This window comes from Phocoena sinus, chromosome 4 (genome assembly GCF_008692025.1).
Source record: "Phocoena sinus isolate mPhoSin1 chromosome 4, mPhoSin1.pri, whole genome shotgun sequence".
In the NCBI taxonomy this organism is placed as follows: Eukaryota; Metazoa; Chordata; class Mammalia; order Artiodactyla; family Phocoenidae; genus Phocoena; species Phocoena sinus.
This window is the reverse complement of record NC_045766.1, coordinates 134,216,639-134,288,727: the sequence shown is the minus strand read 5'-3', so window position 1 is coordinate 134,288,727 and position 72,089 is coordinate 134,216,639. Positions and strand designations below refer to the sequence as shown.

Here is a 72,089-nt window from a genome sequence, read left to right as displayed (position 1 = left end):
TTCCAGAAAACTCCAGGTCCCAGCCTCCCTCACAGCCCTGTTACTTAGCCTGAGTCAAGCCTCCATCACTAGACACCTTCTCTGAGCCAAAAATCATGAAAAATTTCACCTCCAAGAACCACCAGGAGTTCCCTCTCAGACTCCGGTTCTTCAGTAATTTCTCATGAGGGAAATTAGCCCCATATAATCAAAAGAATTTTATGTTACATATATTAAAAGTTAAAAACACCTATAACTGAGTCACCAAAAGGTTTTGCTCTTTACTTGATTCTTACTTATTTTAGAATTCATTATTTCACACTCATAAATGCTTATTGTCCTTGTAATACATCTTTTGGGGAAAAAAACTAAAAAAAAAAGAAAAAAGGAAAAGAAGACTTTTAAAACACAAATTGCTAAAAGGACTCTCTTGCCCAAATTTTAATAATCACAGCCTCCTTAATATTGCTTGCCAAAGGCAAATACAGATTTTGAAAGACTTCCACAAATAATAAAAGACTTCAGAGTGAGTAAACAATTTATTCCAACTGATATTTATAAACCAGTGAGTTTTGTAGTTTGCCTGGTTTATGACTAAAGTTTTAGAATGAAAACTAAAAAAAAAAAACAAAACCAACACATATTATTCTAACTCTTTTTCTTTGCAAGCATTTATAGAATATCCTTTCAGATATATTCTTTTCCTTGTTTACTGAGATTTCCCTTGTTTTAAAACATATACTTGAATTTTTTTTCAAACATGTATTCTAATTTGATTACTGTTACTCTTTGTGTTTGGAAAATGTGTACTGGAACCTCTTGTCAGATGTATACTGTATGTTTGTTTGTCTGGGAGAAACAAGGATCATCCTTCCCTGTGTGTGTTTTTGGAGGGGTGTTATGGACTGAATGTCCTCCCCAAATTCATATGTCAAAGCCCTAGCCCACGCCCCCTCCCCCCCCCCCCCCGCCCCCTGTGATGGAATTTGGAGGTGGGGCCTTTGGAAACTAATTAGGGTTAGATGAGGTCATGAGGACGTGGCCCCCCTGATGGGATTAGTGACTTTTCTGCAAGCCAGTGTCAACCTAAATAAACCTAGGGATCAATAATCCAGCAAAAAGTGTTTATTTGGGATCAAAGACTGACAATTCAAAGCATACAGTTTCCCGGAGTAACCCAGGGTCCTGCTAGAGACTGAAAGTCAAGGGCTTTTAAAGGCAAAGAAGGAAGATTGCATTACAAAGAGGTTTAATTAGAAGTGGAGGCAGAAGCTAGTCTTGGCTAAACAAGTAAGAGTTCTCCACTGTGACAAGTTTCAGGTGTTCTTGCAGAGTCGTTAGCATATTTATATTGTTTGCCCAATTCAAAAGTTTATGGTTCCACCTGGTGAGGACGTGTGTAAAGGCCAACCTCCTTAATGGTCTCCTGCCTCCATTAAAAAACCCCTTGACATAAATAACTCCATGTTATTTCACATTTCACACCTGGAAGAGAGCTCTAACCAGAACCTGACCATGCTGGCACCCTGGTCACAGACTTCCAGCCCCATAACTGTGAGAAAATAATTTCAGTTGTTTAAACCACCCAGTCTATGGTATTTTGTTATGGCATCCCGAGCTAAGACAAGGGGTCTTGATCTCTGGCTATGACAATGTGTATAAGAGAGCTCATAAAACAGGTGTTAGGAACTGAACTGAATAAGTCGCCTGGCCTCAGTCTGATGGATGATCCTCTCACTTTATGGAGATATTGTTTACGTAACAGCAAGAGTCACATTTTGAAAAGTCTGTGCTTGTACTGTCAGAACATAATCTCCCCGCATGAACTAAGTCCCGGATAATGCAGTTCCTGTTTTACGGTCACTCAGAAGTTGCTAGTCAGCATTGCCGGTGGCAGAACCGTATTGCCACACGGCAGGGGTACAATTCCAGCCACAAGTAAAGAAATTTGATGTTTTAAACCACCTGAAAAGCCTTACTGGGAGCAAATTAATGACTTCTCTGGGGCTTTGTGAATTGTTGAGACAAATCTGGGGGCCTTCATTCCTTCCATTAAAGATTCCCAGTGATGCTCAGACCCAGGCTGGGAACCCTTAGCTCTCAGATGGTTGAACCAAGGGACCCTCCTGTCCGTGTGCCCTGTGGAGACCTGCCTGGGACCCCCTCTTCTTGGGGGCTTCATGAGTTTCCCATTGCTGCTGTAACAAATTATCACAAACTTTATGGCTTAAAATAATAATATATTATTTTGGGCTTCCCTGGTGGTGCGGTGGTTAAGAATCTCCAGCCAATGAAGGGGACATGGGTTCGAGCCCTGGTCCGGGAAGATCCCACATGCCATGGAGCAACTAAGCCTGTGCGCCACAACTACTGAGCCTGCGCTCTAGAGCCCGTGAGCCACAGCTACTGAAGCCCACACGCCTAGAGTCCATGCTCTGCAACAAGAGGAGCCACTGCAATGAGAAGCCCGTGCACCACAAGGAGGAGTAGCCCCCGCTTGCTGCAACTAAAGAAAACCCGGAGATAGCCTCATCCACCTGAGGGCAGAGAGCAGAAGCAACAAGAACTATAATCCTGCAGCCTGTGGAACAAAAACCACATTCACAGAAAGGTTGACAAGATGAAAAGGGAGAGGGCTATGTACCAGATGAAGGAACAAGATAAAACCCCAGAAAAACAACTAAATGAAGTGGAGATAGGCAACCTTCCAGAAAAAGAATTCAGAATAATGATAGTGAAGATGATCCAGGACCTAGAAAAAGGATGGAGGCAAAGGTCGAGAAGATGCAAGAAATGTTTAACAAAGATCTAGAAGAATTAAAGAACTAACAAACAGAGATGAACAATACAAAAACTGAAATGAAAAATACACTAGAAGGAATCAATAGCAGAATAACTGAGGCAGAAGAACGGATAAGTGACCTGGAAGAAAGAATGGTGGAATTCACTGCTGTGGAAAAGAATAAAGAAAAAAGAATGAAAAGAAATGAAGTCAGCCTAAGAGACCTCTGGGACAACATTAAACACAGCAACATTCGCATTATAGGGGTCCCAGAAGGAGAACAGAGAGAGAAAGGACCCGAGAAAATATTTGAAGAGATTATAGTCGAAAACTTCCCTAACATGGGAAAGGAAATAGCCACCCAAGTCCAGGAAGTGCAGAGAATCCCATACAGGATTAACCCAAGGAGAAACAGGGCGAGACACATAGTAATCAAATTGGCAAAAATTAAAGAAAAACTCTTGAGAGCAGCAAGGGAAAAATGACAAATAACATACAAGGGAACTCCCATAAGGTTAAGAGCTGATTTCTCAGCAGAAACTCTACAAGCTAGAAGGGAGTGGCATGATATACTTAAAGTGATGAAAGGGAAGAATCTACAACCAAGATGACTCTACCTGGCAAGGATCTCATTCGGATTTGATGGAGAAATCAAAAGCTTTACAGACAAACAAAAGCTAAGAGAATTCAGCACCACCAAACCAGCTCTACAACAACTGCTAAAGGAAATTCTGTAAGTGGGAAACACAAGAGAAGAAGAGGACCTACAAAAACAAACCCAAAACAATTAAGAAAATGGTAATAGAAACATACATATTGATAATTACCTTAAACATGAATGGATTAAATGCTCCAACCAAAAGACACAGGCTCGCTGAATGGATACAAAACAAGACCCATGCTATCTACAAGAGACCCACTTCAGACCTAGGGACACATACAGACTGAAAGTGAGGGGATGGAAAAAGATATTCCATGCAAATGGAATTCAAAAGAAAGCTGGAGTAGCAATACTCATATCAGATAAAATAGACTTTAAAATAAAGAATGTTACAAGAGACAAGGAAGGACACTACATAATGATCAAGGGATCAGTCCAAGAAGAAGAAATAACAATTATAAATATATATGCACCCAACATAGAAGCACCTCAATACATAAGACAACTGTTAACAGCTATAAAAGAGGAAATCGACAGTAACACAATAATAGTGGGGGACTTTAACACCTCACTTACACCAATGGACAGATCTTCCAAACAGAAAATTAATAAGGAAACACAAGCTTTAAATGACACAATAGACCAGATAGATTTAATTGATATTTATAGGACATTCCATCCAAAAACAGCAGATTACACTTTCTTCTCAAGTGCGCATGGAACATTCTTCAGGATAGATCACATCTTGGGTCACAAATCAAGCCTCAGTAATTTTAAGAAAATTGAAATCATATCAAGTATCTTTTCTGACCACAATGCTATGAGACTAGAAATCAATTACAAAGAAGAAAACGTAAAAAACACAAACACATAGAGGCTAAACAATACGTACTAAATAACCAAGAGAGCACTGAAGAAATCAAAGAGGAAATAAAAAAAATACCTAGAGACAAATGACAATGAAAACACGATGACCCAAAACCTATGGGATGCAGCAACAACAGTTCTAAGAGGGAAGTCTATAGCAATACAAGCCTACCTCAAGAAACAAGAAAAATCTCAAATAAATAATCTAAACTTACACCTAAAGGAGCTAGAGAAAGAAGAACAAACAAAACCCAAAGTTAGCAGAAGGAAAGAATTCATAAAAATCAGAGCAGAAATAAATGAAATAGAAACAAAGAAAATAATATCAAAGATCAATAAAACTGAAAGCTGATTCTTTGAGAGGATAAACAAAATTAATAAAACATTAGGGCTTCCCTGGTGGCGCAGTGGTTGAGAATCTGCCTGCCAATGCAGTGGACACGGGTTCGAGCCCTGGTCTGGGAAGATCCCACATGCCACGGAGCAACTAGGCCCGTGAGCCACAACTACTGAGCCTGCACGTCTGGAGCCTGTGCTCCCAACAAGAGAGGCCGCGATAGTGAGAGGCCCACGCACCGCGATGAAGAGTGGCTCCCGCTTGCTGCAACTAGAGAAAGCCCTTGCACAGAAACGAAGACCTAACACAGCCAAAAATAAATAAATAAATAAATTAAAAAAAAATAAAACATTAGCCAGACTCACCAAGAAAAAGAGGTAGAGGACTCAGGTCAATAAAGTTAGAAATGAAAAAGGAGAAATTACAATAGACACTGCAGAAATACAAAGCATCCTAAGAGACTACTACAAGCAACTCTATGCCAATAAAATGGACAACCTGGAAGGAAGGGACAAATTCTTAGAAAAGTATAGCCCTCCAAGACTGAACCAGGAAGAAATAGAAAATATGAACAGACCAATCACACGTAATGAAATTGAAACTGTGATTAAAAATCTTCCAACAAACAGAAGTCCAGGACCAGATGGCTTCACAGGTGAATTCTATCAAATATTTAGAGAAGAGCTAACACCCATCCTTCTCAAACTCTTCCAAAAAATTGTAGAGGAAGGAAGACTCCCAAACTCATTCTATGAGGCCACCATCACCCTGATACCAAAAACAGACAAAGATACTACACACACAAAAAAAATTACAGACCAATATCACTGATGAATATAGATGCAAAAATCCTCAACAAAATACTAGCAAACAGAATCCAACAACACATTAAAAGAATCATACACCATGATCAAGTGGGATTTATCCCCGGGATGCAAGGATTCTTCAATAAATGCAAATCAATCAATGTGATGCACCATATTAACAAATTGAAGAATGAAAACCATATGATCATCTCAATAGATGCAGAAAAAGCTTTTGAGAAAATTCAACACCCATTTATGATAAAAACTCTCCAGAAAGTGGGCATAGAGGGAACCTACCTCAACATCATAAAGGCCATATATGACAAACCCACAGCAAACATCATTCTCAATGGTGAAAAACTGAAAGCATTTCCTCTGAGAGCAGGAACAAGACAAGGCTGCCCACTCTCACCACTTTTATTCAACATAGCTTTGGAAGTCCTAGCCACACCAATCAGAGACGAAAAAGAAATAAAAGGAATCCAAATTGGAAAAGAAGAAGTAATACTGTCACTGTTTGCAGATGACATGATACTATAAATAGAGAATCCTAAAGATGCTACCAGAAAACTACTAGAGCTAATCAATGAATTTGGTGAAGTTGCAGGATACAAAATTAATGCACAGAAATCTCTTGCATTCCTATACACTAATGATGAAAAATCTGAAAGAGAAATTAAGGAAACACTCCCATTTACCATTGCAACAAGAAGAATAAAATACCTAGGAATAAACCTACCTAGGGAGACAAAAGACCTTATGCATAAAACTGTAAGACACTGAGGAAAGAAATTAAAGATGGTACCAACAGATGGAGAGATATACCATGTTCTTGGATTGAAAGAATCAATATTGTGAAAATGACTATACTACCCAAAGAAATCTACAGATTCAATGCAATCCCTATCAAATTACCAATGGCATTTTGTACAGAACTAGAACAAAAAATCTTAAAATTTGTATGGAGACACAAAAGACCCCTAATAGCCAAAGCAGTCTTGAGGGAAAAAAATGGAGCTGGAGGAATCAGACTCCCTGACTTCAGACTATACTACGAAGCTACAGTCATCAAGACAATATGGTACTGGCACAAAAACAGAAATATAGATCAATGGAAAAGGAGAGAAAGCCCAGAGATAAACCCACACACCTATGGTCAACTAATCTATGACAAAGGAGGCAAGGATATACAATGGAGAAAAGACAGTGTCTTCAATTAGTGGTGCTGGGAAAACTGGACAGCTACATGTAAAAGAATGAAATTAGAACACTCCCTAACACCATACACAAATATAAACTCCAAATGGGTTAGAGACCTAAATGTAAGACCGGACACTATAAAACTCTTAGAGGAAAACATAGGAAGAACACTCTTTGACATAAATCACAGCAAGATCTTTTTTGATCCACCTCCTAGAGTAATGGAAATAAAAACAAAAATAAACAAATGGGACCTAAGGAAACTTCAAAGCTTTCGCACTGCAAAGGAAACCATAAACAAGACCAAAAGACAACCTTCAGAATGGGAGAAAATATTTGCAAACGAATCAACGGACAAAGGATTAATCTCCAAAATATATAAACAGCTCATGCAGATCAATATTAAAAAAACAAACAACCCAATCCAAAAATGGGCAGAAGATCTAAATAGGCATTTCTCCAAAGAAGACATACAGATGGCCAAGAAGCACATGAAAAGCTGCTCAACATCACTAATCATTAGAGAAATGCAAATCAAAAGTACAACGAGGTATCACCTCACACCAGTCAGAATGGCCGTCATCAGAAAATCTACAAACAACAAATGCTGGAGAGGGTGTGAAGAAAAGAGAACCCTCTTACACTGTTGGTGGGAATGTAAATTGATACAGCCACTATGGAGAACAGTATGGAGGTTCCTCAGAAAAACTAAAAATAGAATTATCATATGACCCAGCACTCCCACTACTGGGCATATACCCAGAGAAAACCATAATTCAAAAAAACACATGGGGCTACCCTGGTGGCACAGTGGTTGAGAGTCCACCTGCCAATGCAGGGGACACAGCTTTGTGCCCTGGTCTGGGAGGATCCCACATGCCGCAGAGTGGCTGGGTCCATGAGCCATGGCCACTGAGCCTGCACGTCCAGAGCCTGTGCTCCATAATGGGAGAGGCCACAACAGTGAGAGGCCTGTGTACCACAAAAAAAAAAAAGACACATGCACCCCAACATTCATTGCAGCACTATTTACAATAGCCAGGTCATGGAAGCAACCTAAATGCCCATCGACAGATGAATGGATATAGAAGATGTGGTACATATATACAATGGACTATTACTCAGCCATAAAAAGGAACGTAATTGGGTCATTTGTAGAGACGTGGATGGATCTAGAGACTGTAGTACAGAGTGAAGTAAGTCAGTCAGAAAGAGAAAAACAAATATCGTATATTAATGCATATATGTGGAACCTAGAAAAATGGTACAGATGAACTGGTTTGCAGGGCAGAAATTGAGACACAGATGTAGAGAACAGAAGTATGGACACCAAGGGGGGAAAGCAGTGGGGGTGGGGCGGTGGGTGGAGGTGTGATGAATTGGGAGATTGGGATTGACATGTATACACTAATATGTATAAAATGGATAACTAATAAGAACCTGCTGTATAAAAAAAAATAAAATAAAATTCAAAAAACAAAAAAACCCGCATGCAGCAATGAAGAAAAAAATTATATATATATATATATATATATATATATATATATATATATATATATATATATTTATTTATTTTCTTACAGTCTAGAGGCCAGAATTCCAAAATAGGTTGACAGGGCTGCCTTACTTCTGGAGGCTCTAGGGGAGAATCTGTGTCCTTGCCTTTTCCTGCTTGTAGAGTCTGCCTGAATTCCTTGACTTGTGGACCCTTCCTCTTCTTTAAAGCCAACAATGTAGTGCCTTCAACCTTTCTTTCTCCAATCTCTGCTCTGTCATCACATCTCTTTTTCTTTTTTTAAAATTTGCGGGAGTTCCCTGGTGGTCTAGTGTTTAGGATTCCGGGCTTTCACTGCTGGGGCCTGATTCAATCCCTGGTCAGGGAACTGAGAGATCCCACAAGCCTTGCCGTGTGGCCAAAAATTAAAAAATTATTTTTCATAAAAAAATAAATTTGAGATATAATTGATATAGAACATTATATTAGTTTCAGGTGTACCACATAATATTCAATATTTGTATATATTGCAAAATGATCTCTACAGTAAGTCTAGTTAACATCCATCACCACACAGAGTTACAGAATTTTTTCCTTGTGATGAGAAGTTTTAAGATCTGCTCTCTTAGCAACTTTCAAGTCTGCAATACAGTATTATTAACTATAGTCACCATGGTGTACGTTATATAATCATGACTTAATTATTTTATAACTAGATGTTTGTACCTTCTGACCACCTTCACAAATTTCACCCCACCCCCTGCTTCTGAAAACCACCAATCTGTTCTCTGTATTTATGAGTTCAGTTTTTTCTTTCTTTCTTCCTTTTTTCCTTTTTTTTCTTTTTAGATTCCATATATATGTGAGATCATATGGTCATTGTCTTTCTCTGTTTGACTTATTTCATTTAACATCGTACCCTCAAGGCCCATCCATGTTGTCACACATGGCAGGATTTCCTTCTTTTTTCATGGCTGAATAATATTCCGTTGTATATATACTGCAGTTTTCCTTATCCATTCATCCATCAATGGACACATCATCTTTTCTGACACTCCTGCCCCCTCTATCCCTTATAAGGACCCTTATGATTACGTTGGGCCCACATATATAATCGAGGAAAATCTCCCCATCTCAAGATCTTTAATCTAATCACTCCTGCAAAGTCCATCTTGTCAAGTAAGGTAACATATTCACAGGTTGTGGGGATTAGAATGTGGACACTTTCGGGGGCCATTACTGAACACACCAGAGGAGCTGCACGGAATGACACCAGACAGGTGGGTAGCTGCTCTTAGCACCTCTGCTTTGGGCTCTTGCACCAATTCAGCCTTGCACGCCCCCTCACCTAGCACACCCACACCTCTAAATCCTGGCATCCCCAGGCTGGCCACTACACCAACACTCCCTCTCTCTCAAAATCTGAAAGCTGTGGACCTTGCAGGACTCTGCCTCCTAAGACTGGCATTCACCCTCTTCTTGTTAAACTCAGTGCACCGTTAACTTGGTGGGTGTAAAAGCCTACCTTGAAAAAAGAAGGGATAGAAGAATTAACTTAGTTTTCTAGAGCTTGGGTTTACAGCAGGTGAGAGTGGAAAGGATTGGCTGCATTTCTCCAGTAATCTGTATACACTCATTTGTGAAATAGGCTATGACTTTCTGTTTACAAAAGGGCATTCATCGGGCCATGATGTGGGTAGTGCTGGCCAGTCGTTAGGTCTACAGTAAGTCCCCTACCTACGGACCTTCAAGTTGCAAACTTTCAAAGAAGCGAACGTGCGTTCGCATGTCCAATCACGTAAGTTCATGTGTCTGGTGTACATTGTCACGTGCGTGCATCCTCTACGAGTGGTTGTGCTTTTGTGTACTTTACAGTACTGTATAGTGTACAGTAGTACAGTATCTTTATTTCAAGCCCAGGATGTCTGGAAGCAAGCGTAAATGCAGTGGGTATACAGCCAACTGTGTTAGTTGGGTACCTAGGCTAACTTTGTTGGACTTATGAACAAATTGGACTTACAAATGTGCTCTCGGAATGGAACTCGTTCGTATGTAGGGGACTTACTGTACTGGTAGGGAAGAGAAAGCGTTACTGGGAACAACAGGCTTCTTCATTTATCTCCTTCCTCAACACTAACAATTCTTTCTGGGTACACATTCCCCTTAAAAAGGCTTGTGCCAGAGTTGAGACTTCCAGGAAAAGCTGGTGTTTGATGTAATAATGCCAGTCACCTGGATCAGCATATTGGCTTAGCTTGGGCAGGACCTATGAAACATCAGCTGATTTCTAGAACTCAATAAGAAAACAAAAATTCCATACCTCGTTCTGTAGAATTTTAAGGCAGCCTAGAATAATAAATACACTATATGGCGGTGTCTACTATTTTATATATGGTAGTGTGCATCTGTTAATCCCATGCTCCCAAAGTATCTCTCCTCCATATGCAAGTATTTTTTTTTCTTTATAAATTTATTTATTTTTGGCTGCGTTGGGTCTTCGTTTGCTGCGCGCGGGCTTTCTCTAGTTGCAGCGAGTGGGGCCTGCTCTTCATTGTGGTGCGCGGGCTTCTCATTGCGGTGGTTTCTCTTGTTACAGAGCATGGGCTTTAGGCGTGTGGGCTTCAGTAGTTGTGGCATGAAGGCTCAGTAGTTGTGGCGCACAGGCTTAGTTGTTCCGCGGCATGTGAGATCTTCCCGGACCAGGGCTCGAACCTGTGTCCCCTGCATTGGCAGGCAGATTCTTAACCACTGTGCCACCAGGAAAGTCCAAGAGGTACAATGAAATCTTTCATGTTTAAAACGTGGTTTTTGAGTAACTATCACTGGATTCATTTTATATACAGTGTATATTTTGGATAATTTTAGATTTACAGAAAAGATGCAAAGATAGTACAGAGTATTCTGTATGCCACTTATCCTGTTTTCAGTTTCTCCTAAGGTTAATATCTTACATTTGTCAAAACCCAGAAACCAAACTGACACCTTAATATTAACTAAACCCCAGACTTTATTTGGATTTCACCAGTTTCCACATTAATGTTCTTTTTCTGTTCCTGGAGTCAAGTCCAGGGTACCACCTTACATTACACTGGATTCATTTTGAACTGGCAGATATAGGATTACAAAAAGGGTAGAGTTAATTATATGGTTTCTTGTTGGTACCATTGAAATCTGGGCACTTTTCGTTTTGAGTTTTGTTTGCTTTTTGAAAATAAACCAGATCATAAAGACAAACACCTGGATTTGTCCCTTACAAGCAAGCGTTTGCTAAGGGGGAAAACTTTAAATTTCTTGATAATCTCAACGTGCCTTACTTAAAAACTGTGCACAATGAAGAAACTTTGGAGGTGATGGATATTCGTTATTTTGATTGTGGTGATGGTTTCACATATGTAAAAACTCATCCAAAGGTATACTTCAAATGTGTACAGCAAAAAGCATACCAATTATACCTCAATCAAGCAGCAAAAAAAGAAACAAAAAAATTGCATGTCATGTTTAAGATCTTAAAATAGGGTTGCAAAATGCTTTTAGTCAATGATTATCGAGGCATCAGATCAATCTATATATTCCAAGAGTCAAATTCTACCTTTTAGAAAACCTCAGTGAGAGAGAATTTTAACTGTAAAGATATTCCATCCTTAATGTGAATTAGGAATTTCTCCCTTGGAAATTAGACCAGGACCCACATAGAAAATGATCCCAATTCAATGCTAGTGGCTCTGATCTCCTAAGGTGGTTCCACACTGGGGAAACTCCAGTGTCACTTTGGACTTGGCAATACCAACAACCCAGTGATGTCACATGCAAAATTGGCCTTACCCCACCTGCCTGGCCAAGGGTCACTGGGGCTGATAAGAAGTGAAAATATGCCAAGAAGCCAGAGTTGTCTCCACTGAGAATTGGATATGTCATATTTCAGGCTGGTGTTGAAGGATTTTAAAAAACCAAGTGTCACAGAACAAAATAATTAGGCCATGGGAAAATACAGTAGATACAATACAGGTGCACAGTTCCAATCCACAACTCCAAAATCCAAAGAGCTCTGAAAATCACAGGCTTTTGTAACTTATGACCTGAGTTAACATGAAGCTATATATACCCTTTAATTATGCCATAAAATGCGAATGTTACACTTTTCCCTTGAGGATGACCAATGGTATGATTACAGGGTGCTGGCCCATACACTGCCACAGGGGCTACACAATATCACCTGCAGCATGTCACCTTTCTAAAACCCCAAACTGCAAAATATGACTGGCCCAAGGTTTCCAGGTAAAAGGTTGTGCTTCTGTGCTGATAACCACTCCCAGTGACCACACATCAGTACCTGGTATCTTGGGGAATCTTGTCAACCAACTTGTAAAGAGGAAATTGGTATCCCCTTCTTACCTTCTTACTCTACATTGGAAGTCAGGGTCTAAACTGGAAACAACAGAACCCACCCTAGCTAATTCAAGTAGAAAACAAGTGTCTGAAAGGGTATCAGGAAGCAGAATCTTTGAAGAGCCAGAAACTAGGCCTGGGGGCCCCATGGACAGGAAGGGTTTTCACATCGCCTGTGGGCAGTTCTACTGGACACATTCTTTTCCTACAGCCTCACCAGCACCAAGGTTTTAAACTGGCTGATTTTTGCCCATGTGGTAGGAAAAAAAAAACTTGTGAGATTTGTATCTTTTGACCATGAATAGGTTGACCACCTTTTGTTTAAGAACATTTGAATGTCCTTTTCTATGGACTGTGTGATCGCATCTTTAGCCTCTCTTTGGGTGGGTTATTGTCCCTTTTAAAGTTGATTTGTATTAGTGATATTAGCCCTCTTTAGTCATGTGTGTTGCAAATATGTCCCCCAGATCGTAGTTTGTCTTTTGAATTGGTTTGTGGTCATTTTTCCCATATAGAAATTAATACTTTTTATGCAGAACAATGAAATATTATACAAGTGGAAATGAATGAGTCAGAACCAAATTGACAGATAGAGGTTGATCTCTTGTTTGGAGCAAGTGAAAAATCTTAGGGGCATGAGAGTGTGTATAGTACACTCCCGTTCTTACTTAAAAAATATGGTACTCTATTGGTACCATATGGTACCATATGGTATCTAATATGGTACTGCATGTACTCTATATTCCGTAAAGATACACAAGAAAACACTAATGATGGTTCAACACATGAACATGCATTGCTTTTTTGTGTATATATACCCTCTAAAAAAGACAAATGTTCTTTTTGAATTTTGTGAACTGTGGATGTGTTATCTTCCAAAAAAATGATTAATCAATTATTTAATGTAATTAAAGTGATAATTACTTCCCTTTCTGCTTCTGAATTTTTTTTTCCTTGGAAAGAAAGAGATTCTGTAGTTTAACATTGTTAACAGATCCATTCATGTTTTCTTCTAGGACTTCGTTTCATATTTATTTAATTGTAATTCATATTTTTGTAAAGAATAAAGTTAGGATCTCAGTCTTTTTTTTCCTGTTGACTTTTTTTTTTTTTTTTTTTTTTTTAGTTATTTATTTGCGGTACGCGGGCCTCTCACTGCTGTGGCCTCTCCCGTTGCAGCGCACAGGCTCGGGATGCGCAGGCTCAGCGGCCATGGCTCGCGGGCCCAGCCACTCCGCAGCACGTGGGATCTTCCCGGACCGGGGCACGAACCCGCGTTCCCTGCATCGGCAGGCGGACTCTCAACCACTGCGCCACCAGGGAAGCCCCCTGTTGACATTTTAATTGGGATAGTCCTGAATTTAGAAAATCATGCGGTGAGAATTGACATATTTTACAACCAAGTGGATCTTTCTATTTATTCACCTTCTTCTATATTCCTCAAAATAATCCCTTCTAGTTCTTGCTAAGTTTATGCCTCAGCATTTCATCTTGTTCTTTGTTTAAAAGAGTTTCTTTTTATTTTATTTTATTTTATTTTTTAAAATTTATTTATTTATTTTTGGCTGCGTTGGGTCTTCATTGTTGTGCACGGGCTTTTCCTAGTTGCGTCGAGCAGGGGCTACTCTTCATTGCGGTGCGCAGGCTTCTCATTGCTGTGGCTTCTCTTGTTGCAGAGCACGGGCTCTAGGTGCGTGGGCTTCAGTAGCTGTGGCACGCGGGCTCAGTAGTTGTGGCACACGGGCTTAGTTGCTCCGCAGCATGTGGGATCTTCCCGGACCAGGGCTCGAAACCATGTCCCCTGCATTGGCAGGTGGATTCTTAACCACTCAGCCACCAGGGAATTCCTACTTCTCATCTTTTGATGTGTTATTGCCGTGATTGTAGAAGAGACCTTTTCTTTCATTATATTGTTTTATTTTTCTGATAGGCAGTGTTTTTGAATGTGTTTGTTCTTCTGAAAGAAGGCATAGGTACTGAAAGTAATTTTTTAAAAACTGAGACATAATTGGCATATAACATTGTGTTACTCTTAGGTGTATAACATAATGATTTGTCATATGTATACATTGTGTTACTCTTAGGTGTATAACATAATGATTTGTCACATGTATATATTGCAGGACGGTCACCACGATAGGTTTAGTTAGCACTCATCACCACACATGGTTACAAATTTTTGTTTGTGTATGTGATGAGAAATTGTAAGAGTTACTCTCTCAGTAACATTCAAATGTACAATACAGTATTGTTAACTATAGTTACCATGCTGTACATTATATCCTCAGGACTTATTCTTCTTATACCTGGAAGTGTGTACCTTTTGACCCCCTTTAACCCATTTTGCCCCCAACCACACCCCCTGCCTCTGGAAACCACCAATCTCCTCTCGGTATCTATGAGGTCTTTTTTCTTCTTTGTATTGTTTTTTGTTTTTAGATTCTACTGGTGAGTGAGATCACACAGTATTTAGCTTTCTCTCTCTGACTTATCTCACTTAGCATGATGTCCTCAAAGTTCACCTATGTTGCCATCAGTGGCAGGCTCTCCTACTTTTTAATGGACGAATAGTATTCCATTGTAGCCATGATGTCTGTAGGACTGGTTTTTGTTTCTCTGCAGGAAATTTGCTTTTTATAGCTTACTTTCATAAGGTGTTCCATGACTAAATCCCCTGATTGTTTCTAGTACCTTTCCCATTGATTGTCTTCGGTTCCTCACCTTCGCTCACATCACCTTCAACGGGAATGGTTTTGCCTCCTCTTTCACCTGCCATCACACACCATTTGGATGAAGCCCATGTTCTGAGGTGTTGTTTCCAGAGACCTAAAAATGCACAGACCCTGATGATGCTTTGGTGTTTATAGACAGCGGCACGGCCTCGGTTGGCGGGTGGACCCGGGCTAAGGCTTTAGCGTGGTCAGCGTTTGCGATCTTGCCTTCTTACCCAGCCTGCCCCTGAGCAGATAGCTGCTCCTCTATCTTCCGGGCCCTGGACAGGATTTAGACTGGGTAGCTTGGTTGCCAGTTAATGGTACTGTTTACGTAGAGCATCTCCCCTTAGAGCTGGCAGGGCCACCCCACAGGGATGTTGTATGTGAGCAGTAGGATTCCGAAGAGTCCTAACCGTTGCCTGGAAGGGGGTGGGGGCCCTGAAAAGATGCCAAGGTTCTGGGCTGGCGTGGGGGACCCCTGGGACAGATTTCTCAGTGTAACTCTGGGGTCAGTTTCACCAACAACAATGGCAGAGCAAAGCCTGGAAATTATTGAGGATTTCAACAATTCTCCCAGGAGGGGAGAGGAGTCGAATGAGAGAGATGACTCTTAAAGTAGGAGATTCGAGTTTCTCAGATGGTGGTTCACTCAGAGGAGTCATCCCCGTTGGGGGCCAGAAGGAGAGGAGAGCGAGTTTTCCAGAGGTGGTGTTGTAGGGTGGTGAAGTGGCCTGGGCTGAGGTCCCCGGGGGAAGGTAGACTCTCAGGGCAGCCGTGGCCTGGAGGTGCGCCCGAACCTTTGATACTGGTGGCCAGTTCCCTGCCCCACACGCCCACTGGGCAGGACCTGCCCTCCTAGGAGCATGTTCCACTAAAGCTGGGGAAAGGACAGATGGCAAAGGAAGAGAGCATGATTGCAGCTGGGAAGGCCCTGAACATGCTTAGGTAAACAGATTGGACTTTCCTAATGGCATCATCAGACAGATCCTGGAATCAGCCCCGGGGCTGCTTAAGAATAACAGAAAAGAGACGATAGAGGAGAGTCAGCTTCCCAGAGCAATGTTTTTTTGGCTAGCCTACACTCAGCGGAGCCCAGGCAATTCTGCAATTGCCTTGTAATTTGTACTCAACTCGCTTAGTAAAAATAGCCACCTGGTTCACATCATACAGTGTGCTGCTTATGTGGTTGATGTGAGAAGACACTTTTACCAGTGGTTAAAGCCCTTCGGATTTTTCACCGTTGATTGAGAAGACAAAGTGACATGTGGTTATTATGTTATAACCACACAGTATCAAAGGTTACTTAGCTAAGTGTGAAAGTAATAGTAAGCGTGGCAAACATCAAGAAACTTAGGAGACTATTCCTCGAAGCCTTTTGAATACATCCAGTACTGCATAAAAATCAAATACGTTCTTCTCAGATCAAGGTCATATGCTCTTGCATGTGCTGAAACCCCCTCTCAGTGTGCCGAGGAATCAGATCCTGGTGAATAAGTCTGCTTGGTACATTCTTTTTTTTAAAAATTTTTAAAATTGAAATATAGTTGACTTACAATGTTGTTTTAATTTCTGCTGTACAACAAAGTGACTCATTTATACACATAAATAAATTCTCTTTTATATTCTTTTCCATTATGGTTTATCCCAGGATATTGAATATAGTTCCCTGTGCTATACAGTAGGACCTTGTTGTTTATCCATTCTATATGTAATAGCTTGCATCTGCTAATCCCAAACTCCCAATTCATACCCCCCCCACCTCCCCTCCCCCTTGGCAACCACAAGTATGATCTCTATGTCTGTGAGTCTGTTTCTGTTTTGTAGAGAAGTTCATTTGTGCCATATCTTAGATTCCACATATGTCTGACTTACTTCACTTAGTCTGATAATCTCTAGGTGCAACCATGTCGCTGCAAATGGCATTATTTCGTTCATTTTTATGGCTGAGTACCCTTCCATTGTATATACATACTTGGTACATTGTAATGTCCCATAGAAGAGTGATAGAGAGGTTTTTAATCATGTCGCTGAGACGCAGGGTAGTTTAGAGAAGGATGGGTGGACTCTGTCTCCTTCTGGAAACAGATGTAAACAGCTCAAACGACTTCACATCAACAAATACTGATGAACTGACTAGGCATGTGACGTTCCAAAGGACGTAAAATGATAACATAGACTCTGCCTCCAGGATCTTGCAATCAAATAGCAGAATAAGATGGGAACTCAAATAAGGCAGAGGAGGAGGAAAGCAAAGAGAGTTCTTAGTAGGAGGGGGCTGGTCAACAGGGTCCACCGCTGCAGAGCAAAAAGATGGGAGAGATTGGACCAAATCTTGGGGTGTGGCTGCCGGGAACAGCAGTGGCTTTCAGAGAGCAGCAGGCAGGGAAGCCAAACTGAGAGGGATTCACCAATGAGTGGGTGTGAGGAAGCCGAGAAAAGTGTGGTCCTGAGGCACGGTGGCGAGCCCAGGAAGTGGTAGGGCTGCAGGAAATTTGTGTCACTTTTCTTACGTAGAGGAAGACCTGGGGATGTTTATAGATGTGGAGAAGGAACCAGTGGAGGAGGGATTAAAGATGCCGAACACGTGAGAGTGATCACCAAGCTCTCTCCGTGCCCAGTATGCAGACCTAGCCGTACTTCATAACTGCTGGAAGGCATTCAGAGCACGGGTGTTTCATCTCTTAATGAGTATTGTTTTGAGTTTTGTTTGCTTTACAATGAGAACCTATTAATATCCTACTTGTGAGGTTAAAAACAACAGCCAGAACAGGTGTTTGTTGAGGTCGACCTTGTTCCCTGGAGGGGCTCAGGGCAAGTTTGAGCTCAGCTCAGACCTTCAATAACAACATAACAACTATGGATAAATAAACGTGGTCTATGCATATAATGGAATAGTGTTCAGCTGTGAAATGGAACAAAGTACTGACACGTGCTACAACATGGATGAACCTTGAAAACATTATGCTAAGTGAAAAAAGCCGGGCACAAAGGGTCACATACTGTGTGATTCCATTTATATGCAATGTCCGGAACAGGCAAATCCACAGACACAGAATGTAGATTGGTGGTTGCCGGAGACCTCGGGGAGGAGGGGTGTGGTGTGACTGCTTAAGGGGTACAGGGTTTCCTTTCGGGGTGATGAAAATATTTTGGAATTAGGTATAGGTGGTGGTTGTACAACATTGTGAATATACAAAATGCCACTGAAATTATAATATACTTTAAAATGGTTAATTTTATGTTATATGAGTTTTATCTCAATTAAAAAAAAACAAACAAAAAAAACCCCAGGGAATTCCCTGGCAGTCCAGTGGTTAGGACTCCGTGCTTTCACTGCTGAGCACCTGGGTTCAATCCCTGGTTGGGGAACTAAGATCCCATAAGCTGTGCAGTGTGGCCAAAGCAAACAAACAAACAAACAAAAAACAGCTCAAAATGATGCTGGGCGCTGCCCATTGCTGGACTCTGCATTCTTCCCTTCAAGGATTTGTTACTCACTAGCCTTGCAAGTCAGCCCAGTCCACAGTTTGCTGGTCTCTGAAATAGGGATCCTAACATTCATCAGGGCAATTAACCTCCTGGCACCACGTGACCCCAGCTGATCTCCTGCTGTCCTCCTCACGGAGTGGATTGCGTGCCCCTTCCCAAAGCTTCATTGCATCTCAGTCTTTAGCCGACGTTGTGGCTGAAATGTACCAGGCTCTGCAGGGACACCCACCGTCCTGGTTAGTCAGGGATGGGGCATTTCCTCAGAAGAGGGAAGTTCAAGTGCTGAAACTGGGAAAGTCCCGGGTAAACAGGGATGAGTGATTGCCTTATCTCGTGCTCTGGTCAAACGATTTGCAGAAGTGAAGACTAAGATCTCTCCAGTTTTGGGGGACAGTCCCAGGTTCTCTCATCCTGAGATGGTCTTCTCTTGAAGTCATAGGGTCACATTACAGATGTGTGACAGGGCTCCCGTGGGCCAGGGCAGGAGGCTGGATCTTAAGATTAGTGAAGCCAAACCAGCACTAGATTAGGGGCTGGATCAGTTTCTCCTTTTGTAGTGGAAATTGGAATTTCTTTTGAGGTCCACTTTGAGGTCAGGTTGCAAGGTACAGAGATGTAAGGCAAACTCCCGAGGATTATGCTAATGGTAGTGAGAGGACCTTGGCAGGGCCGTTTGGGCTGGACAAGGACCTGGGGCTTAGATGCAGTCAGTGGGGGAAATTAGGAGATGCCTCAACCTGGGAGATGTAGATTTACTGAGATGCCAAGGAGGCTCCGAGAGAGAGTGACTGGGACTCTACTGTTTTGCTTTGAAGTTCAGTGTTACTGGAGCCCATCTGATGGATGGAGGGTGGGGAAGCTTGACTGAGGCTGATGGAAGAAAGATCAGTGGGGGTCCTGATTCACCTTAAGGGCTGGGTGTGTGAAGGGGTTAGGACCGAGGGGATCTGAACAGTGGTCTTGGAGCCTAAGTCATTGGGGAGGAGTGTTAGTCTGGGTCAACCTGTGAGGGACACGGCCACCAGCACATTGTGGGGTGCCTTCTGGGAAGTGGTTGTGTGTGAATCAAAAGTGGGCTCTGGGACTTCCCTGGTGGCGCAGCGGATGGGACTCTGCGCTCCCAATGTAGGGGGCCCGGGTTCAGGGAACTAGATCCCACATGCATGCCACACTAAGGAGCCCACCTGCTGCTACTAAGGAGCCCACATGCTGCAACTAAGACGCAGTGCAACCAAATACATACATAAATAAATATTTTAAAAAAGGAGGCACTATGGGGCACTCTTCGTAACAGCCCCAAAATGGGAACAACCCAAATACCCATCAGTTTATGGATGGATAAAGAAACTGGTCTAACTGTATAACGGAAATTATTCAGCAATAAAAAAACCCCGAGTACTTCCCTGGTGGTCCAGTGGGTAACATTCTGCGCTCCCAATGCAGGGGGCCCGGGTTCGATCCCTGGTTGGGGCGCTAGATCCCACATGCATGACACAGCTAAGAGTTCTCATGATGCAATTAAGAGTTCTCATGCCGCAACTAAGTCCACATGCTGCAACTAAAAGATCCCACATGCCGCAACGAAGATCCTGCATGCCACAACTAAGACCTGGTGCAGCCAAAATAAATAAATAAATAAAATTTAAAAAAAGAAAAGAAAAATGGAGAAAGTCAATGAAACCAAAAGTTGGTTCTTTGAGAGATCAATTAGAAAACAAAGAAACAGCTAAAAAAAAAACCCAAAGTGTGCACGTTACAACGTGGATTAGCCATGAAAACCTTGTGCCAAAGGAGAGAAACCAGTCAGAGGTCACATGTATGATTCTTTTTATATGAAATGTACAAGATAAGGAAATCCGGACAGAATATAGATTAACGGATGCCAGGGGATGGGAGGAGGGGGATGGGGAGGGCCAGTTGCGGGGTACAGAAGGTCAACTTGGGGGGTCACACATTCTACCAGTGTGCCTCCCAGAGTCATGCTGTGTAACCTCTGTGGGCCCATTATCCATGGGCTGTGTTTATGCTTCAAGACCAGCTCTTTGTGACGGAGTCTCTGACGCATGGAGGTGATGGGAAGGGAGGACAACACAGCCCAGATGCTCTCAACGCTCTTAGTCTCTTTTGCTCATATGTGGGTTTTCTGTGTCACAGAGCTGAGTTTTGCCCTGAAGTTGTGGTTTCCTGTCTCTTGCCAAGCTTCTGTTTGCCATCCTTTCGTGTGAGTTAGAACAAGTCATAACTGGGGGTGTGGGAGGCCAAGAGACGGCCCAGCTCAGTGCTCTCAGTTCTGGCTGCACTTCAGAAATACCTGGGTCTGTTTAAACACTAGCAATGCCCGGGATTGTACCCAAAGTCTCTTGAGTCAGTTGCGGTGGGTGGTGAACACCCACACCTTGACTGTACAGCCAGGATGAGAACCCCTCTTCTGCAGAAAATATTACAGAATAGATCAAAGCGCATGCAGGCAAAACAGAGGGGGAAAGTATTCCAGAGATGTCTCAGGCGGTGAATTAATACAAATACTGTGGTATTTTCCTAGGTTTTGTGATGTCCAAGATATTTGATTCCTTTTTGAGATTTGTAAATTGTAATTTTATTTTCTCATTCTACACAGCTGTTCACTTTTGCACCAAATTTTGTATTCTTTTTCTCAAAAAGGGACTCCCAAGATTCTATGAGTTTTATGCCCCAAAACATTTGGGGTCTGCTTCTCGTCTAAAGGCTCACTTAGGTTCAAGTTTAACATTTTGGCAAGAATATTTCACACATATATCACATTAGTGCTCCCATAATGTCTGTGTGTCTCAATTTTAATGACCACTCAGTTAAGTCATGACAAGCCAGATCTGTCCACTGTAAAGATCCATTTGTGCCATTGCAATTAGCAAGCAGTCAGTGGAGTAGTATGTTGTCACCGTGCAAATATTCCACTCCCCAACTTTTCACTGAATGGCTTTAACAAGCATTGGTGTTCCTTTCTTGAGTCAGTTACACCACTGGGTGTTGCAAAATGCTAACTGTATGATTCTTTCAGTCATTTTGCCTTTATTGTCTGGAATTCTTCTATGAAGAAAGCTTTCCCTTGTTGTTTCACAGATGATTTTTTTTTTTTTTTGCGGTACGCAGGCCTCTCACTGTTGTGGCCTCTGCTGCCGCGGGGCACAGGCTCCGGACGCGCAGGCTCAGCGTCCATGCCTCACGGGCCCAGCCACTCCGCGGCACGTGGGATCTTCCCGGACCGGGGCACGAACCCGCGTCCCCTGCATCGGCAGGCGGACTCTCAACCACTGCGTCACCAGGGAAGCCCTCACAGATGATTTTAATGTCAGCCAACCGTCGTTTAGAAGCAACGATTCAGTCCAATAGCCAAATTTACAGAGGAGAAATACCGAGGTTCAGGTAGGTATAAAGATTTGCTCAAAATCACACAGTAACTGGCAATCAAAGGCTCCTTTTTTTTTTTAATACCAAAAGAAAAACCTTTCCCTTGAAACAATTCCAAAACACCAGAGCAGTGCATACCAAACTGTTGTTCTTTTAGAACTCCTGTCAACATTTCCCAGAACAGGACCTGGCTTGGAAAATACTACCAGGTTTTGGGGAACATTGGGAGGCTTTTCATTTCATCCAGGAATGGAATTAGCTCCCCACTCTCTCATGGCCATTATTTATCATGGTTCTGGAGGTTCTGGTTAACAAAGTAAGATAAAAACGAAAAAAGACATATAATTGCTAGAAATAAGAATACAAAATCACCACTATTTGCATGTAGTATAATACTTTTTCTAGAACAGCAGTTCTCCTTTTGGCCTCAGAACCCCTTTACCTTCTTAACATTTACCCTCTTAAAATTTACAAAATGACTTTTTAAAAATGTGGGATATATATATATTTACCATATTAGAAATTAAGACTGAGAAAAAACCTTTAAAATTTTTACTTATCCATTCAGAAGTTAAAAAAACCAATTACGTGTTAATGCAACGAATTCTTAAGAAGAATGATTCTATTTTCCCAAACAAAAAGCATCTGGTAAGAAGAGTGCTACTCTTTTGTAGATTCACGGATCTCTTTAACCTCAGGCCTGCTGGAAGGCAGCTGGGTCCTTATGTCTGCTCTGCACTCAGCAGGTGCCCTGTCATGCGTAATGCAGTCAGTGGGAAATTCCACTTCACACCCATGAGAGAATGAGTGAAAAAAGCAAATAACCTCTTGGTTTTCATTATGAAAATAGTTTTGACCCTGCGGACCTCCTGAAAGGGTTTCTGGGACTATACTTTGAGAATAGCTGTTCTGGAACGCTCAAGAGACTCAGTTAAAAGCTTTACTAGTATCTATTAGCTTGCTAAAGTGGCTGGATAAATGATAAATACATGAAGACAAATCACTTTCCCATATACCAGCATCTCTGGAATGTCCCAGGCCCAACACAGAGTGTGTTGTGTGTGTGTGTGTGTGTGTGTCCATTGTGTCACCTTTATAGCAAATCTGGAATCTTAGCAATCCATGGCTCATGTTGCTGGGAGTCTAGGCTTTTCAAGTGTTCCTTTTCCCTAGCCATTCCTTCTAGAGCTCCTGGATGGGGCAAAAAGGGCAGACAAGATGGGGAGGCAGAGAATGAGGGCTCACATATATCATCAGAGCTGTTCCTGCTGTGAGGAGCCCTACTGTGTGCTGTTGGCCCTCCCTCCAAGTCCTCCCCCACACTGTACTGCTGACATCCGCCGGCCAGGCCTTGCAGAGAGGATCCCATGCTTCTCTTGGTGCTGCCTTGATCTTCCCATGGCTCCCGGGCACTGAGGGGAGCAGGTGATTGGGAGGTTGGCCCAAGGGGTGGTCAGGAAGGCACCTCACAATCTCTGGGATCTGCCACCCTCTCTGGCACTCTGGCCCACCAGCCAGACCTCTGCATTCATGGAGCATGTCTCAAAGGGGCAGTGCTTTCTCTTCCTCCAGTTCGTCTCCCTTCCAGGAGCTGCCATCTGGGTGTGGAGTTTGTACAGGTGGGTCCCTGAGCCTCATGTGAATCAGTAGGTGTGACTGGGTATCTGTGTCTGTGTCCTCACATAGTCCAGGGCCCTTCAGAAGGTCAGTTGAGCAGGCAGTGGCCTTGGTCAATTGAGTCTCATTTGACACATGTCAAAAGGCTGGGAAGACACAGTCGTGCCGTGAGGGTGGGAAATTTCAGTAGGATGGAAAAAAAAAAAAGAAAGAAAACAAGGGGCCAGGTGAGCAATAGTGTCCGAGTCTTCTGGAAGGTTTTGCCAGAGGAGACAGGAAGGAAGCTCCTTCCTCCAGACACTGCTGGGAGCCCAGTGTGAATGTCCTTCTAGCATGAAGGGAGACCCAACCTCTTCCAGGAGACCCATGACTTCTTTGTGGTTAAATCCAAAAGATGCTTTTTAGTCCCCTTATCCCAAAGCAGTGGACATTTTCAGTGTCGTACAAATTTATAACAAAAAAAAACTTGTTTCCTTTGTAAACAGAAAAAAAGGGTTTTTAAAAAATGATTATTTTCTATGCCTGTCAGAATTTTCTTCGTGGTACTATATTTCAAGTGTCCTCAGACTTTATCTTAATTATGTTGAAATACTATGGAGTCTAGTTTTGTTGCAGCCTTGGAATTCTCTTGTTTGGATGTTTTTTCATGAAATAGAAATGCTTTATGACTAACAGTTCATTTATTGCCCAGTTAATTTTTTAAAAAATAGGTTTTACGGTATAATTTATATACCATAAAACATCCATCTTAAGTGTATAATTCAATAATTCTTAGTAATTTTATAGAGTTGTACAACCACTCTATATCCAGAATATTTGCTCATTTTTGTTTAACTCTTAAAAACACCTTAAGTACAATTAGTGTTAGAGAAAATATGGATATCTATTTTTTAAAAACCCTGAAATTTGAAAGTATTTTAAAGTAGTGTTTTTGCTTTCAGTGACAATAGCTTAAACTAAGCCAATTGAACTCATTTTAATGAATCAATCAACTATTCAAAATTTTATCAAGCATAACATAATGGCTCATTCTATGGGTCAACCTGGCTTGGCTATGGCACCCAGATATTTGGTCAAACATTATTCTAGATGTTTCTGTGAAGATAGTTTTTAGATGTGTCCTAATCTCTTCTTCTCATAAAGACAGCAGTCCTATGGGATTAAGTCTACCCTAATGACCTTATTTTACCAGAATTACCTCTTCAAAGGCTCTGTCTCCAAATACAGTCACATTCTGAGGTACTTGGTGTTAGGGCCTCAACATCTAAATTTTTAGGGGACGGAGAGAGACACAATTCAGCCCGTAGCAGATGAAAAGCTAGGCTACTTGGCTAACTTCCTTTAAATTTCTTTTATCATTTTTCTTCTTGAGACATTCACTTGAAAAAAAGAGTTTCACCCAGTGTCTTAGTCAGTTTGGGCTGATATACCCAAAACACCATAGACTGGGTAGCTTATAAACAGAAATTTATTTCTCACAGTTCTGGAGGATGGAAGTCCGAGATCAGGATATAAGCACGGTTGAGTTTTGGTGGAAGCCCTCTTCCGGGTTGCACACTGCCGACTTCTTCTTGTGTCCTTACCTGGAGGAGAGCAAAGAGAGGAAGCAAGCTCTCTGGTGACCTTTATAGGGGCACCAATCCCATTCATGAGAGCTCCACCCTCGTGACCTCATCTAATCCTAATCACCTCCCCAAACCTCCACCTCCTAATACCATAATGAGGGGTAAGGTTTCAATGTATGAATTTTGGGGAGACACAAACACTCAGTCCACAACACCCATATTGGAAAGTCAAATTTTAATTTTTAATCATGTGAGCTCATTAAGGGTTTGACCTAACATTCTTGTCAAAGTGATGATATCTGGAGAATGACTGTGGCCGTGGCTGCCTGTGTTTGCTTGAGTTTTCAAAGGCGTGGAGTAAACTGAAATCTCTGTAAAGAAGGTTTTATTTCTCCCAGTCTGATTTCCCCTCCTACGTGTCCCTCCAAGTAAAGTCAACAAATAGGGCTTAACACTTTTAGCTTCTCTTAACACTTTGTAATTTAGTGAATAGATCATTCATCTGTTCATTCATCACTTGACCATAAATTATTAGTAAGCATCTACTGTGTAGATGTGCCAGGTAATTTCTAAGATCGGGGATACTGCAGTGATCAAAAGAGATTAAAAGAAAAAAACCAAAAATTCTATCCCACTTACATTCTAGTGGGGGACACAGAAAATATTTAAGAGATATAAGGTAATCTTTTTTTTCCTAAAGAGAAAAATAAATCAGGGAAGGGGGTTAGGAAATGTGTGTGTGGGGGGGGGGCGGGGGGTGCAATTTAAAGTAGATTGAGCAGAACAGGCCTCCCTGAAAAAATAACATTTAAGTCAAAACCTGAAGTGAAGGGCTTCCCTGGTGGCGCAGTACTTAAGAATCCGCCTGCCAATGCAGGGGACAGAGGTTCAAGCCCTGGTCCGGGAAGATCCCACATGCCATGGAGCAACTAAGCCCATGCGCCACAACTACTGAGCCTGCGGGCCACAACTACTGAAGCCCGTGCACCTAGAGCCCGTGCTCTGCAACAGGAGAAGCCACCACAATGAGAAGCCTGGGCACTGCAATAAAGAATAGCCCTCCGCTTGCTGCAACTAGAGAAGGCTGGCACGCAGCAACGAAGACCCAATGCAGCCAAAAGTCAAAAAATAAATAAATAAAATTTATTTAAAAAAAAAAAAACGCCTGAAGTGAACGTGTGAGCCATGGGGATAAGCATGGGAGAAGTGCATGCTAGGCAGAGCAATTGGCAAGTGCAAAGGTCCTGAGGCAGGAACATGCCCAGTGTGCCTGAGGAGCAGTGGAGGCCAATGTGGCTGGAGAGAAGGGAGCAAAGGGGGAGATGAAGCCACAGGGGTGATGAGGTGCCCCATAGATCATTGGAAGGATTTGGGACTTTGCTTTAAGAAGGGAGCCATGGGAGGGTTTGGAGTCCATGGGTAGTGTGGTTGGCTTACAATGCTGAATGGTCACCTAAAATGATTGAATAGGGAAAGGGCTGAAGGAGGAAGGAAGGTCAGCTAGGAAGCAATGCAATCATCTAGCCAGGAGATAATGGTGCTTAGACCAGGTGGTAGCCGCGGAGTGGGTAAAAGTAGTCAGACTGAGATGTTTTGGTGGGATTTCCCAACAGATAGAATGTGAGACAGGAGTCAAGAGTGGCACAAGCTTTTTGCTTCAAAAAATGGAAGAAGGGAGTTGCCGTTTACTGTGAAGGGAAGACTGAGGGGGCAGGAAGTTTGATTTGGTTTCAAATCAGCATAAGCATATCTTATTTTATAACAGGACTTAAAAATTTTTTTTTGGCAGCATCGTGCGGCATGTGGGATCTTAGTTCCCTGACCGGGGATTGAACCCGGGCCCCCCTGCAGTGGAAGCGTGGAGTCTTAACTCCTGGACTGCCGGGGAATTCCCAGAAGACTTTTTAAGAAAGAGATACTGTGTCGGAGGCACACGATTCCAGGACCTTCTAGATGATCCTGCAACCCACAAATTGTCCTAAAGACTGTACATCCATCACTGCTTAGCTCAGTAACTGCTTATCTTAGCACATCCATGTGATGTGGCGTGACCTGCCAAATTTCTGTTTATTACTGTCTGATGTATTATGTTATACCTGTGTTGTAATGAATGATCGCTCATACATACTGAGCACTTCTTGTGTTTCAGGCAGAGGTGAAGCTGTTTGCCCAAGTTCATCCAGCCAGTAGGTGGGATCTGAACCAGTTTGCTGGACCCTGAAGTTCTAATCCGTCTGACACACAATTTGGTGCCTAATTGCAGAACTCAATGTTGTACCCCATCAGAAAGAAGTGCTTGAGAGTAACTGAATTATCCATTCCCATGCTCGAGAACAGCGAACTCAGTAAGTTATTGTTCTTATGGCATTTGAGCTTTTGCCTGAGATCCACACTTGAAAAAATAAGCTCCTGCGTTAGAGGAAGTGTAGCTAGATAACTGCATGCTTAGTCCAAGGGGAAAATTTCAAAATAAAAGACAGTATACACTTGAGGAAGTGGGTTAACAGGCCATCGCCCAAGAGGCCAACAAAGAATCAGAGAAATTCACACTTCTCCATAATAATTGTTTAAAACTGAATGGACAACTCAAAAGCAGTATACATCTTAATTTGTAATCAGTCTAAGTCGATGATCCCTGAACATGGTAATGGAGAGACCTGCATGGTGAGGGGGCATACAGTACACAATCGAGGTTTGTGGGATGAATGAATGTTCTTTGCTTTTTATTTTCAACTTCCTTTCCCTGAAATGACAGACAGCAACAGAACTAGGAAGACCCAGTCTTCAGCTGACGTATTTATCCTTTTTTTTTTTTTTTTTGCGGTACGCGGGCCTCTCACTGTTGTGGCCTCTCCCGTTGCAGAGCACAGGCTCCGGACGCACAGGCTCAGTGGCCGTGGCTCACGGGCCCAGCCGCCCCGCGGCATGTGGGATCTTCCCGGACCGGGATACGAACCCATGTCCCCTGCATCGGCAGGCGGACTCTCAACCATTGCGCCACCAGGAAAGTCCAGCTGATGTATTTATTCTTGATGGTTATCGTCATCAAGATGTAAGTTACAGGAGGCAGATACCAGCTAGTACAGGGCCAGTTACAGAAGAAAGCTTTTGGGTACACCCTCAGTATAGTTTCCAAGGAAAACAAATATGCAAGATAAATGCTTCATTTTACCAAATCCTCTCTTTCTTAAAAAAAAAAAAAATCAAAATGCATCTATTATTTTCCATATGGTTATGATTTTAATAAAATCAAATGAACACGTCTCATTCAGGGTAAATATGTACTCAAATCCTTTAAGTCATTGGTCATTTAAGATGAATTCTCCCAATATCTAAGCCTGCAGGTTTGTTGACCACAGCAAGTAGGCATGGCCAAGTGTTCTGCTCAACATATAATAAGGTAGAAATCAAGGTGTTGGCTGGACTGAGTTCTCGTCTGGAGGCTCTGGGGGAGAAAACCCTCCGTGAAGCCTGTTCTTCTTGTTGGCAGAATTCCAGTCCTCGAGCTGTAGGACTGAGGACTTGGACCGTATTTCCATGCTGACTGTCAGCCAATGGCTACAGGCCCCCTGTATTCCTTGCCATGGGGCTCTTTCCCTCGAGCAACAAGGTGTTGAATCTCTGTGCTTCAAATTTCTGACTTCCTCTTCTGATATGATGAGCCAGAGAAAACGCTCTGCTTTTAAAGGGCTCATAAGTCACGCCCACCAGGATAATCTCCCTATCTCAGGGTCAACTGTGCTCTATAATACAACCTAACCATGGGAGTAAAATCCATTATCCTCACAGGGCTGGGGATCATACAGGGTGTTTACACCAGGTGTGGGGATCTTGGGAACGATCTTTGAATTCTGCCCACCACACCCAGCTTCAGGAACTCATGGCCAAAGTTGTTTCATCTTGTTGCAGAATCAGCTCCCTGGGAAGCAGGTGCTGAGATGAAGGTTAGCTTGCAGGAGGCTTAGTGAGAGCGCTCTCAGGATCAGTGCTATGCAAGGGAGGAGACTGAGGTAGGGCTGCGAAGAGGGAGGCAGAAGCTGGGATGGTCCTTCAGAGGTGTCTCAAGGTGAGGCAGCCCTGCATGGGCAAGACCCTAGATGTGGGCTGCCCCAGGCAGGGGTTCTCTGAGGGCAAGGCAGCAGTCCGCAGCAAGGTTCTCCCTGAAAATGCTGACAGTAGGAGGTAAGGGAATAAACTTTTCATTTCTGATTGATACATTACAGTGATTGCACTGCATTTCTACTCCCCTCTCACTCCCATTCATCCAGTAATATTTTGAATTAAATCCAAGATATCATATAACTTCATCTATAAACATTTTAGTCTGTCTTTGAAATACAGGAAACCATGATATCCTTATCTCATCCAAACTAAATTAATAATTCATATTATAAAAATGCAGTCAGTGCTAATTTTTTATTTAAATTGTCTCATAAGTGTCATGACTCTCCCCCCCCCACCCGGCCATTTCTCTCAAGTTTGCTTGTTTAAGTCAAAATTGAAAATAGGTTAACTCTCTCTTTTTCCTTGCACTTGATTTATTAATGACACCAGACAACTTGTCTTGGAGACTTGATCAGAGTCTGGGGTTTGCTAATTGCATCTGTATATAGGAAGTTTCTTTGTCCCCTGTACTTCCTGTAAGTTAGTAATTGGATCTAAGGCTGGATTAGATGAGGATTTTTTTTTTTGGCTAGAGTAGTCCACAGATGGTCACGTGCTCCTCCAGCAGGAGGTGCATCATATGTAAATATTCAATACATTTTCTTTATCCATCCATTCATCAGTGGACATCTGGGTTGCTTCCACCTCTTGGCTGTTGTGAATAATGCTGCAATGAACATGGTTGTGCTAATCTCTCTCCAAGATCCTGCTTTCAGTTCTTCTGGATATATACACAGAAGTGGGATTATTGGATCATATGGTAGTTCTATTTTTAATTTTTTGAGGAACATCCGTACTGTTTTCCATAGCACCTGCACCATTTTACCTTCCCAAAAATAGTGCACAGAGTTCCAATTTCTCCACATTCTCACCAACGCTTGCTATTTTCTGGTTTTGTTTTTTTCTTTTTGATAGTGGCCATCCTAATGGCTGTGAGGTGATATCACATTGTGGATTTTTTTTTAAATTTATTTATTTTATTGATTTATTTTTTTGGCTGTGTTGGGTCTTCATTGCTGTGCACGGGCTTTCTCTAGTTGTGGTGAATGGGGCTGCTCCTCGTTGCGGTGCACGGGCTTCTCATTGCGGTGGATTCTCTTGTTGCAGAGTACGGGCTCTAGGTGCGCAGGCTTCAGTAGTTGCAGCACACAGGCTCAGTAGTTGTGGCGCATGGGTTTAGTTGCTCTGCGGCATGTGAGATCTTCCCAGACCAGGGCTCAAACCCCTATCCCCTGCATTGACATGTGGATTCTTAACCACTGCGCCACCAGGGAAGCCCTCACATTGTAGTTTTGATTTGCATTTCCCTAATGATCGGTGATGTTGTGCACCTTTCTTTTTTTAAAATAATTTATTTATTTATGTATTTATTTTTGGCTTCGTTGCTGCACGCAGGTTTTTTCTAGTTGCAGCATGCGGGGGCTACTCTTTGTTGCAGTATGCAGGCTTCTCATTGCGGTGGCTTCTCTTGTGGAGCACAGGCTCTAGGTGTGTGGCCTTCAGTAGTTGTGGTGCACGGGCTTAGTTGCTCCACGGCATGTGGGATCTTCTTGGACCAGGGCTCAAACCTGTGTCCCCTGCATTGGCAGGCAGATTCTTAACCACTGCACCACCAGGGAAGCCCTGCACATCTTTCATATGCTTATTGGTCATTTGTACATCTTTGTTGAAGTATCTAATACTTTGTCCTATTTTATTTTAATTTAATTTAATTTTTGACCATGCTGTGTGGCATGCAGAATCTTAGTTCCCCAGCTGTTGCAGGAAGGGGGACCCCTTCAGGGCCTGAGAGTGGGCTCTTGTCTAACACTCAGAAATTAATTGTCCGAGGAGACACACGTTCTGACAAAGCAAGAGATTTTACTGGGAAGGGGCATCCGGGCAGAGAGCAGCAGGGTAAGGAAACTCAGGAGAACTGCTCTGCCACGTGGCTTGCAGTCTCAGGTTTTACAGTAACAGGGTTAGTTTCCAGGTTGTCTCTGGCCAATCATTCTGACTCAGGATCCTTCCTGGTGGTGTGCACATCACTCAGTCAAGATGGATTCCAGTGAGAAGAATTCTGGGAGGTTGGCGGGACATACGGACTGGCGTCTCCTCTATCTTTTTGACCTTTCCTGAATTCTTCCAGTTGGTAGTAGCTTGTTAGTTCTGCATTCCTTACCAGGACCTCCTGTTGTAAGATAACTCATGCAAGTGGTTACTATCTTGCCTGGCCAGGGCAGGGGGTTTCAGTCACTGGTTCCCCTAACACAACCAGGGATTGGACCCATGCCGCCTGCAGTAGAAGTGTGGAGTCTTAACCACTGGACCACCAGGGAAGTCCCTCCTTTGTCCATTTTAAATCAGGTTATTTGTTTTTTTTGTTGTTGAGTTGTAGGAGTTCCTTATATGTTCTGGACATTAGTCCCTTAACAGATATGTGATTTGCAAATATTTTCTTCTTTCTGTAGGTTGCCTTTTCACTCTGTTAATTTTCTTCTTTAATATGCAGCCATTTAAGGTTCTATGTTACCTGCGTTGTCTATTTTTGTTTTGGTTGCTTGTGCTTTTGGTGTCACCTCCACCTCCCCAGAAAAGAAATCATTGACAAATTCAGTGTCATGAAGGCTTCCCCTTATGTTTTCTTCTAGGAGTTTTATAGTTTTTAGGTCTTACAATTAGGTCCTTTAATACATTTGTGTTAGTAGATAGTATGAGGGAAGTGTCCAACTTCATTTGTTTGCATGTGGATATCCAATTTTCCCAATACCATTTGTTGAAGAGGCTGCTGTCCTTTCCCCAGTGCATGGTCTTGGTACCCTTGTCAAAGATCATTTGAGCATATGTATACTCAAAATTTTTATTGGGTTCAGTAGACAAAGAACGAAGGAGTGATACCAAACTCTGTCCCCAAACTGCACTCTACCCATAACCTCAAAGTTGCACCTGGCACGGTCTGGCCTCTCCCTGGGGTGATAGGGCAGGAGAAGCTACAGTGTTAGCTATCTGTCTTGGGTAATAGCTCCAACTGTTCTGTACCACCCCTGTCTTCAGTAGCTTGTTCAAGAGGTGAAAGAGGACGAGTCAGAATCAACTCAGCCAGAAGAGTGTGCGGGAGGGGCCAGGGCCATCTCCTTTCGGGTCCAACTCAGCTTTGAAGCAGGGCCTACTTCTTCCCATCCTCTCTAAGGGTATTTCTACGGATGTGGGGCTTCCTTCTCAATGGTTCATTTACTACAAAGTCCTACTTATTAAAAGGCAAGGGTGGTTGTGGTAAAGGAGGTGGTGGCTACGTATTTGGTTAATTGCTTTATCTTGCTTAGTAAAGGCAACGACAACCAAACCATTTCTGGGGCAGGTTGTGGTGACCAGCACAAGATTCTTACTTTTTCTTTCCTTTCCTCCTTGTTCAAGACGAGGCATTCGCAAATAGAAGAACTTCACAAAGCTCCCTGCGTAACCATACTTTGAGGAACTATCTCCTGAGGGTAATAGCGCCAAAGGATTCCCATGAAGCCCTTTAGAAAGGATTGAGGCACACCATTTAAGAAAAGTTTTAAGCCAGTGTTTTTCAAATTACAGGTTTATTTGTAGGGTATCCTAGTTCGCTTCCAGAAATTTAAGAATTTGCCTTCACTTTGGTGGTAATCTTTAAAAAACCAATATAAGCATATTCTGGAATCATCAGAATAAACCTATTGTTTAGGGTCTCCTTGAGATGTACTAGCACTATTTTGATCATTTCCAGATAATGGGACCTAAACAGAGACAGACTTAATATGTTCTATTCCAGCCAAATGTAATCAAATGGTATTAACCATACTGTACAATCAGAGACTCATGGTAGTTTGATCTTTAACAAAAGCAATGGCTAAATTGGTTAATTATAAGGTGCATGGGAGACAAGCCATGCTGAACTCAGAAGAACCTTCTCTCTGACCAGATTCATTCTGACAGTGGCAATTTAACTTGATCAATATAACATTATTTTAAATACTGAATTAATGTTTTTGCTTTAACTTTATTGTTTTTCAGTTTGGATTAGAATTCATTTATAAATTTGATTTGGTTTTGTGGTTGTATGAGAGCTATAAACTGAAGATTATATTTGGTTTTAAATTCACACGTATTTAAGAAATATTATAATTTAAAAATTGTCAATATTAGGAGATGCCAAAGAAGGCAATTACAATCCAACTTCCCACAAAGAAAAGCTCAAATCAGCATGGTTTCACTGTTGAATTTTGCAAAATATTTAAAGAAAAATGAACACTAATCCTTCATAAGCTCTTCCAAAAAATACAAGAGAAGGAAACCTTTCCCAACTCATTCCATGAGGCCAGCATTACCCTGATACCAAAACCAGACAATGGCATCAGAAGAAAACTACAAGTCAATATCCTTTATGAATATAAATGCAAAAATCCTCAACAAAATACTAGCAAACTGAATCCAGCAACATGTAAAAAGGATTATACACCATAATCAAGTGAGATTTGTCCCAGGATTGCAGGTTGGTTTAATACAAAAAAACTTATCAATGTGATGTGCCATTTTAATAGTATAAAGGAAAAAAAAAGATGATCTCAGCAGACACAGAAGAAGCATTTGACAAAAATGTAACACCTGTTCATGATGAAAACACAAAGCAAACTAGGAATAGAAGGGAACTTCTTCAATCTGATAAAGGGCATCTATAAAAAAACCCACAGCTAACATCATAGTTAATGGTAAAAGACCATAAGCTTTCTCACTAAGGTCAGGAACAGGACATTCTTTCACTTCTATTCAACATTGTATTAGAGGTTCTAGTTGGGGCAATTAGGCAAGAAAAACAAATAAAAGGCATACAGATTAGAAAGGAAGAAGTAAAACTATCTCTATTTACAGATGATGTAATCTTCAATATAGAAAATCCTAAGGAATCCACAAAAAAAACCCCACCCACCCAAACAAACAAAAAACTTGCTGAACAAAGAGCTAATAAATTCAGTGAGGTTACAGGATACAAGATAAATATAAAAATAATTTTGTTTCTATACACTAGCAATGAACAATTTGACAATTAAATTAAGAAAACAATTCAATTTACAATAGCATCAAAAAGAATAAAACAATTAGGAATAAATGTAACCAAAGAAGTACAAGGCTTTCACACTGAAAACTAAAAAATATTAAAAGAAATTAAAAGTGACCTAAATAAACAGAAAGCTATCCCATATTCATGGATTGGAAGATTTAATATTGTCAATATGGCACTATTCCCCTAAACTGGTCTAGAGACTCAATGCAATTCCTATCAAATTCAGCTGGCTCTTTTGCAGAAATTGAAAAGCTGATCCCAACATTTATTCTTCACTGTCCTGTGCATTATAGGATATTTAGCAGCATCTCTGGCCTCTACATGCTTGATGTCAGCTCTCATCAATCCTCAGGTAAAACGCGCTTTGGAAACTAGAGATTTGGAAGTTCCCTCAGGCTTGGAAACATTAAATGCAAAGGAGATATGGGGAGGCACCAGTAGCATCTGCTATAGTTAACCCTTATACCGTCAGAACAATTTTTGCCCCACATTAACTCACTGTATGCTGTAACTGGTTCTTCCAGGTGATGGCTGGTCACGATTAAAAAAGAATTTTAAAGATCATCGTAATAGGGCGATTAGAGGGACAGCTACAGTCCCTATTTCTGAAGATGTTCTTAAGGCCATAATAGACACTCATCTCCCTCTTCTCCCACCGATTTGAGATTCTCCTCACTCTAAGCCAGCACTTCTGATCTGGGTTGCTTGCCTGATGGGATGACCCAGACCTTGATCCCTGAGTGATCTGTACCCCCATGACTGTGCCCTTATCAGGCCATTACTTTAATTGTCCATTCCCAGTCATGACTTGGCATGGAAGCATGAAGACATGCCTCAGGGAATTCCCTGTGTTTCAGAACCACTCCTTCTTGTCCCATTATGTAGTTTTATCTCCTCATAATAATTGGGGTGAACTACGCTTGCCTTTACAGCATCTCCTTTTTCTGTCTTCTGGTCTATTGGCATGAGGAGCTCAAAATAACTAAGTTTTAGCCACAGACTCAAGTTTAGTGGAGTCCTATGTCCTTTTGCAAAACACCCCCTTACCCCCATCAGGGAACTGAGACCTCTAGTCCAGCCAAACCTAAAGTGCAGATTCCCCAGGGGGACCCTGGGAGTGATGGTGAGAGATGCCACTAGACTTCCATCCCTTGGTTCCCAGGGAATTCTACCTATCAGAAACCAAACCCTCAATCCCTCAGCAATCACCTGCCAGCTGGTGCCTTAGCTGTGGTGTTTCAGACCATCCCAATGTTTTATCAGACTGATAGCTTCTAGGTGATGTTCCATACAGTAGGATCACCGGATCCCAGGATCATGTGCCCATTGTTGTACCTGCTTTGACATAAAATGGAACCCTTGGTCTGAGGCAATGTGTCAGGATTCAATCAGAGAAGCAGAACCACCCTGAATGACGTAGAATAACGTATTGTTTTAGGCAGAATAATGCCTCCCACAAAAGATGTCCACGTCCCAATTCCTGGAACCTCTGAATGCATTAGTTTAGGTGGCAAAGGGGGAATTAGGGTAGCAAGTGGAATTGAGGTTGCTTATCAGCTGACCTTAAAATTGGATTATCTGGGTAGACCCAATGTAGTCACGAGGGTCCTTAAATGTGGAAGGGGGAGGCAGAAGAGGAGGTCAAGCAATGCCAAGTGAGAACTTGACCTGTTGTTACTGATTTGAAGATAGAAGAAGGGACCACAAGCCAAGGAATATGGGTGACTTCTAGAAGCTGGAAAAGTCAAGGAAATGATTCTCCCCTACACCTTTCAGAAAGGAACACAGCTCTGGTGACACCTTGATTTCAGCCCAGTGAGACCCATTTTGGACTTCTGAGTCACAGAACTTACAAATCAGTCATATAATAAATTTGGGCTCTTTTTAAAAAAATAAATTTATTGATTTATTTATATTTATTTATTTTTTTCTGTGCTGGGTCTTCATTGCTGCGCGCAGCCTTTTTGTATATGCGGCGAGGGGGGGCTACTCTTTGTTGCGAAGCACGAGCTCTAGGCGCGTGGGCTTCAGTAGTTGTGGCACATGGGCTCAGTAGTTGTGGCTCGTGGGCTCTAGAGCACAGGTTCAGTAGCTGTGGCACATGGGCTTTGTTGCTCTGTGGCATGTAGGATCTTCCTGGACCAGGGATCAAACCCGTGTCCCCTGCATTGGCAGGCAGATTCTTAGCCACTGCGCCACCAGGGAAGTCCCTAAATTTGTGTTCTTTTCAGCCACTGTTTGTGGTAATTTGTTAGAGTAGCAACGGAAAACTAATACTGATATTTATTATAGGGATTAGACCCTTGGCAGTTATGCTGTCAGGAAGGAAAGCTGAACGTGAACTGACGAGCTGCTGTCCCACACCAGCAAGGCAAGCAAGCGAGTCAGCAACCATCTGCCCAGCTGCCCAATGCCATGATGGATGCTTGCCTCTGTCTTAAACATCTTCGGCAAATTGCTTCCCAGGGGGCTCCTAACCTGCAACAATACAGAGAAGGAAATTCTGGGAAATGTAGCTTCTGCATAGCTATTTTGACACTAAAATGCCACCCAGTCTTTTGACCTTTGGATGGTGATGGGGACTAAGGCACTGCCGGGCATGTAAGAAATAGCATTAGTCCCAGTAAAGTGAATTGCTAGCCCTCCAGGTGGGTGCTTGGAGCGTGGGTGGATGAAGGCTATTACTGTGTAGGATTCAGCATCCATCTAGGCTGACGTGGGGTTGAACGACCAGCCTTGGTGACAGGGAGCCCAGGCTGTTGGGCCCGTGCATAGCTTCTTTCATGGCTGCTCTAGTCCTGGGCACACTGTGTAAACACCATGGGGGCTGAAGATGGAGACTGGTTGACCTCTATAGCATGAGTGGGCCTCTCCACCCAGTGGCCCAGGGCTCCCCCATAGTGGAAGCTCTCTGGTTGAGCACTGGTAACAGACACCCAGACCTGCCCCTTCCCCAGACCTGTTTGTCCATGATTTTCTAATTTCTTTTATTCCAGGCCATTTGGTGGATTCATGAGTACAAGTAAAGGCATGTAATTTATTCTTTCATTTAAAAACATGTATTAAGCTCCACCCTGTACCAGGTGTGATGCTGGGCACTGGGGTCACTGTAGTGAGCAAGTGTCACTGTCCCCACCTCCAGGGCGCTGGCAGTCTAATAGGGGAAAGGTCATTATACGAGTTCTTTCTAGGGTGATGTGGAAGTACGGAGTGCTGAGGGGCCTATAGCAGGAGGACATAGCCTAGTCAGAGGGTAACAGCTCAAGGAACAAGAGTAAGGCCGGGAAGGTCGGGCTGGAAAAAGGAGCCACATTAGGCGAGGAAAGGATTCAGGGCTCAACCTAAGAGCAATGGGAAAGCATCTGATAGGTCCCAAATATTGTCTTTAAAGGGCCACTCTCTCCTGTGAGAATGACTTGGAGAAGGACAAGAGAGGAGCAGGACCGGTTAGGAGGTGGTGTGTGGGAGCCAGATGGCGGCGTAGACTAGGGCAGGGGTGACAGACACAGAAGCGGAAGGATTCAAGAGCAGCTGAGAAGGTGGAAGGAATGGTACTTGGGGAAGGATTGGATAAGGAGTGAGGAGGAAGGAAGGGTCAAGGACACCTTGTGGGTTTCCAGTCTGAGCAAAAGGATGGATCCACTTCCTGAGCGGGCACAGAGTGCAGTGGAGGGGAGCCTGGAGGTTCATTTCTTCATCTACGTTTACTGATTTCTTAGGAAGAGGTCAGTACATGGAGGTGCTGAAAAGGGTAGAGTAAAAGGCTGTCCCTGCCCTGAAGGAAGGCAGTCTAGTGGGCAAGAAAGAAAGGCAGACCAATACACGGAAGGCAGTAATTCAGCTGGCAAAAATATTCTTTTTTTTTTTTGCCACGCTGTGTGGCATGTGGGATCTTAGTTCCCCGACTAGGGATCGAACCCATGCCCCCTACATTGGTAGGGTGGAGTCTTTTTTTTTTTTTTTTAACATCTTTATTGGAGTATAATTGCTTTACAATGGTGTGTTAGTTTCTGCTGTATAACAAAGTGAATCAGCTATACGTATACATATATCCCCATATCCCCTCCGTCTCGCGTCTCCCTCCGACCCTCCCTATCCCACCCCTCTAGGTGGTCACAAAGCACCGCGCTGATCTCCCTGTGCTATACGGCTGCTTCCCACTAGCTATCTATTTTGCATCTGGTAGTGTATATATATATCCATGCCACTCTCTCACTTCGTCCCAGCTTAGGTAGGGTGGAGTCTTAACCACTGGACCAACAGGGAAGTCCTATTCTGGCTTTTTAACCAAGCAATCCTACCCTTGGAGAGTGATCTGAAAGAAATAACTCTAAGTGAAACAGTGAATTCATTTCAATTCAACAGATCCCTTTTTTGAGCAACTACTCACGGTATGTTGGGCACCATTTGGCCTGAGGAATCAAAGACAAACGAATATAGCCCTTCACCTCATGCTGCTCACAGTCCGGCAGGAAAGACAAGCATGTGAGTAACTGTGATGTGAAAGAACATGTGAACAGAGCCAGCTGAGAAGTGAGTGCAAGGTGGTAGCTGGCCAGATTCTTCAGAAGGTCCCCACCCCACGGAGCTGCCTCCCTCAACGCCTTCATATTGGGACAGAATTAGATTAGCATTCATTTTTCTGGCTTGCAATGTTGACTGTCTTAAACACTGTTTATTTATTTAGGCTGCGTTTGGTCTTCGTTGCTGCGTGCTGATTTTCTCTAGTTGCGGCTAGCGGGGGCTACTCTTCGTTGCGGTGCGCGGGCTTCTCATTGTGGTGGCTTCTCTTATTGCAGAGCACGGGCTCTAAGCGCTCAGGCTTCAGTAGCTGCTACACGCGGGCTCAGTAGTCATGGCTCGCAGGCTCCAGAGCGCAGGCTCGGTAGTTGTGGCACACGGGCTTTGTTGCTCCGCAGCATGTGGGATCTTCCTGGACCAGGGATCGAACCCGTGTCCCCTGCATTGGCAGGCAGATTCGTAACCACTGCGCCACCAGGGAAGTCCCTTAAACATTGTTTTAAATTGTGAATAAAACATTATGTGTGATGAAGCTAGTATACATTTCTGTATGAAACATTATTTATATTGGTTTGGGAGGTGTTGGGAGGGCTAGTAGTATTTTTGAAACTTAACATCCTCAGCGTCGCCCGATAAAAATACAAAATTAAAATTATGCTTTCACATAAGCAGATGAATAATGTTTTAGTGTATGTCCCAAATATTGCATGGGATATTACTAAAAAAATTTTGTTGTTGTACAATGCTTTGAATACTCTGGCATTTTACATAGAGATGATTATGAATTTTTTAGTATAAAACAAGTTTTGAAATCTTCTAAATGAATTCTGTCACATAGACATGTAGAAGTCATCTTTGTGGCCCATCTGTAATTTCAGACAAATAACAAAAAACTTTTCAGTTTATGTTTCATGCAATATTTGGGACAGACTTATACTAAAAAATTATGTATTGTTTACCTGAAATTAAAATTCGATTTAAATTTAACTGGGTGTCCTGTATTTTTGTTAAATCTAGCAACTCTAAACGGTATACACCGTCTTCAGCAACACACTGCTTTCTTTGTGTTTCCTCATGACACAGCGGTTTAGGAATCTATTTCGAAAACACCAGCTAGCTGTGAACCTAAATAGGATGACTTATCTTCCCCTAGTGGCGAGTCCAGTCAATGTATGTAATTCAACGCCCACTTAATCACCTACTAAACACTTACCAAGTGTCAGCTACAAAGTTAAAAAAAAAAAAAAAAAGCTAGTCCTTGCTTTCATGGAGCGTGTTATCTAGCAGAAGGGGATACATATGTTGGCAAATGCTATAAAGTCTCTCCTAGGTCAATGTCTCTGCTGGACAGACATGAAGGGGAGATGGGCACAAAGGCGACTTCTACATGTGTACGTGGTGGAGGTCTTCTAGGAAGATTTCAGAGTGGATGGTGCACTTTTATTCTGAAACACTCATAATCATCTTTTTTAAAAAAAATTTTACTTTATTTATTTATTTTTGGCTGCATCAGGTCTTTGTTGCTGCGTGCAGCCTTTCTCTAGTTGTGGTGAGCGGGGGGCTACTCTTCGTTGCGGTGCGCGGGCCTCTCATTGCGGTGGCTTCTCTTGTTGTGGAGCACGGGCTCTAGGCGCGTGGGCTTCAGTAGTTGTGGCACGCGGGCTGCAGAGCGCAGGCTCGCGCACAGGCTTAGTTGCTCCGTGGCATGTGGGATCTTCCCGGACCGGGGCTCGAACCCGTGTCCCCTGCACTGGCAGGCGGATTCTTAACCACTGGGCTACCAGGGAAGCCCAATCATCATTTTTTTTTTTTCCAGCCGTGCTGTTCGGCTTGCGGGATCTTGGTTCTCCGACCAGGCTTCGAACCCTGCCCACTGCAGTGAAAGAGCCAAGTTCTAACCACTGGACCGCCAGGGAATTCTCCAGCTCTTTTTAAAAGTTAAATTCCAGGGTATTAAAGCCTTATAAAATCTGGGAACAGACAATAGTACACAAAAGGCACTCTGCTGTTATGCAGTTAGGGACTAATTCCAGTCTTTTGGAAAAAAATGGACCATCGTTCCACTGGAGAGATAGGAAAATGCTTTTCTTCTTCTTCAGTCATTCCCTTTCCCCTCAACTCCTCCTCTCTGACGGATGCAGGAACTTTGGGGACAGAGGACCGGGAGTGGCCAGTCACCGTGAGGAGAAATGTTTAATTTCAACCTGCTCCTGAGAGAATTTTTCCATTTCCTCCCTCTTCCCAAGACCTTTTTCTAAGCCAGCATATCGACTCTGCCCACTTTTTCTTTTCTTGGTCTGCATCAATTACTACTTCTTCACCCAGAAGGTATCTTCTGCTACAACATGAGTTCTAGTGGGGACAGAACGTGGGAAGGGAAGGTATATCCTTTCCATGAAAGACGTATCAAATTCTCTCTTCTTGCCTTTTTTTCACTCAGGTGAAAAAACTGGATGCTACTGGTATTTGTCATTACTGTTAAGTAACAAGGCGTTTCCCGGGCGTCAGAGATGAATTTACTCATATTTACTTCCCTCTACAGTTTGAAAAAATTTTGCGGAAGCTTACTAAAAACACACGAAGCGTTCCCAGCCTGAATGTCAGTGGTGTTTAACTTCAGATTCAAACGTATCTAGAAGGCAGATCAATTTACATGTGGGACTAGGGAGTCTCCTTAAAGAGCTTACCCTGAGAAGAAATGTTGGTAAAAGGAAGCAGTGTATCGACGGAGCAGAGTCTGCACCACACTGCAGACTCACTGGGTCAAGGCCGTGCTCCAGCCAAGTCTAAAGTTGAGGCTGTGAAAAAGCAAAGGGCAAGCAAGAGAGCTCCCTGTCCAGGAGCTCCACGGGGCGGTGACGGCAGTGGGGCCCCCTTCAGGATACCAACGCCGGGCATGCGCACACCGGGTACAGGGACCAGCCCCCTCGGTTGTGAATACCTTGTGAAGACAGCAGTTGCCACTCCTGTGATGCATGTTTAATCAGTTCAAGCAGAACCACCATAAAACCCAAGACTTTTGGCCTCAGCGCTTATTACAGAAAACTGTTTAACAAACTGTTTAAAAAACAGCAATGGGGGTTAAGACAAAGTACAAACGAAGTAAGATACAAAGCTCACTGCATAGAAACATCGGAGACACGGTTGTGTCCTTCCACAACTCAACAAGACACACAAACAGTGTCAGAAACACCCATTTGGTTCAAATTTTAGATTTCAGTCATTTGACAGTTATTTCCTGCGCGCTTTTTCCGTGTGAGGCACCACACTGTGGTAGGTGCTGGGGATACAGTAATAAGTGAAAGCAAATTCCTGCTCTCACAGAGCTTCCGGTCCCCTGGGGGGCAGACAGACACCACGAAACAAACATGGCAGGTAGTCAAAGGGTTACGGGGAGGAGCGGGCAGGTAGGCAAAGTTTCTGTACACTCTCCAAATTCTTAGGAGCCGTCAGAGGCTGCTTTGAAGGTCACGGTTTGGGGAAAAGATACAAACTCTCAATTATATTTTTGAAATAACTTTTTTATAGGTTGCAAATTTCTGGTCAGACTGTTTAGTTCATGGTTCTCGAGCAGCATTTATACTTTTCTAACTAGAAGCTGTGCTAAGTCTTTATGGCTGTACTACTGCAGTATGGCCCACATCCTGCATGTGCACGTGTAGGTGTAAGTATGCATGTATGTTTACAGACGTATGTCACACTTACGTATATGTTAATCTACGTTACGTATGAATACATTATTTCTGGCTGCAATGATACAAATCTTTTACATCAGTGCGTAGGTTATATCTAGCTTCTCCAAGAACTATCAATACTGTAGCTCTGAGGCAATTTATAGGTGCTCCCAAGTATATGGTATTTCCAAGTAAACTACGCTTCAGAAAAAATACTTGTCACTTTACAAGCACATCCTGATTAAGCTACATGTGGACAACAAAGAAGAAGGGGACGGAATTGCATTTTTAGGTCAGAAGACAAGGCAAAATCGAGGGTTTTTTGTTCGCTGCTGCTCAGATGCTTGTTCGCTGAAAACCACAGGGGGTCCTAAACCCCAAAGACACACAGACTCCCACATCCAGGGACCTGGCGACTTCTGTGGTGTCTTTTCAGCCTAATGCCCGAGTTTTCCCTCTTCCACGTCCCATGAAGGCGCTGCTTCCCTTTGGGATGCCCATTCTGAAGCAGCCTTCTTCCTGTGGTAAATCCCGGGCCCGCGTGCTGACCAGGCCTGTCGCACTGACACAGCGTGGAAGCCCGGGCTGACGGGGTCCTGGCACGTTCCTCACTTCCTCGCTACAGAGGCAAATTCCCACTGACAGGGCCTTTACAAGCGAAGGGCCGACCCAGATCTGCTTTGAACCAAAGGCCTCCGGTCCAGCAGGATCAAGGTGTGCGTGGGTCCCTGTAGGGATTCTGCAGCAGAGAACTGCCTCGGCGGGGATCCCTGGCCCATACTGTATGCTCCCCTAGGAGCTGGACCGAGGTCCAGGGAAGCACACGGTATGCTCTGCAGAGGACGTGCTGAGCGTCACAGCCCCTCCCAGGGCAGCTGCTTTCAACCTTTTCTTCCACCCAGAAGACCACAGCGGACCACTGTGTAAATAAGACTGGCCTGCCGTGATGCTCTGGGTAGCTCCATCTCCCCTCCCTTTCACTGGTCCTTCTGCAACGACTGAAGCTGAGAACCCGGCCTCAGAGGCCACCAGAATTCCCACACTTCCCTCCTCTGCAGGATCTCCATGAATAATCCCAAATAGCGAATCATTTAAAAATAAGCTATAGATGCCTTTGAAAGGCATTACATATTTTAAAAATTAGGTTTTCTTCCCAGGTACATTTCCTCCCACACCTTGATAATAAATAATTTGCATTTTCTTGAGTGCATGTAGGCTGAGCAGAAGGGGTACCTGAATACTTCCAGACGGCGTAGAGAAGCTGGCCTGGTGTTAGAAATGATACAGATAAGCCACAAAAACAAACCACCCTCAGGAAGTTAGTCATCAACAGTTGATTACACACATGATTCTTGTTTTTCGCTAAAGCCACCTGCTTCTTTCCTACTGAATTACTCTACTTCTTACTCTGTCTCTTCTCTCAGTACCATTTTCTGGTCCCAAGACTTCTTACATCCACTGTGACTAATGTCACATACTCCCGTATCTTAAAAGATAATAGTAAGCTATCTACTCAGGTAGTTTCCCATTTCTCTGTAATTTTAGAAGCTATTGTTCCAATGTTCTGAATCAGGAAGCCTTCATGGACACCTAGCAAAAGATTATCTGGTTTTAATCCTAAACCGTAGAAGGGATAGGTAACTGTGATGTAGAAGCCAATGTAATTGGTAAACGGATAGAATTCCCCTGGAAAACCTGTAAGGACCATACCATGTTTCTGGCATCTGCCGCTGTTTTCCAGAGTAAGCTACCTTTTCAGAAAACCAAGTGATGGTGGTATTCGGGCTTTTCTAAAGACATTTCCAAAGGGCCTACTTCCGTGTCCAAAGAAAAGACCAAATGTTCTAAATGTGTCCTGAAAAATAATGGACTGTAATACCGGGATGGAGAAGGGACAGATGGTATATGCAGCAGCAGTGGCAGCACGGCGACGGTATCAGCCGATGGGAACACAAGCGCCGCCCTTACCACACGACGGCACGGTGGAGCTTAGGGAATCATTAGGAAGACAGAGGGCATCTTCTGGATTTAACTTCTCTCATCCAGGGCGGTCCCATGACAGGTCTTTCAAGACCTTACACGTGGAAAAGAATGTAGAAAACTCTTCTCCAAATTCCTTTCAAATACTTAAGTGCTTGCCTGTATTCTTTGGACCTACGATCTGAAGATGATCTTTCTTCCCCCACAAGCAAATATTCTCTTGCTAGTTACTGAGAGAAGCGAGGAGCCCAGGCTCCCACTGCAACTCCCGCAAGACTCCCTAGTATTTTCGAGTTCATTCCTGGTCACACAGTTTCCTGTTCCAGAAGTTCTTCACTTATTTTACTTCCACTGTTTTCGTCTTCATTAGAATAGTTTCCTGAATCTTGACTAGTTTGGGAATTGTACTTTTTGTGATCTTCAATTGGATTAGTCTCTTCTATTACAGTAATAGTGTTTGCATTTTCAATGATAGAACATCTTTCCGTTTGTTCCTCAGAAGTGGAAAGGAGTAGATTCCTTACTGGCTGTTCAGAGAAATACTAATTCAAAAGGGAAGGAACAGAAACAGATTATTTAAAATCACAAAAACTAGTTTTCCAGTTCTAATAAGCTGTGGTTTCTTAAGTTTTCTAGAAACCCTATCTTTTGACATGCATATTAAAAAGCAAGCTAAGAGCGTATCGATTGCACTATAACATTTAGAATAAGAACATCACTAGTGAGGTTACGTACATGTTGTTATTGTTTTGGGGAATTATATGAAGAGTCCCTAAGAAAGGTCCACTGTGCTATCAGGGGTGGGGAGTGGAAGAGTGTGGGCGAGGAAGGAAAGGGAGAACACTGGGATTTGGGACATTTTATTTTGACATAATAAAAATTTTGGTATCTAATCCACAAATACCCAGAAAAAGCACAGGGAGAAATTAATTTTTCCCTGTCCCACTAAGAATAAAGAGCTATTGTAACTTGATAGTTTTAAGTTCTTTAAATAACAGCTCTGAATAGAAGAGTATATAGAAATGATATTTAAAAACTCGGGCATAAAAGAGTAAAACGGTTCATATTTATGGAACGTTTGTACAGTGTTAGGCCCTTCTGGTTTATCTCCTTCGGTCCTCCCAATTCTGCAGGATGGTACGACTGGCTCTGTTTTACAGTCTACGGGCACTTGCTCAAGTACCCTTAAGAGAGCTGCTCAAGTTCACAGAGCCAGTAAGTGCAAATACACTACAGCCCATCAACAATTCACCTTCAGGTCTCTGGCTCCAAAGCCTGGGGAACCTGAAACAGGGCAGGCAGCGTGGAAGCTGCTCCAGTGAACACATCACCCCCAGGGTGATGTCCTCACTCAGTGCCTTCACTAACTCTGCCAACCAAAACACTGAGGTGCTGTGAAAGGAAACTCATGTTTTGCTCCTTCGTTTTCTGTGATTTTATCCACAGAATACAGTTTTTGCACTGATGAGAATGTTTTAAGCTTTTTGTGAATATAGACTTTCAACGGTCAAACAAGTGCCACAGTAACCAAGCTGCCAAAAAATATGAGATTAAGGACACACCTTACTATTCCATGTTATATTCTATTAAATGACCGTTTCTAAAGTTAATTTCCTGAAACTCTGAAGAAAAAAACCCCAAATCAGTCTGTATTATTTTCTGAACATCAAGAAAACATTTACATTCTGTTGAAATCAAATATATTTCCCATTCATTTTAAGAAAAATCCAGTTAACTGTTGAAAAGAAAAGTAACATACCTCATCTACACTGGAAGGAGGTTTACTTGATGGAAAGAACACATAATTGATACATCTCAAGAGGACTTTCCCAACATAAATGGTAACAATGATAGAAAATAACGCAGTGCAAATTCCAGCTATAAGCCAGGTTTTGGAAGTATTTCCTAAAAACAAATAAATGGTGTTTAGCATCTATATAGGTTTTGACACACAAATACATTAAGACTGCTGACAGTCTGTGTGAAACAAATACAGCCACGTGAAAGGAAATATACATTCTATTAAATAATACCAACAATAACATAAAAAAATTCGCAACCGAACTAATTAAGGGATTGCCACATAATAATTATATTAAGGATTATATAAAAAATTAAAATAGTCTCGTTAAATTCTAAGAGTAATAATGAAAGGAAATTAATTATGCAGATATGCATGAAATATAAAGCATATAAAAACCACTGAACTAAGTTGACTATTAAAAATATTTTCTAAAACTGGAAGGCTCGGCGTGAAGTACTCACACAGTTCATGAAGAAAATATTCTCTATATTTTTGGGGTAGAAAGGAAATATTTTACAACTTTCAATGAATTGGTTGTTTTTATTAAGTCTTGTTACATTAAAAAAGAAAAGATGCAATCAAAGATTCTGACCTGGTTTTGTTTTCTCACACACAGTAGAACTAAAAACACTGCTTTTATTCCACTTGCCATTCTCAGTGAGTGCTTTGGCTTTCACACAGTATACAGTCAGCGGTTTCAAGTTAGGAAAGGTAACATCAGTTCTTTCCTCTACAACTTTTCTCTATAAAAAAATAAGTAAATCGTTGATAAACTTTAGAACCCCAAGAACTCATACAGGGAATATCTATTTTCTGAATTCCTTAAATAGTCAAGCTAAGATTGGCCTCTCCCAAACACTTAGTTGGTGTATGTTTGAGAAATATAAATTTGTTTTGGACAACACATTATAACCAAACTCAAAAGTTAAACATGGCTGCTGCCTGAGACGTCTCTAATTTATTTTATAAGTCCATGCTGATTTGGTTTAATCACCATCATGTTATCTCTGTTTAGTGGCAGAACAATTAAGTGCAGAGGTTCTGGCCTCAAACTGCCTGTAGCAAGATATCACTCACAGCTACGTGGCCTTAGGCAAGTTATTTAAGTTCCCTGGGCCCTACTCCCAGATCTGTAAAGTGAGGACAATTATTACTCCTATTTGTATTAGTCGGCTATTGCCACAATAATGTTGCAGAACAAAACATTACAAGGCCAACAAAATAATGTTGTGCAATGCTGTGTAACGAAACAGCCTGTGGCTCAAAAGATATTTGTTTTTCTTACTCATGAGTGTCCCAAAGTCCTGGGGGAACGCTCACTGAGGCCGTGGATCAGGTTTAGGTCTGCTCCACGGTCTCCCATCCGCCTGGGGCCAGAGACCACACGGAGCTTGCTTTCCTCTTGACAAATGGGAGAAGCATGCATGCGCACTTAAGGCCTCTGCTCATACCACATCCACTCCCATTCCACTGTTTACAGCCTCGTATCAATGAGGCAGTAATGAATATTCCATCCCAGGTATTTGCTGAATAGTAATTTAATCAAACTGTCTGGCAGGGTTGAAGAATGATCGAGACGAGTCATGTAAAATACTTAGCCCAGTACCCGATACATAATGAGTATTCAGTAAATTTGAGTTGCTATTACAACTGTAATTATTGATGTGTTACCCAGCATAGGATGGCCAAAGGAAAAAACGAAAGTTATTGAATCTACTATTTGTCAAGCAATGTGGTATGTATTTTCATATATTTTACCTCATTTTAAACCTTATAAACATCCTTTCAAAAAAAATTAAGTTACAGTGTAATATGTATGAAATGGATAACTAATGAGAGAACCTGCTGTATAGCACAGGGAACTCCACTTCGCTGTACAGTGGAAACTAACACAAGAGTGTAAAACAACTATACCCCAATTAAAAAAAAAAATTAAGTTACTATGACCACCACCACCTTAGAGGAGAGGAAACAAAGTTTTAGCAGTTAACCACCTTGCCTAAGGTTACACAATTTGGGGGGCTTGAGACACAAATTTAGATCTTTCTGATCTAGGGATGACTGAGAACTAACCATCGTGCTCAACAGGGCTAAATTCTGCTATGGTTACAGAGTGTTCAGATAGTTAAAATGAAACTAGCCAAGTTGCTGGAATTTTCTTAGATTTTCAACAGAAAATGAAGTTACAGAGTTTACCAACTTATGTGCACAAGATTTTTAAAGGTTGATTCCTTGATTGTAATTCCACAGGGAAAAGTGATCTAGGAATAATGTGGATTATCTGATGTATACTAGCTTTGTCAGTGGTTTTTGAATTTTAGGGTTTAAACAAGTGTTTCTCAACCCTTTAGTCACGCCTACTTCCCTAAGGAGCCTTTTTAGACTATTTTTTCCTAATCCCTCCCCCTTTACAAAGTTGAATAAGATTTTGCTGGGCGCAGTTGAACACTTGAGGCAGGTTTTCCTCCTGGAGGGTCACGAACCACTGTAACAGCTAAGATTCTTTTGCGCCCTAAAAGCCAATTTTTGCCCTCTTGGAGGTGCCCCACCCCCAGGGGATATGTGGCAATATCAGGAGGTATTTTGGGTTGCCAGAACTGGGACGGAGCGCTACAGGCATCTAGTGGGTAGTGGCCAATGGTATTGCTAGCCATCCTATAATGCACAAGGAAGCTCCCGCAACAAAGAATCAGCCAACCCAAATGTCAAGAGTGTTGAGAAACCCTGGTTCACGAACACCTGAGAATCCTGTTAAAAATACAAATTCCTGAGTTCTACCCCCAGAGATTCTGACTGAGAGGGAATAAGCTCAGGATCTGAATTTTAAAAACTAACTTGCGGGGGGTGGGGGGGACTTCCCTGGCAGCCTAGTGGTTAGGACTCCGTGCTTCCACTGCAGGGGGCACGGGTTCCATCCCTGGTCGGGGAACTAAGATCCTGCATGCCACGTGGCGTGGCCAAAGAGACAACAATAACAACAATTAACTGGGGCCCAGATGCAGGTGATCGTAACTCTTACTGTGTAAAACATGGGAAATGCTCACTTCTTCCTATTGTAAATATCTGAGTTAATCACATAGTCGTAAAGTTTAAAAATTTCCCTAGAATTTTAACTTCAAGCTTTGTTTAGCCAAACCACAGTTATAACTCTAAATTATAAACCTATACCACACAGTCTTTTTACCTCAGCGTTTGAAGTGTTTTCCCAAAAAATAACTTCATAAATTAGTGGGTAAAGCTGGTTCACAGACTTGTTTTCAGACTCTTTTGGAGCACCGATAGAGACGTGCAGTGAGTCATCATTAACGGATTTCATGCTAATGACTGGAGGAAATATGATAGCTAGAAAAAATGTGTAAAGACACAAAGTTCAAATTAGACTAAGAAAACAATTTTAAGAGTTCGCACCAAATTGGAGAATTACAATGTAAAGTAAAAACTATCGGCTTACTTTTCATTTCAGTATTAAATTTTTTCTCTTCAGACCAAAAAGATGTGTTATTTCCATCAGATGCTTGTACACGGATACGGTGAATTCCTTCTGGGAAAGCATTTTGAGGAATCACACAGTGGGTAGTTTTGACATCTTCACAGTTTGGTATTTGTTTCCATTTGTCTGAATGACTCCCAGGAATCCTTTTTAAAAACTCACTTTTAAGACAAAAAAATGTTTTTTATTCCAAACACATTAATTTAGTAAACATTTACTGAATACCTATAATACACTAGACACTCTGTTAGGGGCTAAGGTTACAGAGATAAACGGTCCTCACCCTCAGGAAACTCATAGGATGGTGGAAGAGACATGTTCACAAAAGAAAACCAAAGATCTTGCTCCAAAGTGTGATAAGGTAGTGGTGTGCTAGAGCTGGCTCGTACCGGTGCACAGAAACAACTGCTAAATTTTCAGGAATGCTGCCAGCTAGTTGCTAAACACAGCCACTTTAAAGAGTTAAGTTACATAAACTTACAAATAAATAAATTATATTAAAAACAAAAGTAATAAATACTCAAAACCCATCTTGTCCTAATTATTTTCCTACATTTTATTATCTATGCTCAAGGCTAGTTACGTCTATCGCGTCTATGCGGCGGAAACGCTATATGACGGAGGGCTTACTGTCCATCTTCCCAAATGCATGTTCAGTGACCTGCTGTTGGGAGCTTGACAGTGGCCATAATAGGAGTAGTTATATTATAAATACTGGCAAATGCTACAGATAAGGCTTTTCCCTTCTGGAAAGCCAGCTGCTAAAGGTACCAGCACACCTGTGGGTAAGTGCTTATCAGAGATACACACCAGTGTCCTAAGAGCAAGTCTGCACAGAGTAAGACTGGGCCTGGAGAGGTTAAGTCAGCTGCTCAGAAACCAACAGCTCCAAGCATCTCAGTTCAAGCCTGGAATTGTAACAGCCTCCTGACTTGTCCCCTTGTCTGTCCTGTCTCCTTAGTCCTGCTGCACCACACACAATGTGGCCACCTTCACCTTCCTCAAACACAGGCCTCACGTTACCCGTCCCTCAACACAAAATTCCCAACGGCACTCAAATGCCTACAGGGCAGTCTGAAGCTAAGCCTAAGCTTATGCCATCCTATTAATTCAATGTTCTCTCTCATTGCTCTCCCAGGCCCAAATGTTCTGCTACTCTCAAAGCAGGTCCTCCCTTCTTGTCGGCAAAATTCCAAACTGGCCCCCCAAATTCCTACCTGCTGGTGCACAAGCCCTACATGATCCCTTCCGCCTCAGTGTGGGCAGGATCCATGAACTCTTGATTAGGTTACATTATTTGGCAAAGGTGAAGGGATCTTACGAATGAAATCAAGGTCCCAAACCAGTTGACTTTGAGTTTATCAAATGAGAGCCTATCCTGGGTGGGCCTGACCTGATCAGATAAGCCCTTTAAAAGAGGGTCTAGAGGTTCTAGAGGACAGAGATTCTCTCTGTTGATGGCCCCCAAGAAGCAGGTCACCATGAGTTCTGCAGCTGCAAGAAACGGATTCTGCCAACCACCACATGAACTAAGGAGACAGCACGAGACAGCTTGTACGAGACAGCACCCCAGCTGACACCTGAACTGCAGCCTTGCGAGACCCTGAGCAGAGAACCCAGCTAAGCCACACGTGGACTCCTGACCCAAAGTCACGGACAGATAATAAACTGTGTTTTTTTTTTTTTTTTTTTGCGGTACGTGGGCCTCTCACTGTTGTGGCCTCTCCCATTGCAGAGCACAGACTCCGGACGCACAGGCTCAGCGGTCATGGCTCACCGGCCCAGCCGCTCCGCGGCATGTGGGATCTTCCTGGACCGGGGCACGAACCCGCGTCCCCTGCATCGGCAGGTGGACTCTCAACCACTGCGCCACCAGGGAAGCCCAACAGTGTGTTTTAAGCTGCTAAGTTTGTGGTAGTTTGTTACAGAGCAATGGGAAATGAACACCTCCTCGTTACCCCGACCTAATTTTGTCTCTTCATATCCTGAGCTTTCCCCTGTGTGTAGCCCCTGCCTGGGATGCCCTCTCTTGTCATTTAAAAATATGTGACTCAGCAGTCAAGGCCTGGTTCACACTGCATCTCCTTCCAGAGGGCTTCTTCGGTCTCTCCAGCCCCATCCACCTTCACGCTTCTGACTTCTGTAACCCTTATAGTCTGTACTCCACTCCTCAGTCCTAAATCACATTTTGCTATGCAAAGGCAGATAACTGCTTCGGATTTCTAGCACCATGTGTTTTACTCTGCTGTACCTTTACGATTCCTTTAGTGCTTTGTACGGTGTGCTAAGGACCCAAAAGAAACTTAGAGACCAGCCATCAGAAACCCCCATCCCTGTCTAGCCTGTGGCCCTACTGTTTAACATGCTTTTGAAAGTGAAGAATACATGAAAGACTCCTCCTGTACAGTTTCCTGATCTGTGTGTGTGTGTGTGTGTGTGTGTGTATCCGTAAGGGCGTGTATGACATGAATGCGTTTATTATACAAACTGTTACTGCTTCGAAACTAACACCAAAGGGTTGAAAGTAATCAATCACAGCAGTACTGACTTCCCTTTTCCCTCGTTTTTTCTGTGTCTTTCTAGTCTCTTTCCTCTCACTCCTCCCTTCCTGCTTTACCTATACTTGCCTTTGGCCCCTCTATTCCTCAGTCCTCAGTATCTCTTTCTTTCCCACAGTCCACTTCACCTTCCACTTGATTACCCTCTTCTCTCCTCCCTCTCTACTTATCCCCTACAGTTTTCCAACTAGTATAAACTCACGCAGTCCTTTTCCACTCACGTGGTGCTAAGCTTCACTCACATTCGGCTGGTCTCTACTCAATCACGTAGAGCCCAGTTCTCTCCAACTTTCTTAATTTCCCACCAAAGCAATCACTAAAAAATCTGTCAAAGCCACTAAAATAATCAAGACAATGGGAAGGCTAACTCGAATTGAACACGACAGAGTGACTGGACTCAGATCATTTCAAGGACTCATGGAAGAGGTGGGTTCTGAAGAAAAGATCACGGCCATGTGTCAAGTATTCCAGATTGAGGACATAGCACGTGCAACTAGAATCACACCTTCAAAAAAAAAAAAAAAAAAGAGAGAGAGCCGGTAAGAACACTAGATATTATTAGAATACACCCATTTTACAACGAGTGAAGAAACTGAGGCCCAAAAAGGTAAGTGATTAGCTCAGTGACATCCTGGGACTAGAATTAAACACTCCAGTTCCAGGATATCACAGCCACCTTTCCATTGGGCCACACGTGTGCACGGAGCAGCAGGTGACTGAAGCCGAGTGAAAAGAGACCTAACAAACTGGGCAAAATGAACTGCAGAAGGACACTTATGGACTAGAACTTACTGGGACCACTGAGCTCGAAAAGTCGTGTTTTCATGCGCGTAATCCCATTTAAGGACATAGACCTGATTTTCAGCATCGATTTGTATATTTTCTGGTGAAGGCACTTTGTGTTTCTCTAGAAGACAAAGAGCACAAAACACACACACACATTTCCTCCAGTGAGATGGCAGATGGCTAGAATTCCTAACAGCATGAGCGAGAAGATAAAAGGCTTGCGTCTTATCATAATGACGTAACAGCGGAATAAGTTATGGTGTGTATTCACACAGGGGAATACTACACAGCCATTTAAAAGAATGTGATAGATCTATATGTGCTGACACGAAAAGAGAGCCTCAATATATTGGGTTAAACAAGCAAGTTCAAAATATATCTGGCAGGACCTTAGTTTTTAATTTAAAAGACAAAAACCCCAAAACTGTTAAGTCCAAGTATATACTTACATAAGCCCTGAAAAAAGTATGAAAGGTTGTACACAGACTGCTGGTGATACTTATCTCTGGTAAATGGAATTGGGGGTCAGGAGGCAGGAGAGGAAACCTTTAAACCCTTCTATACTGTTTGATTTTAGAAACAAAGCATATTAAACTTATAATTAAAATAATAAATCCAAGCTCCTGCCCTTAAACCTTAATCGTTGGCAAGATGTCACTGATTAAATGTATCAGGATGCTTTCATATTTTAACATTTCATCTATAAAGGTAAACTTTTTAGAAGACTAACTGTTCTTCTAGCAACTACCTCCCTTTCTTGTGGATTCTGAATAAAAACAATTTTTTTCATTAGAAAATACTTGGATTTTATGCAAAATTTTCATTACTATTTACTTGAGACAAAAATCCCAAATAACATTTGTTGCTTACGTAAATGCTGTTAGAATGCCTTTGTTTTAATGTCTATTAAACCATCACATAAGCTTTAGCAACTATTGGAAAAATGCCAAAATTAATAGGTGGCCAATTTATATACATAGTTATTGAATCTGAAGCAAGACTTCCTCCTTACCTGTGGTGTTTATACAATACACTGGACTATAGAAACCAACTCTTCTTGGTGAACGTAGTTCTGCTTTAACTTTTAAACAATAAGTAGTCTCCGGTGAGAGTTTATAAATTTTATCTCTGGAATAAACAGTTTCAGTCCTTTCCTATAATTAATAAAAAAAAGAAGTCTGTTCTTTAAAAAAGTAAAAAGTCAAGTTTTAGAATTAATTCATGTCATTCTTCTCTCACATCAAACAAAGATAAAAATAATGCTTACTTCTAGACTTGAAGAGTTTTTCCAGATAACTAAGCTATATATAAAGCTGGAACGATCCATAGCCCACATGATACTATCTTTTGTCCCAGGAGGAGAGATGTTTATTATTATTGCCTTATCTTCAGCTTCTAAATGTACATCTAGAGGACCAATCTGAGCTGTAAAAATAAAAACATTCACTATGTAAGTTCACGAATACAAGCCCAAACATTCATACAACAAACAATTCTAAGCACTTAATATGTGCCTGGCATATAAAATGGAGAAAATCCCTCGTGGAGCTCACACTTTAGTGAGGGATGTGGCCAAAAATCCCAAATAAACAAGTGCATATAATGCTATAAGGTCATGTGTGCTATAAGAAAAAATGAAGTAACATAACGGGACAGAGAATGGAAGCAAGAGCTGTTTTAGGTGAGTTAGTGAGGAGAAGGCTCCCCGAGACTTTGAGCTGAAACCTGAACAAGGTGAGGGAGTCAGTCATGCAAGTCTCGAGGGGAGAAGCATCCCCAGCTGAGGGGGCACCAAGGGCAGAGCCCCTGAGATGGGAATGTGCTCACCATTTTCAAGAGACAGTAGGGGGTGCTCGAATGGCTGAGTGGTAGAAAATGAGATCAGAGAGGCAGCTAGAAGCCAGGTAACAGGCAGAACTCTGTAGTCTGAGTGTGTAGTCTCTGGAGGACTGCTGAGACCTGATTCACATCCAGGAAAGATCACCCTGGTTGATGTGTGAGGAAGCAGGGAAGCTACCGCAGTAGTTCGAGTGACAAATGGAAGTGGCCTGGCGAAGGCTGGTAGCGGGGCGTGGAAGTGAGAAGGGATCCGATTCAGGATATACTCTGAAGGTTGATCACTCAGCATTTGTTGACGGACTGGATGTTGCATGAGAGAAAGAGATGTCAAAGGTGATGCCAGGGCTCTTGGCCTGAGCTAATAAATAGGTGATGTCATTAACCGAGATGAAAAACACTGTAAGAAGAGCAGGTCTGGAGGGGGAAAATCAAGAGTTCTGTTTGACATTTTAAATTTGAGACGACTTGTAGACCTCTAGGTAGAGATGCTGAATAGAGAGCTGGTGATATGAGTCTAAGGTAAGGGGAAGGAATGGGGCTGGAGTGATATAATTTGGGGAGTCAAGGGCACAGATGATGTTGAAAGCCATACAATTCCTGGTGGAGGGGGCGTAGGAGAAGAGGTTCAACGACCAAGCCCTGCAGACTGAGCCCTGCAGCTGTCCAACATTTAAAGGTCTGGGGGATGAGAAGAAACTGACAAAGGAGCAACCAAAGAGCAGCAGGAGAGCCAGGAAAGGGCAGCGCCCTAGAGATCAGAGATGGGAGGGTTTCAGGAAGAAGGGAGTAATGATCACGCCGATGCCACAGGGGAACTGGGCCAGAAGAGGACAGGGAATCCACTAGGCATTGTGGAGATCACGGTGACCTCGGCAAGAGTAGTTTTAGGGTAGTGATGGGTAACAAAGCTCAGATGGAAAGGGCTGAAGAGGGCGTAGGAGGAAAAGTGTACAGAGAGGGGGTACAGATCATTCTTGTGTGAGTTTTGGTATAGGGCAGTGGTTCTCAAACTGTTTGGTCTTGGGACCCCTTTATACTCTTAGAGAAACTGAGGGTCCTAAAGAGCTTTTGTTTACATGGGCTATGTCATTGAATATTTAGCATATTAAACATTAAAATTGATAAAAATTTAAAATATCTACCAATTCATTAAAAAATAGTAATGATAAAACCCACTATGTGATAAAAAATGACTATATTTCCCAAAACAAACGAGCCAAAAAGCTTAGTGAGGAAAGTGGTGCTATTTCACATTTTGTTCAAACCTCTTTAATGTCTGGCTTAATAAAGAAGGCAGCTGTGTCTCACACCTACTTCTGCATTCAGTCAGTCACCATTTCACATCAAACAGCCTCTAGAAAACTCCAGAGTACACTCACGAGAGAATCGAAATGAAAAAGACAAGTAAGTCTTAGAATTATTAAGAAAATAGTTTGGACTTTATAGACCGCCTGAAAGGGTCCTGGAGACCACACTTTGAGAACAACCACTATAGCAGCGGTCCCCAACCTTTTTGGCACCAGGGACCAGTTTTGTGGAAGACCATATTTCCACGGATTGGTGGGGGCAGCAGTGATGGGAGGAGATGGTTCAGGTGGTAATGCAAGCGGTGGGGAGAGATGAAGAGCAGTGAGGAGTGGTGGGGAGCGGTGAAGAGTGGTGGGGAGCGGTGGGGAGCAGTGAGGAGTGGTGGGGAGTGGTGAGGAGTGGTGGGGAGCAGTGGGGAGCGGTGAGGAGCGGTGGGGAGCGGTGGGGAGCAGTGGGGAGCAGTGGGGAGAGATGAAGAGTGGTGGGGAGTGGTGAGGAGCAGTGGGGAGTGGTGAAGAGTGGTGGGGAGTGGTGGGGAGCGGTGGGGAGAGATGAAGAGCAGTGGGGAGCAGTGGGGAGCGGTGGGGAGTGGTGAGGAGCGGTGGGGAGTGGTGAAGAGTGGTGGGGAGCGGTGGGGAGTGGTGGGGAGAGATGAAGAGCAGTGGGGAGCAGTGGGGAGCGGTGGGGAGTGGTGAGGAGTGGTGGGGAGCGGTGGGGAGCGGTGAGGAGCGGTGAGGAGCGGTGGGGAGTGGTGGGAGCGATGGGGAGAGATGAAGAGCAGTGGGGAGTGGTGAAGAGTGGTGGGGAGTGGTGGGGAGCGGTGGGGAGAGATGAAGAGCAGTGGGGAGTGGTGAAGAGTGGTGGGGAGAGATGAAAAGCAGTGGGGAGCGGTGAGGAGCGGTGGGGAGCGGTGGGGAGCGGTGGGGAGCGGTGGGGAGCGGTAGATGAAGCTTCGTTCGCTCGTCCAACACTCACGACACTCACCTCCTGCTGCACAGCCCGGCGTGGAAGGGGTGGTTTGGGGTCCCCTGCACCGTAGGGAAAGCAGGAAAATGATGCCATAGCAGGAAGGAGACACCGGTTTAAGGGAATCCTTGTTTGTTTGTTTGTTTGTTTTTAAAGATGGGAGATTTTATATCATGTAAATGAATGGGCCAGGGAAGAGGCTGTTCTGGTAATATTTAATAAAGGATACAGTGTAATTCAGCTGGCAACTCCTTACCTTCTTGAAATGGTATAAATGGCTTAACCTCATGCCACTGAGAAGTGCTGTTTCCTTTTTCTGCTCTTATACGCAATTCAATCTTTTCATAAACAGTTTCAAGCTTGACTGAAGAAAAGTTGCATTCGGTACCAGTAATATGCTGACACCCAGGCAACTTCTTCCAATTTTCCATCCCTGGTCTTCAAGATAAAAAAGCAAACGAATGGATGAACGTTATAACTACAAGAGTGACAAACATGTTTTCTATTTACATTAACATTATAAAGTGTAAGTAGTTATTTCTTCTACTTGAGTTAACGTCCTGACAATATTTTTGTGTGTAACATTCTACTCTTTTTCAATACATATATACCAAGTTATTATTTATACAATGGAATAATTCTGACATATAGTTAACTTTTTAATGTAAAAAATCCTAATGCATTAGGATTTCAAAGAAGCAGAGAAAGAAAGAACCCGTAAGATAAAAGTGGACTTACTGTTGGCTTTGTTAAAGATAGTTGTGTGACTTTTGGCCAACTACTTTGTATTCTGGATCCTCTCTTCCTTACTGAAAATTTGGGAAGTGGATTTGATGATTCCCTTCTGACCTCTTCCTATGAAGAGACTTACTAACCCTAAGGAAGACCTCGGAATCAGTACGGTTTGAGAATTTCCTCTGCTCTTCTCAAAACCAAACCATTCCTTCTGCATACTGATCTCTATAATTCCTTTGTTACATGACTAGAAACAAAGAACTTAAAATGTTAACATAAACTAACAAACTTCTCAATGTGGATTTAGGCCATTAAAAAGTTTGGGTGATATTAGATTTTTTTTAAGCATGTGAAGAAACTAAGTTGGCACAGAGTGCCTTAAACAGAAAGGACATGTTGCTACAAAGTGGACAGGAGGCGGAAGTGAAGGTGAGGGACAGAAAACAAACATTAGATTTCAAAATGTTTGCCTGTGGTAAGCCCTGTCTGCCTTAAACCAAACAGAGAAACTATCCTCTGAGAAGGCATTTTTGTCAAGCCTAATTCATAGTTCTAGCACTAGCTGATTTTTATTTTTTTGGGTAATATTGTAGACCTCATTTTAAAGATGCTAAAGCATGTTTATTTTTTTAAAAAAATTAATTTATTTTTAAAAATATTTATTTCTTTGGCTGCACCAGGTCTTAGTTGTGGCACTGGGGGTCTTCATTGCAGCATGTGGGATCTTTTTTTTGTTTTTAGTTGCAGCGCGTGGGCTCTTAGTTGCGGCATGCGTGTGGGATCTAGTTCCCTGACCAAGGATCGAACCCAGGCCCCCTGCACTGGGAGCACATAGTCTTAACCACTGGACCACCAGGGAAGTCCCTAAAGCATCTTTAATAAAAAGCTAAGGATGCTCTTTATTAAAAGCTAATAGAAATTAGGGATGATATCTAAATAATGTTTGTGCTGACTCCAATTCAAGTCTACCTTATTTTTCAAAAAATAAAAATCTTTAAAAAGTTACTGGGGGGCTTCCCTGGTGGCTCAGTGGTTGAGAGTCCGCCTGCCGATGCAGGGGACACGGGTTCGTGCCCCGGTCTGGGAAGATCCCACATGCCGCAGAGCAGCTGGGCCCGTGACCCGTGGCCGCTGAGCCTGTGCGTCCGGAGCCTGTGCTCTGCAACAGGAGAGGCCACAACAGTGAGAGGCCCGCGTACCACACACACACACACAAAGTTACTGGGACTTCCCTGGTGGCACAGTGGTTTAGAATCCACCTGCCCATGTAAGGGACAAGGGTTCTATCCCTGGTCTGGGAAGATCCCACATGCCGTGGAGCAACTACTCCCGCGAGCCACAACTACTGAGCCTGCGTGCTGCAACTACTGAAGCCCGTGCACCTAGAGCCTGTGCTCCGCGACAAGAGAAGCCACGGCAATGAGAAACCCGCGCACCGCAATGAAGAATAGCCCACGCTCGCTGCAACTGGAGAAAGCCCGCGTGGAGCAACAAAGACCCAACACAGCCAAAAAAAAAAAAGTTACTAATAATATACACTACCATATACACTTCATTCCTGGCGAGTTTCCCCTTCTTTACCTATCTGAGCTTTGAGATTAGAGTTGGCATTAATAATACCTTGATTTAAATGCAAATCTTCCTGAGAAACTCCTCCACAACAGAATCTATTTTTTTAAAATCCAGACTTTAAAAATCTAACCCAAAAATTCCGATTGTTTTTCCCCTCAAATGTCATTTATTAGAAAATATAATTCCAGAGAAATTAGGAGATTAAGGAAGTCTGGGAAGTGGGTACGGTACACAGACCTCTTTAAATCAGGTGCATAGAGGGTCAAATAAAATGAGCTCCAGGCAAAAGGTCAGTAAAGCATTTCTGGTCCGTTTATATGGAGAATTTTCATTACACTCAACAGAAAACCTTATAAAAAATTTAAAACTAAGCCTTGATATGGTTTTAGCCCACCCTCACTCTTTACATCTGTCTTTCCTGCTCCAGGAGATGCAGCTGCCCACTCTTATTACAACTGCTTCTGCGTGTAAGGGAGCTACTACAGTAGTAGCTACTTTTATATTTTCTTAAAAAAAAAAAAACTTTATCATATACAGTGTTTAGATCACAACAGAAATATAACTTGAAAATAAATGTGTAACCAATAGAAAATTCATTGCATAAAACCAGTTTCATAATAAAACGTCATGCCATCTTTGTCTCTCCTGTTCACTAACGTATTCCAAGTACCCAGAAGAGTGTTTGGCATAAAAGGCATTCAATGTTTGTTGAATGAAGACTGCACACTACATATCTCATAATACATTTTATTTATTTTAAATAAATAAATAAAATCATTTATTTAGTTAATTTATTTTTATTTTTGGCTGTATTGGGTCTTGGTTGCTGCGCGTGGGCTTTCTCTAGTTGCAGCAAGCGGGGGCTACTCTTCATTGCGGTGCGCGGGCTTCTCATTGCGGTGGCTTCTCCTGTTGCGGAGCACAGGCTCTAGGCACGCGGGCTTCAGTAGTTGTGGTGCACGGGCTCGGTTGCTCCGCGGCATGTGGGATCTTCCCGGACCAGGGCTCGAACCCATGTCCCCTGCATTGGCAGGCAGATTCTTAACCACTGCGCCACCAGAGAAGCCCCTACAAGGGTAATTTTAAATAAAGGAATCTGAAATAATCTCTATTATACCTAAAATAGTTGTTTCATAACAACATTCTGAACTAAGGCAAAGAACAAATTTGGTAACAAAACTCAAAGTTCAATTTAAAGAAAATCTCTAAAGATGAAAACTGTTAAATTATCAGCTCTGAGGAAAACCATGTGTGTGTGTGTGTGTGTGTATGTGCGTATGTGTATACATATATATGGTTGACCCTTGAGCAACACGGGTTTGAACTGTGTGAGCCCACTTACACGCAGATTTCTTTCAATAAGTACACGTTACAGCACTACACGACCTAGGGTTGGTTGAATCCACAGATGCGTAACCGCAGATATGGAGGGCCTACTGTAAAGTTATACTCAGATTTCCGACTGCACGGGATGGGGGTTGGGTGGGGTGACCATCCCTAACCCCCGCCATTGTTCAAGGGTCAACTGTATATACACACAGACACAAATTACTAACCATCAACTGGAGAACAACCGGGCTGTGGCTGAAGTGGTGGAATCCTGGTTCTAGAGGTCCTACACCCTGTTTCTTCACTGCCTGATTCCCTGCCTGCTCTTTCTTGGAGAGGGATCATGGTTAGCAGACAGGGTCCCAGAACCCAAAGCAAAGTACTGTACTTCCTGAGTGGTATTTCCTTCTGTAATCCCTTCGTCCACAACTCCCTGTCTGCCTATCCTCTTGGCAATCATTAAGTAGAAAGTTAGCACTAGGGAAGAGGCAGAAACACCAGAAACACTGAGTCTGTGGGAAGGCAGGGTCCAATATACTGATGTTTATAAAGTGTATCTAGAATTAAAACTTTGTGTATGATGGAGACAAGAGGAAAGCCTGACCACAGAAGCCTATTGCAAGACCGTGGCTAGACCTTTAGGGGCACTCTTCCATATCCTCAAGGTATGCTCTAGGTCAGCCCCTAATTTATATTTAAAGAAGTTGGAGGGCTTCCTTGGTGGCACAGTGGTTGAGAGTCTGCCTGCCAATGCAGCGGACACGGGTTCGAGCCCCGGTCCGGGAAGATCCCACATGCCGCGGAGCAACTGGGCCCGTGAGCCACAACTACTGAGCCTGTGCGTCTGAAGCCTGCGTGTCTGGAGCCTGTCCTCCGCAGCAAGAGAGGCCGTGACAGTGAGAGGCCCGCGCACCGCGATGAAGAGTGGCCCCCGCTTGCCACAACTAGAGAAAGCCCTCGCACAGAAACGAAGACCCAAGACAGACAAAAATAAATAAATAAATAAATAAATTTAAAGAAGTTGGAGCATACAGAACAGAGAAGGTATGGCTGTGGACTACAGAAGTTGTCTGTTAGCCTCGTCCCCCAAATCTCTTGCTTCAACACCCAAAGATGAATTTGACTGTGTCTCTATTTGTAGAAATGAAGTTATAAATATTATGCAAAATAGGCATTTTCTTTAAAAAATGGAAAAACCAAATGTTTCCTAAATCTGAAAAAAAAAATTTATGGTGTTAAAGTGGTAAAAATGATTCAGCAAATCAATAAGTAGAGTAACGTACATTTTATACTCTGCTGAAAAAGTCACATTCCTGACAGACTCACGGCTGCCGTTCCACTGCAGGATAAAGTTGTCATCAATGATGCAGACCCTGCCATTTTCAGGAGATTTTAGGTTTGTTCCCCCTGTCAAGGCAGTAAGAAAGAAGATAGTTATACATACATACACATATACATACTATAGATATTTTATATATTTTTAAATGTTACTCTTCACATCACTGATTGGAGAATGAATACATTTAAATATAAAATATAAAAGTTAAGTATATAAAGAAATCTTAAAAAACCTAGTGCTTGCTCTCAGGATAGGGAGACTGCTAATTATTTCTATCTCTGCATCCGAGAGAGTTGGTTTTTTAAAATCTATAAAAAGCAAACATTATATATCAATTATATCTCAATAAAGGTAGAAAAAATAAATCATAAAAAGGTAAGCATTGTCTTTTAACTGGAAAAAAAAGTCTCTGTATAAAAATCGTATTTTTCTTTGGTCTTAGAAGTGATACTGACGTAAAGGATACAGGGTTGCACTGTTTAACAGCCTCAATTTGGTTTCGCATACGATGTTCAGAGAGGGATATATTCTGATAGAGAGCTGAACAGATGTGGTTTCAGAGCTGACAACTATTCATAGGAACCAAACATTCACATAAGAAAATCGACAGAGATATAAAAGTTTATCACGTCACCCAAGCCCTACAGGAACCTGAAAGGGTCTTGATCACTGAATGTATCGTCTGAACCCTTCTGGTTTTTTTTTTTTTGTTTTTTTTTTCCCGGTACGCGGGCCTCTCACTGCTGTGGCCTCTCCCGCTGCGGAGCACAGGCTCCGGACGTGCAGGCTCAGCGGCCATGACTCACGGGCCCTGCCGCTCTGCGGCATGTGGGATCTTCCCGGACCAGGGCTCGACCCTGTATTTCCTGCATCGGCAGGTGGACTCCCAACCACTGCGCCGCCAGGGAAGCCCCTTCTGTTTATTTTTAAGGACTTCCATCTAGAGACCTGTTTTATTTCTTATGCTTTTTTAAAAAACTGAAGTGTAGTTGATGTACAATACTGTGTTAGCTTCAGGTGTACAGCAAAGTGATTCAGTTTTATATATACATGTTGCAGATTATTTTCCATTTTAGGTTATCACAGGATACTGAATATAGTTCCCTGTGTTATACAGTAAATCCTTGTTGCTTATTTATTTTATGTATAGTAGTTTGTATCAGTTACTCCCATACTCCTAATTTATAACCCCCCACCCCTTGCCATTTCTTTTTTTCTTTTTCCCCCTTTATTTCTTATACTTCTAGTACAAATCTTCCACCAGCTGGATGCCCTCTCTTCTGCTTTTTCCTTTTTGGCCTCTGCAAATAGCGTTTCTCTTCCTCTCTGACAGCCCAAATCCTCCAAGACCCAGCTCAAGTTTGCCCCCAACAGAAAACCTTCCTCAAATACTGCAGCTCATGCCAACCTTGCTCTTTCTTTACATGCTGCATCATGAATCTGCACCACTCAATTTCACACTAAAGTAGATGTCCTCAGCACAGTACCCGACATCTAACAGGCTCTCAAAACTTGCTGATTGAAGACGTCTTTTAAAAAATTGCTTCTTTGGGACTTCCCTGGTGGTGCAGTGGTTGAGAGTCCGCCTGCCAATGCAGGGGACACGGGTTTGAGCCCTGGTCCGGGAATATCCCACATGCTGCGGAGCAACTAAGCCCGTGCACCACAACTACTGAGCCTAAGCTCTAGAGCTCGCGAGCCACAACTACTGAGCCTGCATGCCACGACTACTGAAGCCTACGCGCCTAGAGCCCGTGCTCCGCAACAGGGGAAGCCACCGCAGTGAGAAGCCTGCGCGCCGCAATGAAGAGTAGCCCCTGCTCGCCGCAACTAGAGAAAGCCCGTGCGCAGCAACGAAGATGCGATGCAGCCAAAAATAAATAAATAAAATAAATACATTTATTTTAAAAAATTGCTTCTTTATGTTAAACACAACCTCCAACCATACTGGAAGTTCCTTAAGGCAAGGTATACATAGCTTCATACTTAATCTGCATTTTACAGAGTCTTCAGACTAACGCTGAGTTCACAGGAGCTTTTTCCATATCACAAAGGACTGATCTTTCATGATGATAAATTACAAGTTTTAAAAGACCAGCTTTTAAGTTTACTCTTTTCCCAGCAATATTTCTAGCCTTTACTTCTGCTTCAGGACAAGGATATTATCTCCTCACAGACTTTCTACTACAGAGGTCCTTGTATAGAACTCTTATTTATTGGGATTGCTGCCTCTACTTTCCGGTTAGAGATATTATGGTATGGAGTCAAAAGGGGAGACAGCTGAGGAAACATTTTCTGATTTCTCTTTTTAATTTGGGGAGGTACTCATTGAGTCTCCCCACCCACATTTTCTATTTTACACTCCTATTCTCTGAGACATCATCACCGAATAGAATTACTCCCTCGTATCCCACTCTAAACTTAATCCCCATCCCAGTTGTTGGAATTTTAGAGATTCTATGCAGCCAAAGGACAGTGACTGGGTTTATGGGGTTAACAAAAGGTCTGATGGCATTTGTAGTCTCCAGCCCAGAATATTCTAATTCTAGTAATTCTGGGCCCTGAGATAGGATGCAGCAATTTGATTCCTGGGGTAGAGCCAGGTATTTCCTCAGAGATGAAATCCTTCTGCTCCTAAGGGAAGGAGACCCTGGAGTTAGAGGCATCTTGGCATTTGGGAGGCAAACAAATAATTGACTGATAAATGGACAGGGACTTGGAAATAGTTATTAAATAGGATTTTAGAGTTCATAGATTTTGTTCTATTAGTATTAGCAATATCCCTTTGATAATAGTTTATTTCAACCTTTAGCATGTAAAATATATAAAAGGGTACTTAACCCAATATTTCTATTTATACAATTGGTTGCTTCAACCCTTCACATTCATATTGATGACTAGAAATGGTTTATTATATATATACATTTTTAGTATTTAGCTATTTATTTGGTTGTGCTGGGTCTTAGTTGCAGCAGGTGGGCTCCTTAGTTGTGGTTCATGGGCTCCTTAGTTGCGGCTCGCCAGCTCCTTAGTTGCAGCACGTGGACTCCTTAGTTGCGGCACACGGGCTCCTTAGTTGTGGCGTGCAAACTCTTAGTTGTGGCGTGCAAACTCTTAGTTGCGGCATGCATGTGGGATCTAGTTCCCTGACCAGGGATCGAACCCGGGCCCCCTGCACTGGGAGTGCGGAGTCTTATCCACTGCGCCACCAGGGAAGTCCTATGGTTTACTATATTTTTAAGTTTGACATAAATCCAGACACATACATCTATACAGATATAAATTTCCTCCCATATTTTGGATAGTTTTCTTAGACTAGGATCCCAGAGTTGCATTTACTAGGTTTGAAAGTATGAACAGTTTGATGATTTTGAAACATAAAGCAACATTATGATCTCAAGTTAGGGTTAACATTTCATTTCGTTTTCAACATTGCTATTCTTTTGAGAAAAAAGTAGATTAGTTAATTGAAAGATCAGTAAGCCCTTAACATATAGGTGGATAATCAAGAACTAAACTGTGGGACCTTTAGAAAAAGTCTAACCTTAGGCCCCAGGGCTTTGAGGCCAGATTCTCAGGGTTTGATTTCCTCCTAAAGCACTGGCTAGCTATATGGCCTCAGTCCACTCCTCTGTAAAATAAGGATAACAGTGCCTAGCTTTGTTCTGAAAGCTAAATGAGTTCATACCTTTAAAACACTAAGAGTAGTGCCTGGTACACAGTTAGGAGGGCAATAAATACCAGTTGTATATGAAGTTTATTTTAGCTCTCCTCTAATCTAGATTAAAATTGTGATCTTAATGAACACCCTCCTGGAATGTTAATTTTACATGAAAATTCTGGGGAAAGTCTTTTTATACGAAAGCAAACATGAGTTTAAGGCAAAATTTTCATGAACAAAAGACTCCAAAGAAATTACCAGGGGTTACACCAGGACCCTAGTACCCATATACTATATACCATGTATGTGGAAGAGTTTGAGAAATAGGTGTGAAACAGAATAAAGGAAACATCATTTAAAATGAAGTCAGGAGGCCAGAAGCTGGAGCCTTCATGCACTTTCACTCACCATCAATTCCAGACCCCAGGAGGAAGAATTCTCCTCTACCAGCAACAAGCCCAGCCAATGGGAAAAGCAGCACCATCCTGAACTCTTGCTTTCCTCCAATGGACTTTCTCTCAAAACAGCCCCACCCAACTTCCTCTTTTTTCTCTATCAAGTCACCTCCTTCTCTTTTTGTTGTTGGACTTGCCTAAGGTTTTTGACCTAACTTGCTTGTCCCAAATTGCAATTCCTCTGTTATTCTGGAAGAAACCCATTATGCTGGTAAAATAACCAACTGGCTATTTTATTTTTTAGGACAAGATAGGATACCATGTACCCCAGAAAATAAGGATATGCTTTTCTAAACAAACAGGTGTTTTAAGCCCTCTAGGCAGCCTCACCAACTCCTGAATTCCTGCTCTCAGCCACTAGACCCTGTTTGTCTCTGGGCCTACAAAGACGAAGGGGGACACCGAGTCCCCCTTCTCACTACAAAGTCAACCGTATGATAGCTGCCATTCCTCCATGCATCCCAGCTAAGAAAGGCAGCAAATTAGCTTGGTGGCTCCCAGCCTTTGTATTTTGGCTTTGTAGTTTTCTTTTATTATTATTATTTTTTTATTAGATTGTACGAATCCTGAGGGCAGAGAAATGCTTGCAAACCTTATCCCCCTCCCACATGGGACCAAGTAACTGTTTACTAAATTGGAGAAACAGCAGCACATAGCTCGTGGCTAAAGCCTTGTTTATTATTAAAAAGTCCAGTCGAGCTGCCGGATTTTTCGGACGGAAACAAACTCGACACCAAAGCTCTCCCACACCCCGCCCCGCGGGGTAGGAGCCCAGGGAACAGGCACAGGGCGGAAGGGATGGCGAGGAGGGCGCCCCCAAGCAAGCGGTGTGGAAAGATCTTGAACATCACTTTCTCTCGTTTGATTTTCGAGCCCAAGTAGGTTTCAATGTGAGCGCTGCGACCACGGACAACCAGAGGTCTCCCAGAGAGGACCTCTGTCCCTCCCGGGTCCGAGGTTTCCCACGCTGCCGCTGTCCAGCCTCGCGCCCAGCCCCCGCCCCAGGGAACGCCATCTCTCACCTGAGGCTGCGGGCAACACCCACGGCGCCCCAGCGACCAGCATCAGGGTCGTCGCGCCCAGGAGCGCGAGCATAGTCCGCGGGCCGCCGGCAGCCCTCCAGTCACATCTTCTGCCACCGCAGGTAGGACGATGCGGCACGAAGGAAGGTTGGGCGCACTGGCTGTCCCCGGGCCTGCGCCCCAAGCTCACCAAGCCCACGTCCGCGTCGCCCCGCCCCTCTGCCCACCGCCTCCCGTGCACGCGCCGTCCCTTCTGCGCGCGTGCCACGCGCACACGCGTGGGACACCGGTGAGCAGCCCAGCCTCCGCTGCCCTCCCCCGCCCCCCCCCCGACCCCTCTTTACGGCCCGAGGCGGTACACTCTCGCGTTCCGGGAAGACCGCGTCTAAGCGGAGGTCTTGACCCCCCCCCCCGGCAGGAACGCGGAACTTGGCCAGTGCGTCTGCGCAAGCCTCGCGGCCTGGCGTCCGCTCCCCCGTCCTCCTTGCCCCCTCACTTCCGGCTACTAGCCGCCGGAGGCCACTGTCGGGCTCTCTTGTCCCTCGCCCTCCCCAGCCCGGGTAGCGGACAAGGGAGCCTGGGAAAGCGGTGTTGGGGAGGCTTGGGGATTAAGGGAGAAAGCAATGAGGAAGCCTCTGAGCGGGTCAGGCCGCGAAGGGTAGGTGTGTCCAGAGTTAAGCCTAGACACGTTGAGCTCCCATTTTCCGAGCGACCTGGCCCGGGGCAGCACGGGTCCCTTGGAGAGGGTCGTGACGGCGTCCGGGCCTTGGGGGTGGTGTCCGAAACAGAGGTCTCTAAGCTCTTTTGACCATCTGCCCTTATCAGTAAATAATTTGAGGCCATTATTCAATGGTTATTTAAGTACGTTAGTAAGAGATTATGTACATTATAAAAATACACAAAAGGGAAAAGGTAAAGGACGAATGATGAAATAAGTAGTCAAAGGCGTAGCTGTTAATTGTAAGAACCAGACAATTTAATGCTCAATTATAAAGTAAAATGAGTTTTGGTAAAGAACTATGCGCTTGAATATTGCCTTATAAACAACTGAGGTATAATTTGAATACCATGAAATTCACCCATTTCAAGTGAACAATGATTTTTAGTAAATCTGTCCAGTTGTTAGCCCTCATTTTTAAAAACCTTGGATTATTACTTTGTGATTCATAAAATTTTAGGTTTGGTTCTGAGTATGTCAGTGTCTTGCTTCCACTGAGGTCATAGATGGAAAAATACTAGATGAGAATATGTGGCTCTAAATGGAAGAAGGAAATTCCTGATTGAACTTATTAAATCATACTCTCATTAAAAGCCTTGACAACGACTTATGGTTTTCATCAAAGTTTTTATTTCCTGCCGTCCAAAAGTTGTTCTTGCAAACTAGTTGGAATAGAACAATGGGCCCAAAGTAATTCATGGACTGAAACATTTCATTCGAAATATTTTAAAATATGTTGAAAAATGTCCCTCCACTTTGGTGGGCAGCTCGAGATGCACATAGCATTTTTGGCAACAAAAATCACATTCAAATGGAAATATTTCCAAATATATTTTATTTTATTAAAATTTATTTATTTATTTTTGACTGCATTGGGGCTTCGTTGCTGCGTGCGGGCTTTCTCTAGTTGCAGCGAGGGGGGGACTACTCTTCATTGGGGTGTGTGGGCTTCTCATCGCGGTGGCTTCTCTTGTTGGGGAGCATGGGCTCTAGCCATGCGGGCTTCAATAGTTTTGGCATGCGGGCTCAGTAGTTGTGGCTTGTGGGCTCTAGAGCACAGGCTCAGTAGTTGTGGAGCACAGGCTTAGTTGCTCCGCAGCATGTGGGATCTTCCCGGACCAGGGCTCGAACCCGTGTCCCCTGCATTGGCAGGTGGATTCTTAACCACTGTGCCACCAGGGAAGTCCCCCAAATCTATTTTAAAATGCAAGAATTATATATAGTGAATACCTGTATAGTTTCTTTTGATTTTCATTTGTTCACAATAAAACCAATTTTAATGGATTTAATGCTTTGTTTTGTTTTTTAGTATTGCTACATGACATGCTAATGTTTTACACTTATTAAAGAAAAGGTCAGTAAATATATTTTGTAAAACCAGTTGAATGGCACAGAAGACTTTCATGGTTTTTCCCATCTTAATACAATAATTGTAAAGATTGGATTGTATCTTAATAAAATTGGATTGAATTTTTAAAAATTACCACAGGCGTGACACCCTGTAGTACTTCGTGCACTTCAGTTTCAACTTGTTTGCTGTGATAGTTTGTCTCTGGATGAAACATGAATTAATTTCCTGTGTGGTGCTAGCTCTGTAACCTTAACCTAGAACTTCCCCCTCACCCCCTTTGTTCAAGTCAAAATGATCCATCAGAGGTTATGTAACTGAGCAGGACCCTATCAGGCCTTCCCAGAATAGACCCTACTCCCACCCCTCCATGTCCTCCGCCTGCCTTTTGTCTGTAGAAAAACTTTAGTCAAAGAATAAATTTGGGGCTTCCCTGGTGGCGCAGTGGTTGAGAGTCCGCCTGCCGATGCAGGGAACGCGGGTTCGTGCTCCGGTCCAGGAAGATCCCACATGCCGCGGAGCGGCTGGGTCCGTGAGCCATGGCCACTGAGCCTGTGCGTCCGGAGCCTGTGCTCCTCAACGGGAGAGGCCACAACAGTGAAAGGCCCTAGTACCGCCAAAAAAAAAGAATAAATTTGACCTGAGAAGTGAGAAAATGCAGAAAGAAAGGAAAACAGTCAAGCAAGGCAAAATAATAATAGTTTAGTCATTAAACAGAGTCAAGGACCTTTAGTTCCTTCTCAAGGGCTATAGATAGTGTTCTGAGCCACATCCTTTGAGCTGTTTTGCAGATACTGAAACCCCCGCCAGGTGGAAGAAGTTAACTGCATGCTGCCCACAAGCACGTAGATCCCAGACCGGTTGGAACCAGAAGGTTGATAATGCTGACTCCCAATTACCTCATCACCAACCAATCAGAAGAATGTCCACGAGCTGATCACACCCTGCTCCTTGAACACTGTAAGACTTTTCACTACCCACTGCAGGGCGGGACACACAGGCTTGAGGGCTTCAGCCCACTGTGGCCCCCTCTGCCAGGCAAAGCAATAAAGCTATTTCTTCCTACTTCACCGAAAACCCTGTCTCCAAGATTTCATCCAGCACCAGCGTGCAGAGGCTGAAATTCGGCATCAGTTACACTTGCAGTTTTTCCATAAAACATGTTCTTTTAAACTTTTTATTCTGAAATAATTTCAAACTTACAGAAAAGTTGCAAAAATAGTAAGAGAACTCCTGCATACCCTTTGCCCAGATTCACCAAGTTGATACTTCGTCATATTTGTCATCTCTGTCTACACATACAAGTATGCGTACAAACTTCTTTTTCCCTGAACTTCTTTAGCTTTCTTTAATCTGGAGCAGTTACTTGGCCTTGGTCTTTCACAACACCGACTTTTTTTTTTTTTATACAGGCTAATTATTTTACAGAATGCTTTTCAATTTGGGCTTGTCTGGTGTTTCTTCATGATTGGAATCAGGGGTCTAGAGCGCAGGCTCAGTAGTTGTGGCGCACGGGCTTAGTTGCTCCAAGGCATGCGGCATCTCCCTGGACCAGGGCTCGAACCCGTGTCCCCTGCATTGGCAGGTGGATTATTAACCACTAAGCCACTGGGGAAGTCCCAATCCTTATTTATTTAAAAACTTTTTAAATTAATAGACTTCACTTTTTAGAGCAGTTTTAGATTTATAGAAAAATTGAGCAGAAAGTATAGACAGTTCCCATATATTCCCTTCATTCCCCCCCTCCCGTTTCCCCTATTGTTAATATCTTGCAACGGTATGGTACACTTGTTACAATTAATGATTCTATACTGATACATTATTATTAACTAAAGTGCGTAGTTTACATTAGGGTTCTCTCTTTGTGTTGTATAGTTCTATGGGTTTTGCCAAATGGTTAATGTCATTAATCTACCACTACAGTATCATACAGAATAGTTTTACTGCTCCAGTGGTTAAGAATCCTCCTGCCAATGCAGGGGACACGGGTTCCAGCCCTGGTCTGGGAAGATCCCACATGCTGCGGAGCAACTAAGCCCATGTACCACAGCTACTGACCCCATGTGCCACAACTACTGAAGCCCGCACACCTAGAGCCTGTGCTCCACAACAAGAGAAGCCACTGCAATGAGAAGGCCGGGCACCACAATGAAGAGTAGCTCCCGCTCGCCGCAACTAAGAGAAAGCCCACATGCAGCAATAAAGAACCAATGCGGCCAAAAATAAATAAATAATTAAATTTATTTAAAAAAAAAAGAATAGTTTTACTGCTCCCAAAATCCCCTGTACTCCAGCTATTCACCCTTTTTATTTTAGTGTTCAAATTGTCCCAGTCTTGGCCAGGGGGAGCCATTTCAAGCTGGATCCTGTTTCTTTTGATACATCCCATCTTTTGTTTTTTGGGTTTTTTTGAGCATTTCTTTACCTTTGGGCATAAAATGTTCTAGGCTCATTTTATACTTTTCCTGCCCCA

The 72,089-nt window shown here is 42.9% G+C and overlaps 1 protein-coding gene and 1 long non-coding RNA gene across 2 annotated transcripts; one reads left to right on the top strand and one right to left on the bottom strand.

Moving 5' to 3' along the window:
- Nucleotides 1-13,746: 13,746 nt before the first annotated feature.
- On the top strand, nucleotides 13,747-36,451 carry LOC116752569. The gene is made up of 3 exons (XR_004349555.1): nucleotides 13,747-13,889; nucleotides 27,435-27,630; nucleotides 34,805-36,451. It is a non-coding gene; the product is annotated as an uncharacterized LOC116752569 (long non-coding RNA).
- Nucleotides 36,452-41,989: 5,538 nt separating this feature from the next.
- IFNAR1 (interferon alpha and beta receptor subunit 1) lies at nucleotides 41,990-67,961 on the bottom strand. Its single transcript, XM_032629332.1, has 11 exons — nucleotides 67,551-67,961; nucleotides 62,357-62,480; nucleotides 57,694-57,875; nucleotides 54,592-54,749; nucleotides 54,337-54,478; nucleotides 53,331-53,445; nucleotides 49,942-50,141; nucleotides 49,675-49,832; nucleotides 47,083-47,233; nucleotides 46,446-46,591; nucleotides 41,990-45,228 (listed from the first exon to the last, which is right to left on the bottom strand). Exons 1-11 carry the CDS (start codon nucleotides 67,621-67,623, stop codon nucleotides 44,992-44,994), a joined length of 1,686 nt encoding a protein of 561 aa, XP_032485223.1. The 5' UTR covers nucleotides 67,624-67,961; the 3' UTR covers nucleotides 41,990-44,991.
- Between the last annotated feature and the right edge of the window lie 4,128 nt (nucleotides 67,962-72,089).

What these genes read in the sequence shown, in the direction of transcription:
- IFNAR1 (XM_032629332.1), bottom strand. Translation starts at nt 67,623, where the DNA reads ATGCTCGCGCTCCTGGGCGCGACGACCCTGATGCTGGTCGCTGGGGCG. An exon ending in GGTGTTGCCCGCAGCCTCAG is followed by an intron (nt 62,481 to 67,550) that starts GTGAGAGATGGC and finishes CTGCCTTGACAG; the next exon opens with GGGGAACAAACCTAAAATCT. An exon ending in ATTTATACCATTTCAAGAAG is followed by an intron (nt 54,750 to 57,693) that starts GTAAGGAGTTGC and finishes TTATTTTTACAG; the next exon opens with CTCAGATTGGTCCTCTAGAT.